The sequence below is a fragment of the Lolium perenne genome, chromosome 7, assembly GCF_019359855.2.
Source record: "Lolium perenne isolate Kyuss_39 chromosome 7, Kyuss_2.0, whole genome shotgun sequence".
Classification (NCBI taxonomy): domain Eukaryota; kingdom Viridiplantae; phylum Streptophyta; class Magnoliopsida; order Poales; family Poaceae; genus Lolium; species Lolium perenne.
In genome coordinates this window covers 226,156,642-226,218,708 of record NC_067250.2, presented here as the reverse complement: position 1 = coordinate 226,218,708, position 62,067 = coordinate 226,156,642, and the positions used below count along the sequence as shown (strand labels likewise).

At 43.2% G+C, this 62,067-nt stretch overlaps 4 protein-coding genes and 1 long non-coding RNA gene across 5 annotated transcripts in view; 3 read left to right on the top strand and 2 right to left on the bottom strand.

The window, feature by feature from the left end:
• The first annotated feature begins 4,394 nt into the window (after positions 1–4,394).
• On the top strand, positions 4,395–10,228 carry LOC127313776 (protein RETICULATA-RELATED 1, chloroplastic). Its single transcript, XM_051344244.2, has 8 exons — positions 4,395–4,857; positions 6,618–6,776; positions 6,872–6,964; positions 7,060–7,175; positions 8,188–8,286; positions 8,369–8,644; positions 8,737–8,901; positions 9,602–10,228. The coding sequence occupies exons 1-8, from the start codon at positions 4,522–4,524 to the stop codon at positions 9,855–9,857; spliced, it is 1,500 nt and encodes a 499-aa protein (XP_051200204.1). The 5' UTR covers positions 4,395–4,521; the 3' UTR covers positions 9,858–10,228.
• A 697-nt stretch (positions 10,229–10,925) lies between these two features.
• On the bottom strand, positions 10,926–16,318 carry LOC127315438 (CBBY-like protein). Its single transcript, XM_051345927.2, has 8 exons — positions 15,914–16,318; positions 15,740–15,810; positions 15,169–15,327; positions 14,596–14,662; positions 14,235–14,330; positions 13,027–13,073; positions 12,551–12,631; positions 10,926–11,199 (listed from the first exon to the last, which is right to left on the bottom strand). The coding sequence occupies exons 1-8, from the start codon at positions 16,223–16,225 to the stop codon at positions 11,076–11,078; spliced, it is 957 nt and encodes a 318-aa protein (XP_051201887.2). The 5' UTR covers positions 16,226–16,318; the 3' UTR covers positions 10,926–11,075.
• A 63-nt stretch (positions 16,319–16,381) lies between these two features.
• LOC139833182 (uncharacterized) lies at positions 16,382–17,510 on the bottom strand. Its single transcript, XR_011748459.1, has 4 exons — positions 17,217–17,510; positions 16,897–17,127; positions 16,646–16,723; positions 16,382–16,469 (listed from the first exon to the last, which is right to left on the bottom strand). It is a non-coding gene; the product is annotated as an uncharacterized lncRNA (long non-coding RNA).
• Positions 17,511–22,710: 5,200 nt separating this feature from the next.
• Positions 22,711–27,312, top strand: LOC127313775 (putative disease resistance RPP13-like protein 3). The gene is made up of 3 exons (XM_051344243.2): positions 22,711–23,183; positions 23,817–23,962; positions 24,495–27,312. Exons 1-3 carry the CDS (start codon positions 22,845–22,847, stop codon positions 27,040–27,042), a joined length of 3,033 nt encoding a protein of 1,010 aa, XP_051200203.1. The 5' UTR covers positions 22,711–22,844; the 3' UTR covers positions 27,043–27,312.
• A 33,917-nt stretch (positions 27,313–61,229) lies between these two features.
• The window catches only part of LOC127313774 (peptide methionine sulfoxide reductase B1, chloroplastic), a 2,371-nt gene continuing 1,533 nt past the window's right edge, over positions 61,230–62,067 (top strand). The window contains exon 1 of the mRNA XM_051344242.1: positions 61,230–61,564. Coding sequence (XP_051200202.1) covers positions 61,246–61,564 — 319 coding nt within the window. The 5' untranslated portion in view covers positions 61,230–61,245. The remainder of the gene's footprint in view (positions 61,565–62,067) is intronic.

Below are 62,067 nucleotides of genomic sequence, written 5' to 3'. Positions count from 1 at the left end.
AGGTGGACTTTTTAGGCATAGATGCATGCTGGATGGCGGTCTATGTACTTTGTCGTAATGCCCAATTAAATCTCACTATACTCATCATAATATGTATGTGCATGGTCATGCCCTCTTTATTTGTCAATTGCCCAACTGTAATTTGTTCACCCAACATGCTGTTTATCTTATGGGAGAGACACCTCTAGTGAACTGTGGACCCCGGTCCAATTCTCTATACTGAAATACAATCTACTGCAATACTGTTTTCTACCGTTTTACGCAAACAATCATCTTCCACACTATACATCTAATCCTTTGTTACAGCAAGCCGGTGAGATTGACAACCTCACTGTTTCGTTGGGGCAAAGTACTTTGGTTGTGTTGTGCAGGTTCCACGTTGGCGCCGGAATCCCTGGTGTTGCGCCGCACTACATCCCGCCGCCATCAACCTTCAACGTGCTTCTTGGCTCCTCCTGGTTCGATAAACCTTGGTTTCTTTCTGAGGGAAAACTTGCTGCTGTGCGCATCATACCTTCCTCTTGGGGTTCCCAACGAACGTGTGAGTTACACGCCATCAATGCAGCGCTAGAAAATAGTTGGTATTACTTTGATGGCGTGTTGACAGGGAAATATGATGCGGCAGTAATATGAGAGCAATAGTAGCACAAGTACACAACAGTAGCAGTAACACAGTGGCGATGGCACTGGAAAATATCCCAGCGCGCAGTTGATTGAAAAGCAATGATGATGAAATAAAGGACCAGGCTTCCCAGCGATCTACACTAGTGGTAACTCTCCAGATAACAAGTGTTGGGTGAACAAATTACAGCTGGGCAATTGATAGAATTGAATTTAGTATTAAGACAAAATATCCATTCTATTAATATCATAGGCATGTTTTCCATATATAGTCATATGTGCTCGCAATGAGAAACTTGTATAACATCTTTTGTCCTACCAGCCCGTTTGCAGCGGGGCCTCAAGGGAAACTACTGGTAATTAAGGTACTCCTTTTCATAGAGCACCGGAGCAAATTATTAACACTTGGTGAAAACAGGTGATCCTCATATCAAAGCCATCCCCTCCGGTTATTCCAATTCGAGATCACTTTGGGGCCTCGGGTTCCGGACAAAGACATGTGTATACAATTTGTAGATACAATCTAAGCAACAATTATAGAGCCTAGATCTAAGATCATGCCACTCGTGCACTAGTGACAAGCATTAAACATAACAATATTGCAGCAACAAATACTTCATAAACTTATAAGATATACTGAGCATAATTATCAATCCATCGGATCCCAACAAACACAACACCGATTACATCATATGGATCTCAATCATGTAAGGCAGCTCATGAGATCATTGTATTGAAGCACATGGGAGAGAGTACCATCTAGCTACAGCCAAGAACCCATAGTCCCTGCGGGAACTACTCACAAACCATCATGGAGTCGAAGTGGAGGCGGTGGAGTCGATGGCGATGGCTCCAGGGGCACTTCCCCGTCCCGGCAGGGTGCCGGAACAGAGACTTCTATCCCCCGAAACTTGGTTTCGGCGATGACGGCGGCTACGGAACTTTTCGTGGACGAAGGGTGATATGTCGCAGAGTTTTTAGGTCAGAGGGGTCTTATAGGCGAAAAGGCGACTCCAGGGGGCGCACGAGGCCACCATACCAACCCCAGGCGCGGGCCAGGGCTGGCCGCGCCTGGGCCCGGTATGGGCGGCCTGTAGCCCCCCTCCGGCTCTCCTTCTTGCTCCCGGTGTCTTCTGGTGTATTATAATTTCTGTGATTTTTCCAGAATTTTCTAAGCACTTTCATTTTTGGACATTTTCTGCAATAAACAGACATAATAAACAGGAACTAGCACTGTGGCACTTGTTAATAGGTTAGTCCAATAAATGTCATAAAATGATGCAAAGTGCACATAAAACACAGAGGAATTGGTGTAGAACAAGCATGGATCATCAAAAATTATAGATACGTTTGCAACGTATCAATGCCCTAGCCAAGCTTAAATGGAGGCATAATTCGACGGTGGAGCCGCAGCTGGTGGCCAGTCAATGTTGTAGACCGCACGGTAAACTGATTAGGGTTTCGCCGGAAATCGAGCCTCAGAGGCAGGGAATGCACCCAAAACTTGTGTGTGCACACATGGTGTGTGTACTATCATGGTGGGGCGTTGTTTGATCCAATGTTGTACCCCCGGGAGTGTTCGACTACACGCACCTACGCTGACGTCACTACAACATATTCTAGACGTATAGGGGGAACTCCCAGGAGGGGCTAACCGGGTGGAACCTTGAGAGGATATGGTCTGACCCTTATCACCACATGACCCCATGGCCTAGACAAGCTCAAATGGAGGCATAAGTCCATGGTGGAGCTGCCACTGGTGGCCAGTCAATGTTGTAGACCGCGTGGTCAACGGATTAGGGTTTCACCGGAAATCGAGCTTCAGAGGGAGGGAACACACCCAAAACTTGTGTGTGAAGACATGGTGTATAAACTATCATGGTGGGGTGTTGTTTGATCCAATTTTGTACCCCCGGGTGCGTCCGGCTACACGCACATGCGCCGACGTCACTTAGGCATGTTCTGGACGTATAGGGGGATCTCCCGATACGTCTAACCGGGTGGAACCTTGAGAGCATATAGGCAGACCCTTGTCACCACATGAACCCATGTACTAGCCAAGCTAAAATGGAGGCATAAGTCCACGGTGGAGCCGCCGCTGGTGGCCAGTCAATGTTGTAGACCGTGCGGTCAACGAATTAGAGTTTCGCTGGAAATCGAGCCTCGGAGGGAGGGAATGCACCCAAACCTTGTGTGTGGACACATGGTGTGTACACTATCATGATGGGGTGTTGTTTGATCCAATATTGTACCCCCAGGTGCGTTCGGCTACACACACATGCGCTAACGTCACTACAACATGTTCTGGACGTATAGGAGGGAACTCCTGGGAGGGGCTAACCGGGTGGAACCTTGAGACCATATGGGATGAATCTTGTCACCACATGACCCCATGGCCTATCCAAGCTCAAATGGAGGCATGAGTCCACGGTGGCGCCGCCGCTGGTGGCAGTCAATGGTGTAGACCATGTGGTCAACAAATTAGGGTTTCGCCGGAAATAGAGCCTCAAAGGGAGGGAATGCACCCAAAACTTGTGTGTGAACACATGGTGTGTACACTATCATGGTTAGGTGTTGGTTTATCCAATGTTGTACCCCCGGGTGCGTCCGAATAGTCGCACATGCGGTAACGCCACTACAACATGTTTTGGACGTATAGGGGGAACTCCCGGGAGGGGCTAACAGGGTGAAACCTTGGGAGCATATGAGATGACCCTTGTTCATATTTAAAATTGCGGTTTTGGTAATTCCTCAATCGGAGTTCTAGATCATAAGATTGCACCATAATTTGTGCTAGTATAAGTTGCAACATTAGGGGCACCTCCCCAGCCTTTTGAGAATTACTTAAGGATCTTTTTACAGCCTTAAAAGAGAAAAAGAGCATTTTGCCTCCTCTCCCCATATTTCTTTGGAAAGCTCCGCGAGTGATTGTTGTAACCGGGAGTCTTTTAATTACACGTGGGGTTTAAATTGAGAAAAAACAACGCTCCCTCAGTTGGGTTTCTTCGTGATTCATGCTAACCATTAGTTGCAACATCGGTTGCAAATGCCCCGAACTGTTAGATTGCTTCGTGATTCTTGCTAGTCATGAGTTGTAGGGTGGATTGCAGCTGAGATTCGATGACATCATCCTACTGACTTCTTTATTAGTCGACTAAGAACTAGTCACACCCTTGAAATTATTCTTCTACAACCGTGATTTATATCCACGTGAAATTTAAACAAGCAAAATACAGGAGCTCCCCAGCCGCATGCACGAAATGCCGCCCAAACGGGCTTCTGTGCACCCTGAAAGCGGCTTTATGGTCCGACATAGCCTAATGGCGGGTTCGGTGTCCCTAGGGCGTCACCGGCTTATAGGGTGAGTTTCGGGCGCGCCAGGCACACACACGGACAACGTGGTGGCTTGTGGGCCAGCCTTGTCATAGACCGAGCCGGATCACTGGTCAACTTTATTATTTTAAATTGCTATGCGAAGAGGGCCAAGAAGGCATGGTAGGACGGTGAGGCTAGCCCGTCTCGCGCCCCAACCGATATAGAGTAGTTTAGGGTTTAGTTTATTTAAATTTTATAGTTAAATTTTATTTATATAACTTTAACGAAGGGAAAGTCTCCTTCCGCCGGCTAATCTTTGGTGTGTCCACCAACCCCGGCGAACAGACTTTTGAACAAAAACCTCCTAAATCAGAAGGAGGCGAGAATCTTCAATCTGGGCCCCACAGAGTCCCAAGAAGGAGAAAAACTATCATCAAAACTCCAAAAAAAGAGAGCAGATAGCCCTCTTCCTCTTCCTCTTCCTCCTCCCAAGCGGAGCGCCCAAACCCACCGCGGCGCTCCGACCTCGACCTCGACCCAGCCACCCACCGCCGGGGCGGAGCCACCACCGGACCACCCCACCCCATGGAGTCCGCCGCCTCCCTCGCCGTCTCCCACCACCGCCTCGCCGTCCCGTCCGCCCGCTGGCACCCGCGCCCCTCCGCCCGCCTTATCCGCATGCCGCGCCCTATCCGCTCCCCCCGCCTCCGGGTCGCCGCCGCCGCCCCCTCCTCCTCCTCCTCGCCCCCCTCGCGGAGGGACCACGCCGCCGCCGCCGGCCTCGAGCGCTGCCTGGCCGCGACCCCGGCCACGGCCCCGCCGGAGATGAAGGGCGGGCGGCGCGGCACGTTCGGGGCCGTCACCATCGAGAAGTCCAAGCTCGACCTCTCCCAGAAGAAGCTCAAAGGCGTCCAGCCCGAGGTGCGTGCGCTCATGCCCTTAGGTTTTTGTTATTAGGAAAATTCCGCGGTGGTATATATCATCTGGATTATTATCCCTTGCGTGGAATGGAGGGCAACTCCTGAACTCTGATTCCTGCTGTTGGCTACGTTGGGGATAAGTGGCAACGTGGGGTTGAGCCCTTTTGCGGTGTTGGAATTGGTAAATTCACCGCGTGTCTTGTGAAGATGATCACATCAATGATAATTGGGGTTGGGAGCGTAGGCTCTAAACCTCCAAGGCCTTGTTCGGTTAATCCCCTGGGCAGGTGGATTGGAGTGGATTGAGGGGTATTTTGACTTGCTAGGGATTCAAACCACCTCAATACACCTCAATCCCCCTCAAATCAGTTTGAACCGAATGAGCCCTAAACGATAGATTATCATGTGGCTTGCGATCTAGCCTGTAGGGACCTAGCTTGGTCACCAATGTCATTGAGTGTTCTGGATATCAAGGACTATAGAGTAAAACACCTGGGTAGGTGGTACGGTGTAGTCGGTTGCTCACCTTATTTAGGAAAACTGTGCTCTGGGCTAAACCAGAATATGGGTGGCAATAAAGATTGGCTAACATGATACATGTTCATCGAGTTTGTGCACGCAAAATTATTGAACTCTTGGTTACTTTTATTTTGTTCTTTGTAACCTTTACCTTGTTAGAATTTGAACCGCAGATACTGTGGTTGCCTTATCTACGATTTTATTAGCTAGATAGCTAATTCTTACCTAAAAGCACCCACAAGAGAAGTTACTCAAGTAGTTAGAGATAGTACAACTTACAAATGGGGTGGATGACTATAGAAGCAATCTGATACATCAACCAAATTAGAGGGGAACACGATAAATCTATCCATTCCTTTTTGCCAAACCTTCAGTCCTATCATGCAGCCAACCGCAAAAACCAGTAGAACATACAATTAAAATTGATGTACTCCCTCCGGTTCATATTAATTGACTCTAATATAGATGTATCTAGACACATTTTAGTTCTAGATACATCCATATTGAAGTCAATTAATATGAATCGGAGGGAGTAGCAGAAGATTGAGGCAACTGCTGTTATGTGGGGCCAGGCATATAAGATACAGGAACGCGGAGCCAGTGATTGCCAGCTGTACACCCATAGGAGATAAGATCCCAATCAGAAGATTTTTATTTTTTTGATCGTTCATTATCACTGTCATGCCATGAGTCATTAGTGATGGCCAGATGAGAGACTTGTCCACTGATTGGGTTCTTTGTTTGATTTATGGATTTATCATAGCAGGAGCATTCACATTCAATTGCTATAATTTCTGTTGGTTGTTTTTTTAGTTCTTTCAGTTGCTGGTCTCTTCTTATTAATACCCTACTACGAGTCTAGTTTTAGGGCCATCAAAATGTTGATTGTGATGATTTATATCCACTTTAATTCCTTGTAATTCATGAATTTGGATGCCCATTCTCACCTAGGATTTTTTTTAGTGTTTTGAACATTTTTCTACGGTAAATTGTAAGTTGGTAGAGATCTGTTTGATCTTCACATGAAATTTAAGTTGTCCAATAGTGCACTTTGCTATGTTCAGTTGTCTGTTTCTATTTACATTTTCTTACTGTGCATATGCTTTCGGAGGTTCCACTTTGAAAATATTGTTTTGTCATTCTGTTTGCTGTGCTATTGGTGTTGTTCAGTATATCTCTTAGGAACTGAAAGTATGTACAGCTTTGTTTGTTAACGACTCATGTCTTTACAAAACACTATAGCTGGCAACCGGCAGTGGTGGTGGAGACAATGGGAGACGAATTGGCTATGGTGGTGGTAATAGTGGAGATGATGATGGTGATGATGATGATTACTTTGAAGACTCTGAAGATGGAGATGAAGAAGGTGGATTTTTCAGAAGACGTATTATTATACAAGAGGTCCAACTCTCACTAAGAAGCCCTCTTACCCATGCTCCTCGAGTATGATCAATGTTTCTAAGTTGATTGTGTTTTATGTTTATCTGTTTGAACAGCTTTTTAAAAGAGAGTTTGTTGATGCTGTTCTTCAAGAGTGGTACAAAACGATGAGTAATTTGCCTGCTGGCTTGCGTCAAGCTCACGAAATGGTAATTGAATTATCTGCATTCTTTTACAGATAGTTTGAGCTTTGATCCTAAACCATGGAGCCATATCAACTGGAATTGTTTTTGACTTTTTGTAGGGTTTGGTCAGCTCTGCTCAGATGGTCCAATATCTATCAAATTTTGGAAGGCCTACAAAGGCTAGATATTTCTCTCGAGCTTTTCCAGGCTTCTTCTCAAGTGGCCTTGTTGGAAGGTACTATCTGAATTTTTGTTGTTGGGTGGTATCTGTTCAACACATTAGATTTTCGTTCTAAAGTTATTGTCATCTTGTTGAACGTGAGATGCTGTGCTTTCTTGCATGCCAATTGCTTCCAATATAGTATAAAACTGGAAGGCTCTATGCTGAACAACTTTTCTCTGCTATCCCTATATCTAATGATATTACTCCTAATACCTGGAATCCTGGATCAAAATTCTACTTGTAAGTTGTAAAATTAGCAAACTTCAATCATATTCTCTTGCAAAAAATAAATAAATCATATTTTGCTGTATAAGAATTCCTGGTGATTAAATCAGTGTTGGCACACAACCTTTTCGTTAATGTTTGCTAAAATGTTTTCTAGATAGCTGGTAGTCAACATATCAGAAATTTGAATGAGTGGTTTTAGCCACAGTACTTTGGAATGTCTAATATTGTAACTATAATTTATTAATTTATTTTTATCATTATCTACTATTGCTACTGGTTACTACCTCCGTTCCATTAAACAAGTCATATTTTTTAGTCAAAAGTCAACATCTTGTAATATTTGACCAATCCTATAGTGAAAAATATCAATATCTAGAATACCAAATCTATATCAATAGATTAATCATAGAATATATTTTCACAGGGTATTTGTTCATTGTTGTAGATGTTTATATTTTTATCTATAAGATTGGTCAAACTTATAATGCATTGACTTTTGACTAAATATATACACCTTGTTTTATGGAACGGGGGTAGTAACATTCAGAATTATCGTTGGAGCTTCCAGCTTCATCGGTATATTGAGTTGTACTTGATCTTGAACTTGTTTAGTTGAAAATATATTCAGAATAACTAACGTGGGCCTAAACATTATATTCCGAGTTGTATTACTCCATTGCTAAAATAGCGTCAGCATGCACTCTGATTACATGCGTAATCTTTGCATGTCCCCTGTGTTGATTTTACAACTTAGCAATATTAAGTTAACAATTGACATCTCTTCTCCAAATTGCAGAATGCTTGCAGATCCATCTTTCCTGCACAAGATGACCTTTGAGTTGCTAGCTACAGTCAGTTCTTCTGTTTGGTGGGAGATGAAGAATCGCAAGGAGAGGTATGCTCTGGTTTCTTTGCTGTCCAAACCCAGAATTTTCGGCATCTATCTCATCCAATCCTAAATTTTTCTTGGGTGTTAGGTTCCAACAAGAATGGGATTTGGTGCTGCTCAATGTATTTTCTGCCACAGTTTGCAATTTAGCAGTTTTCTGTTCACTTGCGCCATGCCGTTCATATATGATCCAGAAACTTCCCAACAATATATTCGAGAAGAGCTATCCTATGAGACAGTTTGATCTTCTAACAAGAACCCAGTCCTTATTTAGCAAGGCTGCTGAGCTTTGCCTAGGTGGGCTAATTGTTGGCTCCATTCAAGGTGGTCTATCCAATGTCCTTTCTGCTGGAAGAGAAAGAAGGTGAGCTAAGATTTGCAGTTTATATGAATTAATTATGCAATTTTATCTGTATGTTTTTCGAATTTTAGTTTGACCATTCTCGTTACATGTAGGTTATCGATGACTGTTCCTTCTATCAGCAACAATGCTCTTAGTTATGGAGCTTTCTATGGGCTTTATGCAAATCTGCGGTATCAAATGTTATGTGGTCTTGAAAGATCAATGGCTGACCGTTTTGATGTTCTTGGTGTTACAATCTTCTTCAGCACAGCAATAAGGTACTACCTCTGTTCTTTTTTAATTGACGTGGGAGTACAGCCTAGTTAGTAGAGCTTGTATGCATGCAGGGCGTCGATTAAATGGGAACGGAGGGAGTAGATCTCTACAGAATCATTTTCCCTGCAATTTCACCAAAAGCTTACACTCACATGGTTCATTCTATGTAGATACGGATGCATGTTTAACTTAACCCCAACTTTAATTTTTCATTCTGAATCGGAGCTACTGACTCGCTTTGAGTTGGATTTTCAGTGATGTTATCACAAATGAAATCTATAGTACTCCCTTCGTCCCATGAAACTTTAGATACGGATGAAGGGAGTATTATAGATTTCATTTGTGATAACATCACTGTGGACAAAGTTTAGACAAGTTTCATAGGACGGAGGGAGTATTAGCATTTGGATGCTAATGTTATACTTAATGCGACACTGTTAATAATAAAATGATTTGTTGTGATAGAATATCAATTTCACCATGATAACCTATTCTGAAGGTCCATCACATGTGAGGAATTAAGTACTCCATATCATTTATGTTGTATGGTTATGTGGTTTTGCCCCTACCCTATAATTTGGCTTGGATATCCCCTGTTCACTGAACCACATAGAGTATATTATTGAACTGCCCCTAAAGGTGCGACTTTTAGAACATTCTGTATTGGCCACTCAATTGCAACTGATTGCACATAAATTACAGATTGATGAACATTCAAATCGGGGAGGTATCAAGACGTGCCTGGCTTGGCGAGGGAGCAGATGTGCTAAACTCGGATAATCTGTTGAGAGCTTACAACGGACCAGCAGCGGAGCTTGCCATTGATGAACAACAGCCAGGGTGGTTTATTTCCAAGAATGCAATTGTATCTGGCTTAAATCTTCTAGGTGTCACACATGGTGTACATGAAGAGGTCACTCCAAAGCGTCGACGGAAGAGACTCGTCCAAAAGAAGTAGGGTGGATCAGGGAATTTTTGAACTGCTCTTTGAATGGAAGCTGAGTTCGCCCGTTCTGATACCCATGCTGGAACATTTTCCTTCCGTTCCACTATGCCTTGTGTTCCCTATCGAAGTAGGATGGCTGAGGAAAATCTGTAACTGGTATTACGGTTGCAATTTGAGGCAAGCAAGATATGGAGGCTTGCAATGTTTTGCTCTTGAGGCGATTCATCTGGTAGCCTGTAGGCCTTTACCTTTTCTTTTGTGATGTTTTGAGCACAGATACACCTCCAAAGTTCTAACTGTTATGTTGAGACTAAAGATACTGCCACAGCGCTGGTAAATATCAGAGGATGTCATAGATATATTTATTTATTCAGATTGTGTTCTATGTTTTGAGTTCCTAGAAATCACTTGTATGCCTTTTGAGATCAAATATGTTCAAATCTTCGCAAATTGCTCTTCATTATGCCATTGCATGTGACGTGCAGCAGTTCTCATCCATAGGCAGCTGGACATTTTCTGCGTGAACTAGTTTAATTCCCGTTTGGAATGCACGAAAATGAATTTATTAGAACTTGAAGGGCAGATCTCATGGGTGTATGTAGGACACGAATGCATAGGGTTTGGCTTTTAAACAAACAAATTCTCTAAGTTGGAGAGCCAGAGGAAAGAAAAAATAATTACACATATTTAAGCTAATTCTACAGTCCAAATGTCTTTATAGAACAATTTCCTACCGATATAAACCTCCATAAAATAATTACACATATTTAAGCTAATTGTACAGTCCAAATGTCAACGATGTCCTACTGATATATACCTCCGTTGCTAGTATGAGATTCCTGTCAACACCCTTTATTACAAAATTCAAGAGACTGCAAAAGGGATGAACTTAACGAAAATGGCAATCCCGTGCATTTTAATAAAAATATGTGCAAACAAATATACAAGGATGCAATACCATTTGAAGTAGGCCAGAGGCAGCGACATTTTCCCTACAGATGACGTTATGAAACAAAACAGGCGATTTCATAATGTAGCAGGGGTAACGTTGATTCAAAAAATTTACAAGAAAGCGAACAATTTTGCAAGTGCCGTTGAATGCTTTATTGTTTCTTCATACAGAAAAATTGTGTTCCTTTTATATACGAAACCATTTTACAACCGATTGTTACCACTGGGCGAACTTCTGTACAGTATTATGCAGGAGACTGGCCGATTTGGGAGTGTGCCTCAGCTCACGAATTGTTTCTGGAGGAGGTTGGCGCAGAACTCCAAATCAAAGCGTCCTTCCGGAGGGTCACCGATGCAATCGAACACGGCATCCGCTATCACGAAGTCCTCATCTGATGTGTACCTGTTCAGCACAAGAATATGAAGTTCACTTATAAAGCAGGCAAGAAAATCATGAATTGGGAGATGGACAACCCAATATGTCATCTGTGCTTCTTTAGGCTTGTGAACAAACTCATTATGCTGATAGTATGCTTCGGTTTTCTGCTAACTAAAGTTCCTAATCCTAGTGCCCGATTCCAAATTTCTGCGCTGGTGTTTATAGGTACACAATTCATAATAAATAAGGGTGTTTGAACTCTTATGGATAAAAGCAAAATAGAGATGCAATATTGCATTTGCATATGCCTCGTATCTTGAAAACCATTTCCCCCCAATAAACCAGAACATGGCCTGACGGAAGTTACCACCAGGTCTCTTTTAGTAATACATGAATGTTCTTTCTTCTCAACATTAGTACTTAGAATATGCCTAATAAGCAACAATGTCCATGTCCTGCATAAAACCAGAATCGAAGGGATATTTTTGACCTTGAACCAGGCCATTTTATCAAATCCGCACGTACACAACTGATTTGGCTGAAAACCGCGTCAGCTTTCTCAACAATGTTTTGCAGTATATATGACATACTCTCTCTATCCTAAAATAGGATGCCTATAATATTCAGGTAAAGTCAATTTTCTCAAAGTTTGACCAACTATATAGAAAAAAGTGTAAACGTTTATAATCCCAAATTAATATTTTTAGAACCATCATGAAATATATTTTCATATTATGTGCATCCAAAACTGTAGATGTTGATTTTTTTTTTTGTATATAGCTGCTCAAACTTTAAAAAGTTTAACTTTGACTAAAAACTATAGGCATCCTAGTTTGGTAAGGAGGGAGTACAAGTGCATTCTTACTGCACCACTTGGCTTCAGAAATAAGAATTTGTTTTTGTTCAAGTGTATAAGTGGATTGACTAGCCCAATACCAATAGTACTAATACTACTCCTAGAGACACAGACCAATACTAATACTTGTTAACAACTTTGGTTTGTTTTTCCTTCATGTACATACTGCATACATGGCATGTTTTGGTTGGACCTGCAGTCTTCTAGAACAAATTTACAATGAATCAGTTTATCTAGTGACTTTCCTTCATTTATTGTCGTGAATTCATTAACCTTTGTGTACTTGAACTGAATTCTTACAAAACCATTCATTTTCTGATCAGGCTGTTTGTATAGCGATGACACTCCAAAAAGAACCTTTTCAGGAATAGGGGAATAGAGACCTATTTTGCTTTAAACATAGTACTTATATATTTCTCACATTGTAGAGGTTTAAATTTAATGATGAATACTAAGTACCAACTATCATATGGAAGTTATACGATGCATCTGTAAAGTTTGCAGGAAGAAAGTTATTACCCGCTTTTGGTTACAATACACTTCATACTAGCAGCTTTGGCCGCTGAAAGCCCTATGTTACTGTCTTCAACAACAACACAACTGATATCCAAAGAAAAAACATTAGCAAACTTACTTTAATATGATATATTTCACAAAATAATTCACATACTTAAAAAGATAAATATAACAAAACTGTAAACTGATATAAGAAGATGCAACAACGGAAATACAGTAAAAAAATATAGAGTATGTTGACCATAATGGAAACCTAAATGTCAATGTTGCAACACTTCATTTTCTTACATTGCATCTACTGTTCTTTTAACACTTTATGACAGTTACAACGTTAGCTAGTATGTGAAATACAAAAATCCCACTACAGTTCAGAACAACCACACCATTCTTTTTTGGAACAATGTTAACATTAACGGGACATACATTTACACCCAAAATAAAAACAACAGAAATAATCCAAAATATTATTTTTCCAGTACCTAGATGGATCGACTTCCAACGTAGTTGCTGCTAGCAAATAGATTGCCTGCAAAAGCCCACAAAATAAACACATTATCTATAACACATACAGAAATGAAGGAACATATTTTTTATCCACAACTTATGTCTGAACAGCTGCTTCACTGAAAGCAAACATACATCTGAGTATAGATTCGCGAGTTGAATCCATCTCAAAATGCCAATTGGAAACAGAAATGATTGAAGGGTCACTTTGAATGGAATAATCTTTAAACAAGCAAAGGTCCAAGATTCCATAATAAAAATTTCAAATAAGAAGCTTATGTGTTTGAAGATGTAAGAATTCATAGGCAGTCAAATACAGCACCCGAATCACTGTTGATGACTAGTAGCATACTGCCTATGAAAACTGTTGTTTCCTATCAGGTAATTTAAGGAGGTACACCCTCCAATTAAAAATAAGGAATGTTTTGGACATGTTCATGTTCTTCGAGACGTAAAACTCCGATCACTAGCTTCTAGAAATACTTTCTGAGAAAAGTATATACATTATATTTTCAGTGAAGTGCAGAAAGGCACATGTGCTGCACATTGCTGTGTTATAGTGGAAGGATGTCAATGGATATTCTTTTAAACAAAATGGTGAGATCAAGTAAACGTTTGGAACAGTTACCAACATGGTATTATAATGTTTTCTAAATCCAGTAAGTTAATGGAACACATACACTTCCTTCAGTTCTTCCCTGGCACATTAGAAAACTGGAAAAGGTAATTGGCCAACAGTCCAAAACTTCCTAATGTTGTTAAAAGTTGCATGTATACATTGAAAAAAATGTTACAATAAAAATCAATTATAGTGGCAGATGATTGGTATTTACTAAATTGTGAACTCAACTTAGGGTCCATTTGGCCTCAGCGTGGCTTCTTAGAAGCATGTCTTTTTTCTTTTTTGAAAAGGAAACTATGCCCCAACCTCTGCATCGATCGATGCATGCAGCCTTCTTTATTATATTATTCAAGAAATGTCTGACAAAGATCATACATCAAAAAAACCCAAAGCCACCACGCAACACCTACAGACCCGACAAAGATATAACCATCAACCCATGGACTGAAAGTTCTTTTAGCCCATTGACATCAAATATTACTAAACCAGTAAAGGTTCCCCTGACGAAGATTGGGCCATGTAGCATAACATAGAAACACAACTGCAAACACTACCCCTTACCGGATCAGGTTTTTTGCGAGGAACAACATCCCCAGCGAATATGGTAATCTTTTCTGCTCGATCAGGCCCTAGTAAACATGATACTATTGCTGAAACCTGCACTAAGTGGAGAGTGAAATATGTTAGCTGCCCTGCAAATAATCTTACAACATAAATCAAATATGAGACGATTCAAGTAGTGTACAGCTAATAGGTTTTTCAGAGCAATTATTAGGACATTTCACTGTGATTTCACATCAAAAGAACATCCCCTTGTGCAAATATTGGAAGAAATATTTACCCATATGCTTAACATTTGTAACAATTCCTACCATCTCTCTCTCATAAAAGAATCTGGGGTTGAGAACACTTTGTTACTTACAGCTTTCTCATTGGAAGTGCTGCATACTGCAACTTTCACCCCCTTTCCTAGAGCTTCATCAATTAACCTGTAAATGTCAATATAACTAATTTAGAATTTTTCTAATTACATAGTTACTTCAACATTTTTAAGTTAGTTTATTGCCATTCTACTGTTGGATTACACCTATATTTCTTTATCTGCATGTAACGTTGACTTCTTCAACAGAAAGTGAAATGTTGGGTCAATCATGATGGTTATTAAAACTTGTCGCACTGATTTCTTTAACCTTTTCATATTACATGTTAGAAACATAGTTATAATGAATAATATGTAAGGTAAATGTGTTTACTTCCCAATGGAATAACAACTTGGTTGACCACAACTGCTATATATTCATACAGCGGTAAAATTACTCTACCAGTTCTGTTGTTTACACACACCATAAATGAATTTAATGTAACGATTTCGATTATGTTGTAAGGAAGCACTTCAAAATAGTGCTATAGCAGCAACAGAGAACGTTTCTGACTCACAAGTTCATTTTAAACTGCAGTTAAGTTACTGAACTCATAATTTCTTTGAAAATATGACCTTTGAACACCTGGACGGAGAGGAAGCAACTTCTTCTCAATTAGGGCCATAAATAGTTCTGTTTTCCTCTTGTGGAGAGAAGCAACAAACTCCTTTCTTTCTTCGTCAGTCTTTGGCGCTTTAGCTGGCCACTCTGTCTTGTTGAAATATGCTGTCATCCTGTAAGGAATGCTCAAACCATTGTGTTACAGCTGAATTCAACAAAATGCTTCAGTTGTATATTATTTTTTACAATGGACTTTTTGGGGTGAAAATCAAAATTGTGAGTGCAGGTCTTTAAGTATCAACAGTTTCAACAAATTTTCCTCCAGCTTATTCACACATTATGCTTTCAAAGACAGCTAAACTTATTTTTTGTTCGAAACATTCTGAACTTTATTTTTCCAACACGAAAAATCCGCTGCAGATCCCCCATTTGCCTTGCTTTTCATCATTGACATGATGATATTGCTCTCAGAGATTGCTATGGAAGTAACTCAAATCGGTCACAGAGAAAGTTGAATTGCGAAGATGCAAGTGGACAGTGCAGTAACTCAAATCAATGCAAAGAGTAACTAAAGAGTCGGCTGACCTTTCCTTCCCACCACCTATCTTGAGCAACTCTCCGTATAGTTCAACATCCCAGCTCACACCTAATTCCCTCTGCAAAGACAAAGGACTATCTTGACCGTGAGCGATCGCATCAGGAAATAAAAAATGGATCGGAGGCAAGGCATGGGTGGAATTGAATGAAGCGAAGCCAGACCTCGGCGAATGTCTCGTTGAAGGAAATGCGGTGGCCGTCCTTCTCGGTGTCCACGAGCACGCCGTCGCAGTCGAAGAGCAGCGCCGCCGGGAGGGCCGCAGCCGGCGCTCCGCCCGCGCCCGCCGCAGATGCACGAGCTGCCTCTGCCCGCCGCGTTCTCCCGGCGGAGACGCGGAGAGAACAGGGCGCCAGTCTGCTCCCTGCTACCCTTGTCGGGAGGCACTGCGCAGCTGTCCATGGGACAGGGCGGGCGCTCGAGACGGTTCTCGCCGGGAGCAGCGTGGAGGAGGAGGAGGAGGCGGCGGCAGCCATGGCGTTCTTTTGGGCGGGAAATGAGAGTGGATAGCGCGCCTTGTGGCTGGTGATCCCGGGTTGGGATTTGATTGGCAAAGTCCACCACACAACGCCTGTCTCTTCGGCTATTGCTATGGCGGGGAGCACGGCACAGCCGCACAGAGGACCTGCGCTCGGTAGTCTTCTTCCTAGTCGAGACCGGCCTTCGGACCAGCCGGCTCTATATTTTTCGGGACCCTTGGGCGAAGTCCATAAAAGGGCCCTTTAAAGTTAATATATATGTACGTATAATTAGATATATAAACAAATATGTGGTACTTTTACTTCTAAAAGCTTATAAATAATTGTTAAACACTAAAACAATGTCATATTACGATAGACCGAATATAATGGTAGCAAATTAAAAATATAACAAGTATTTCCTAATAGTTTCATTACCTCAAATAACATCCAAACTACAATGATTCCATCGATAGCATGCTTCATTACTTCGTGAAAAAGCTTCTTCGGGCATTCCTAGATGCAAAATCATCAAGGACAATATCAAGATCAATGTTGTCTAAGATATTCTTCTCAATACAACATGTAGCCAAGCCATTCAATCTGTCTTGCAACATAGTTGATCTCAAACGCTGATGCTATAGTCACATGTATGTCAAGAGGATACGATATGCTAGTTAGTTACTTACCATTATCCGAGGATTGTTCATTGGCCTCAAGATCGTCTTGTACAGTTGTACGGGATCAGATTCTTGCCTTTGATTATTGCCGTTGACATCAACATTACTTGTTGCCATAAAATACTTATTTAAAGCACCTCTCTGTGATTCAATCAACAGCTGCTCTCGCTTTCTTTTGTTTCTTTTCGTAGAACCGGACAAAGGTTTCGGCATTGTAACAACTATACTGGTGAAGAAATTCTGATTCACATAGAATTATAACCTTACAAATTAGAACCCTAATTAAAACTCGATGAAAGTTCATATTAAGGATTAACTTTTGGACTTACAGATGAGGGAAGGAGCCAGCCGTCCAGGTCCAGGAGCGAGGAGCACCTCTTCTATTTGGCGTGTCGCCGGAGTTGGGCTGTCGACCTGTCGTCGTCGAGCCGCCGATGGAGAAAAACAGCGGCACCAAATCACCAATTCACCCAATCTGGCATCTGTCGAGGCGTCGAGGTGACCGCAGATGCTTTATGCATAATTGCGTACGAAGGCGAACAGACGAAGGGGTGCGATCGCTCGTTTTTCTGCCTCCTCAATTCTCACGTAAAGGGCCTTCTCACGTATTTACTTGATGGGCTTAATTTTTTTTTTGGTTCAGGCCAACGTAAATTACAAACTGCCAGGCTAATCAGAGGTTGTATAGACTAGAGAAAAGATGATATCCAGGCCCCCCCCATGGCACGGGCCCTAGGCAGCCGCCCATGGTGGCCATGGTCTAGAGCCGGCCCTGCTTCGGACCAACCGTATCGAGCGGCACGGCGACGGCGAGGGCGAGGGCGATGATATTCTGGGCTGGCCTCACGGAGGTCAAGCCGTGTAGTTACCATGGCGCGACAAGCTGAAACGCGCGCTTCTTTCTGCTGTGGTGAATTTGACTACTCTTATATATCTCTTTCCATTATATCTTTTTTTTGGAGGGATGTTTCCATTATATCTCTAGTTACTCTTTAAACACCAATTACATCATAGACGCATACACAGGCAAACATCACTAGTATATGTCTATATGTACATGTTCATGCAATGATTACTAAAAAATTGAATTCATAGATCATCAAGTTTGGAAATAAAAAAAGTTTGAGAAGAGCCAAGTAGATGATGCTCCTCTTGGGCTCGTTTTATTTTTTTCGATAAAAGGTGCTTTTATTTTTTTTCACAAAGCTCATTTCTCAACAAATGAGGATCACTGGCTTAGGACTTAATAGCTGCTGAGCTCAAAAACATAAAAATCATTTAATCACAGAGCAATTATCGAAATGAAACATAAATTTTCCAGAATACACAACGGAATTTCTGGTATTTATTCAGAAAAGCAATTGTATTTTCAAAATGAAACATAAATTTTCCAGAATACACATATTTTTTTCCTTTCAAGTATTTTCCAGAGGCATAACAATTTTAATTAGATGCAGGGACGAAGAGGACCAACATTATAGTCACCCTCGCAGGCCCGGGAGGGGACCTGGAGACCCCTAAGCACGGCCTACACGCCTAGTCGTTTAGCCCCTTGACTGCCTGCACATCAACTTTTTTTTTTTTGCCTACATGTCCATCTTGACATGAAAATCCACACATATAGCCTCATGAATTTTCTCTCTACTGGAATTGCAAGCCACCACCAGAGGATAATTGGAGGGGGGCGGGGGCTACTGGAATTGCTTCCGGTCTCATCTCTATCTCCTGCATCTCCTCTCTGCTTTCTCCACCAAGAAGCAAGAGTATCCATCCTCTAGACCATGTGAAAGTGCATCTTCCCTTAGTGGTTTTGGTGTTAATGACAACATGGTTAGCATGCTGTTTTTGTTTATGGCAATGCGTAGGAACATCCTGAATAATGCATTATGGTTAGAGGCATCCCCTCCAACTCAAAAGGGTTGGTCGCCCATGGACAAGACCATATGGAAGGCATGGGCGCCACCCAAGGTTAAATTATTTGCATGGCTTGCCAACCAAGGTAGAATATGGACGGCCGACCGCTTAGCAAAAAGAGGTTGGCCTAATTGTGGCCTTTGCCCCCCTTTGCAAACAATGTACGGAATCCACCGAGCACCTTTTTGTCCATTGCCGCTTCACCATCTGCCTTTGGGGCCTTGTCAAAGAATGGTTGGGGCTCATCACCCTCAATGCCACACAATGGACAAACTTGGACATGCAAGGCTGGTGGAATTTCATGGCGGGTGGAGGTATGCCCCACCGCAAGGCAATGACATCCATCACCTTGTTGGTCTCACGGGAGGTTTGTAACGAGAGAAATGCTGGAGTCTTCCGCTTTAAGATTGCACCGGCACAAGTAGTTTTCGATAGAATTAGATGGGAGGCCCGTCTTTGGGTGTTAGCGGGAGCTAAGAGCTTGGGTAACTTGATGCCACGAGAGTAATCCCTTTTTGTAATAAGGTCCGATCTGTTTGTGACCGCATGCTCTTTCATGCTAAACATTCTTCTTAATTAATAGATTGGGGCAAAGCTTTTTGCCCCTTTTTTTTAAAAGGGTTGGCCTCAGAACCACCAGGGCTTGGAACCTCAAGCTAGCGTCCACACGCAACAGAACGTTACACGTTTGCATTCATTCCCCAAAGGTTAACCCCGTAGACTATGGGGGTCTGTAGCCTCTGGCCCAAACATAAGGCTGGCACCGGCTTGCGTAGTGTTGTCCCTCGGAGCCCATGAACCATACACCACTTCATCTCCCCAGTCCAACATTAAGTCATGGACCAAAGATTATTTCAGTATACCTTTTGACCTACCATTTCAAGGGTGACCTTTTGTCTGCACCGATAACACAAGAGATGTTATGGCGTCATTATGGAAGCACATTAGCCTACGACAGCGACACATTGGTGTCATGGTGTGGGTTCAACTGACACATGCATCTATGCTTCGTGGGGAGTGCAGAAAGTTGTGTGTTGTCCGCGTGCCTCCACAGTTGTGTTTGGCCGATTCTTGGTTCGATTAGTTGTCAGTGGAAGAGGCCATTTTGACAAATCTATCCTTTAAAAAAAAGTTTAGTTTGAAATAAACTTAATTTCTCAAATTTTAAGCAGATCAAACCCATTTTGGTACCCCAAATGCTCCGGTAGTACCATTAGACTTGATATCTGCAAGACTCTAGCGATAGCCCTAAAGGTGGTACCTCCAGGGTGGTAGTGTTAGACATGGTGCCGCCAAGATAACACTAGTACATAGATCTCCACGACTGCATGCTTAACTTGGCACAATTGATTGATCCCTCTGATAGCCTGCTCGAGCTGGACGCGCCCTTCACCGACGAAGAAATCTGGGCCGCGGTCAGAGACTCCCGGCACGCAAGGCGCCTGGACCTGACGGCTTCACACCTGAATTCCTGTGCGCGTGTTGGGACATGGTGAAACCTGACCTCATGTCTATCTTCCAAGAGCTATACAACCTCAGAGGCAGAGGTTTCCACAAACTGAATCAGGCCCTCATGATGCTCCTGCCCAAGCGCCCCAACGCACGCGAGCTCGGAGACTACCGCCCCATCAGCTTGATTCACATAGTTGCCAAAGTATTCGCCAAGGTGCTATACCTCCTCCTCGCGCCGAAGCTGGATGACCTTTTGAGAAAGAGCCAGAATGCTTTCATCAGCGGACGAAGCCTCAATGACAACTTCATACTTGTGCGCTAGTCCATGCGCCTGCTACACCAATTGCGCGCGCCAAGGGAATTGCTGAAGCTCGACCTGGCAAAAGCCTTCGACACTATCTCTTGGCCGTTCCTTTTCAAGGTACTGCGACAATATGGCTTTGGCACGAGATTCCTAGACTGGCTAGCTATCCTCTTGAGCTCCGTGAATACGCGGGTTATGATCAATGGCGATCCCGGCCCTCCAATCTAGCACCGACGTGGGCTGCGCCAGAGGGACCCCTTGTCGCTGCAATTGTTCGTCCTTGCAGTTGACATCCTCGGACGCCTCATCAAGCGCACAATGGAGCTGGGCATCTTACAACAGCTGCACCAACGAAGATCTGTCCCGGAGGTCTCTCTATACGCCGATGATGTGGTCCTTTTTTGCCACCCATCACAGAGCGACATGACCGATGTTAAGAGTGTGTTGCAGATATCCGACAGAGCTTCTGGGCTGCAAGTCAATTACAACAAGAGCTCAGCCACACTGCTAAACTGTGAGCCTGAAGATGCATTGCGAATCAATGAAACACTTGGTTTCCAAATCGCAGAGCTACCATTGACGTACCTGGGAATAGCACTCACCATCAGGCACCCCACCACCGCACAGCTGCAATCGCTTGTCCAGAAGGCCGCCGGCATGCTGCCCACCTGGAAGTCCAGGTTGATGAACAAGGCTGGCCGACTCGCCCTGGTTAAATCCGTATTGAGCGCCATCCCTGTTCGTCAGCTCATGGTGTTGGCCCCGCCAAAAAAACTACTCAAGCTACTCGAGAAGATCGAGCGCGACTTTCTCTGGGAAGGGCGCGCCGCCGCAAACGGAGGCAACTGCCATGTAAACTGGCGCATCGTCTGCCATCCAATGTCTCATGGTGGACTGGGTATCCAAGACATGGAGAGAATGGGTCTTACGCCACGCCTGCGATGGTTGTGGTTCAGCAAGACAAACGAGAGGCGCGCCTGGAATGGAATCGACCTCGAGCCCTACTGCCCAGGAACAAGCCCTGTTCTTTGCCTCCACACACATGGTCCTAGGGGATGGAGTACGGCTAAATTCCGGGATGACAAATGGCTCAATGGGGCTCCATCAGCGAGCTTGCCCCGCAGCTGCACGCCTACATTCCGAAAAGGCGGAGGAAGACCAGAACAGTTGCAGATGGCATGCTAGGCAATAGCTGGGCACACGACATACACATCGTCCTCGGCGTGCACGAGATCGTGCAATACCTCCAAATCTAGCGCCAACTACAAGTGATTACCCTAACAGACATGCCGGATCAGCTGCTCTGGAAGTGTAGCCCTAGCGGTGCATATTAGGCGCGCTCCTGCTACCTCGCCTCCTTCCAGGAATCGACTAGTTGCAGTGCTTGGAAGCTAATATGGAAAAGCTGGGCGCCCCCGCGGGTCAAATTCTTCCTATGGATGGCCAACAAGAACAGATGCTAGACGGCTGAGCGTTTGCAACGCCGTGGCCTGCAGCATAATCCTCGGTGCACCCAGTGTGATCAAGAGACGGAGACAATGCATCACTTACTCATCACATGCCCCTTCTCGAGGCAAGTGTGGCACGAGACACTGTCCTGGCTACGACTGATGTGCCGGCCACCTGATGGCGAGCCCTCGCTCAACGAATGGTGGCTCACGGCCAGGCTTGCCACGCCAAAGCCCATGCGCAAAGGTCTGGCCTCCGCCACACTTCTAACATCATGGATGACATGGAAGCAGAGAAACGCTTGCATCTTCGATAACGAACGACCCTCCATCTCTGTAACTTTGGATAGGATTAGGATTGAGGTGACGCTTTGGACGAAAGCCAGAGCATCTGGTCTTAGAGACATCATCCCAACCACCTGGGGGATGTGCACTAATCCCTATAACTTTAGTTCTGCACTAGGTTTGTACTCTTCTTCTATGCAATGAAAAGAAGCGCAATGCCATTGCGTTTTGTAGAAAAAAAAAGCTAGGGCCACGGCCCCCTATGCAGGAAAATTGTCTAAAAGCCCTCTAAATTTATGTAGATTAATCTCTAAATTTTAAAATATTTTCTATCTAGCCAACTCCAAGCAATATGTTTTTTTAAACTAACACTCCAAGCAATGCGCGTGGATAGCTTCTAAGAGAAGGCCTTCTAGAAGCCGAAAAGCGGCTTTGGTGTCATCTTCTCCAGCTGCTTTACAACACTGTAGTGACTGGCGACAGCTATTCCACCAACCAAACGTACGACACACAGGCGGAGTGAGACGGGAGCAGGCAGACGGAGGCGGGCAATCATGGCGGACGCGGGCGTGACGGGGGTGGCGGCGAAGCTGGGCGAGCTCGCGGCAGCGGAGGCGACGGCGCTGCTGCGGGTGGACACCGAGATCCGGTCCCTGCGCCGGAAGCTGGCCTACCTGCAGGCTCTCGTCCGCGGGGCCGACCGCGTCCGCCGCGGCCGCGCCAACGAGCTGCTGCTGCTGTGGCTGCGCGAGACGCGCGAGGTCGCATTCGAGGTCGAGGACGCCGTCGACGAGTTCCACCTCCGCGTCGAGGCCTTCCACCTCAGCGTCAAGGGGCGCCGCGGCTGGTGGCACGGCGCAGCCTTCAACCTACTCCAAGGACTCGCCACTCAGGTATATACAAGATTCCTCGTTCTGACAGTTATTAGCACGGTGTTTGATCCCCGATGAGTGTCTGTACACAAGTGCATTACAGATGTAAAGAGATCCCGTTCGGAATCCCAAGTTTGCCCACCTAATTTCTGCGGGAATTGAACTGGTTCCCGTGTAATTTTTGCTTTCCAGAATTGAATTGGGCTAAACTTTCAGATGACTATTCTTTCATCGCAAAACAAATACATAATAAGTAAACAAAATCCTCATGACCTATGAAGAACCTGCCGCTTTTATTTCCAACCTATGTACACGCCAAACATCATCTTACAGGTCAATGATTTAAGGAAAAAAAGAAGTCAAAGGTTTAAGATATATGTTAAAAAAATCTTGCTGGCGTAGCTGTGTACATTCCACATGTCATTTATGGGTCTTCACCATCAACTCACACAGAATTACAGAGCGGCATGCATGTTGTCTTTGAATTATTAAACCATCCAGTAGTATCTCTACTGTTGTCTATGTGCACATGCAGTACTTACTATCAAGTTAGAATGACTGCAATGTAGAGATACCTGCAGTAGTTCTGTTCTTAATTTGAGCACCGCTTTAATGTTGCTGGGCTACATATTAACATATTATAAGGTTATGCAGATTGCTGTGCGTCATGGGTTGTCTCGTCAGATACTGAAGATCAATGAAAGGATTGATGAACTGAATCAGAACAAGGAAACATATGCCATTGAGAGTTTTCCTTCTGAAACATGGAATCCGTCATCGATTGAGATCGATCCTGAGTGGTATGCTCGTTTTTATTATTTATTTGTAATTTTCATTGACCATTTGATGTAATATCTCTTGTTTCTTCTTATTTCATAGTAGTTCTTTTGCTGTGTCCCATACTCCCGTGTGTGCAATGAACTAGTACATGAAGAGGACGCTGCAAAGGATCTGATAACTCCATCTAAATATACATGCAAATGCTGTGATTAGCTTATGTTAGCCTATGTTCTTACTAACTTTAATATGTTACTCCTTAAGATTCTAACTACTGCCAGATAGTACAGCAAAACATGTGTATTGATAAAGCCCAGAGGACACAATATAGTATCGCATTTTAATGTCTCGTGTATTTACAATTTGGGCTTGATCTCACTTTTCAGTGAGAACAGAGAATCCTGCAGTAAATTCAAGTTTTTTATTCTCTAGAAAACTGTCCCTTCAAGTAGAAAACATCTTTGGCACTTCATGTTCGAAATCGACTATGTGTCTTAAAAAAATATGCGTATAGTACTTCAATACTGTCAGTTAACTGATCAATTGGTTCTACAGGTACGAGGATGGATATATTGTAGACTCCAGACAAAGTGAATTTACATCCCTCAAAGACCAACTCATTAACGAAGAGGAAAATGTTTCTCATCGTGCTGTCATCTCAATTTTGGGAGAGTGTGGCATTGGAAAGAAAACGCTTGCAAGAAAACTGTACAATGACCCTGATATCATGAGGCACTTTGAGGTGCATGTGTGGGTATGTCTGCCACCACACATCAGGTTCACAGACTATGTAGAGACTATGTACAAGCAGGTCAGCTCAGAGGTCCCAGAAACACATGAATTAATTGATAAATCACCTGAAGGAGACGATAATTTATCATTGGCACCTGGTGATGGGGAAACCGCCAGTAAAGAGCGCAAACTTCGACAACAAATGCAGAACAGACGTTACCTAGTTGTTCTTGATGGTTTGGTCGAAATCAATGACTGGAACTCTTTGTTTGACGTCCTGCCAGATGACAGCAATGGCAGCCGAATCTTACTTACGACACGCCTAAGTGTGAAGGAAATCAATCATATGGACCCACGTATTGCTCCCCTTGAGTTGAGTTGTCTTGAAACCCTGCATGGTGAACAATTGTTTTGTCAACGTGTTTTTGGAGCAAAGAAACCGCCAGAAATTTACAAGTGCAAAGCTTACTATGAAAAAATTCACAATATATCAACAGGTCTCCCTCTAGCAATCATTGTGCTTGCTGGAGTATTACGATCAAAGGTGATTCCTGTGGAGTGGGATGATGTTCTTGAGCAACTCGAGACGAATGGCCAACCGAAACCAGTTGGCAGCATATGGTCTTTAGCTTTTGATGATCTGCCACACCACCTAAAGTCATGCTTGCTCTACTTTGCATCCATGTCAGAAAATATTATTATTTACCCAGATCGTTTGGTTCGTCTGTGGGTTGCTGAGGGTTTTGTAGTGCCAAAGAAGGGAAAAACTCTCGAGGAAGTTGGGTTTGACTATATGAAGGAATTGGTCTCAAGAGGATTAGTCCAGGTCATGGAGAAGGATGCTGGAGGAGGAATCAAACTGGTAGCCATCCACAATCTGCTCCATGCCTTCGTGGAGTCTGAAGCTCAGGACTCTGGTTTCCTTGAAATCCACCACCAAGCTAATGTCTCAAATCCAAATGCAGTGCGGCGCCTTGCTGTACACAACTACTTGGATTCATTTGTCAACATACCTAATGAATTCCCTAAGCTGCGTTCCCTTCTCTGTGATTTTGCAGAAGACCAACGCAGCAGCTCAATATATGAAATGCCTCAGCGTCAGACACTATGGGGCAACTTTGCAGACCTGTGCTTAAGAGCATGTGGGAATCCCGAGAGGACTGGCTTAAATACCATTCATGGGCTGCACTTCTTAGAGGGATCTAGGTTCCTACGTGTCATCGATCTGAATGGTCTGAAGATCCAAAAGCTGCCAGATGAGATTGGAGGCATAATCCACTTGAGGTACCTTGGTATAAGAAACAGCAACTTGGAGGAGCTCCCTTCATCGCTTTGTAAGCTTGACAATCTCCAGACATTGGACGTAAGGAGAACAAATGTGAGAAGAGTTGGTGATGAATTTTGGGAAATTGAAACTCTAAGGCATGTGCTTGCTGAGAAAATCATGTTGTCTAATTGCACGGTCTCCTTGAATAATTTGATGACCCTCGACGGTGTGGAGCCTTCAAATCCATGGCATGAAGAAATATGTCCCTTGAACCACATGATTGGTCTCCGGTCTCTGTCTTTGTCTGGCATTTCAGAAACCCATACTAAAGCGCTTTCAGCCGCTCTCAAGAAAATGGAATTCCTTGTGAACCTCAAATTATCTGGTGAATTTCTTCCATCAACAATGTTCACCGACTCAAGCATGCGCCGCCTCCAGGTGCTAATTCTACATGGCAAGCTAGAAGACCCTCATGCTTCACACAGCGACCGATATATCATGCCAAACCTCACCGTGCTCCATTTGCACAAGTCGGAGCTGTCGCAGCTGTTTGTAGACAAGCTTGCAGCGCTGCCATGCATCGCTGAGATGGAGCTCTTACATGGCTCATACAGTGGAACAAAACTGGTTTTTCCTGAGAGAGGATTCCAGAACCTTCGGAAGCTGAAGCTTAAAAATCTGTGCATCTTGGAGGAGTTGGTGGTAAAGCCTGGCGCCATGACGATGCTTTCGACCCTTGCCATGTATGATTGCGGCAGATTGAAGATTGTCAATGGTTTAACTGCCTTGGAACACCTCCAAGAACTGGCATTCTACAACATGGAAATGACCGTCGATACTATAAAGCACAAAGACAAGAAGCTTTTTGACAAGATCAAATGCCTGACTACCACCAGGTCCCTCACCAAGGTAGACCGAGATGTGCCTGTCGGTTCCTGGATCCGAAGTTTGGAGAGACCAGCTCCGACATTACGTGTCAGTGGAGCTCCCGAGTCACCCTGCAGTGAGTTGGAGAGTGCTGGTTCTGTTGACCCAAAAGCAACTGATGACATTAAGGTACACTACAGTTCGGGCAGTGCGTGGGTCAGGCTAGCGCAGGTGTAGCTTCTTTACCGGTCAGTGTAGAAGCAGCATGCCTTTTCATGTTGTTTTCCTTGGTGATTCAGTCTGTTGTTGTGCTTGCAATGTTGATTGAGTGAAGAACTTCTGGTCACTTGCTAATTGCTATCATGTATCCGATGTTGTGGGTTTTTTTGTGGAATACTTTGAGTATGTTTGGTTCACGCCCCAGCGCGCCCTACCAACTTGCGGGCGTGCCAATTTATTGGCGAACGAATCGTCCGCCCGCAGATGGCCCAAGATTTGGCTAAACAATACACTGTGCGCACCTTGCCAACTGGGGCTCACCAAAAAATTGGAGGCAAACCAAACAGCGGCTGTGGGTTACGGGCTTGCCAAATACAGGCCTACAGCCCCAGTTTCATGAAGCAAAAATATCAAGAGTGTGTCTCAGGCGGTCTGCTTGGTGCTTAGGGCATCTACAGCGGCGCGACGCATTTCGGACGCCCAAAAGTGGTCGCGAGCGTCCGTTTGCATCGCCCCGCGGACATATTTTGTCCGCTCGTCCGTTTGCGTCTGGGTGTGCTCCCACCGGGGCGGCCCATTTTTTTAAATTGCAACATAGTACAAACATTGAAAGTAGTACATAAAAATGCATAAAAACTATACAAAGTAGATCTATAGGCCTAGACTACTTGCTCCCTGACGGGCCGGCACCGTCGTTGCGTTCGTCTGCTTCTCCGCCGCCTCCCGCGCGGCCGCTATGGCTCGGTGCGCCGCTGCGTCCTCTTGCAGGCACTGCTCCAGCCTCGCGTTGGCGGCCTCGTCCTTGAGTGTCTCGAAAGACTCGACGAGGGCCCGCTGCTCCGCCGCCTTCTCCTCCGACATCGGCGCATCAGGGTCATCGGAGGACCAAGATATCTCCGAGTCGGAGTCCTCGGCTGCAGCGGCAGCCGCCAGCCTGCGTTGTTCCAGCTCGGCGTCCAACGCCGCGTGGCCCGCCAGCTCCTCCTCTGCTTCCTGCGCCGCGAGTGCCAGGGCCGCGGCGTCCCTGACCGGGTGGAGGAGATCGGTGCTATCTTCGGAGTCGAACTCCTCGGAGGAGCTCGACGCCGGAGGCGGTGGAGTGGGAGGTGAAGGTGGAGGTGGAGGCGTGGCAGCCTGTCCGCGTCCGGCGCTGCTCATGGTGGATCTGCTTGAGAGGAAGCGGCGCTACGGCAGCGGCGGCTAGGGTTTGTGGGGAGGAGATGAGATGCTCGCGCCCCTGTATATATAGCGCGGAGGCAGGGCGACGGCCGCGCCACGCGTGGCATCGCCATTACTACGTGCGCAGAGGTAGGCGATGGTCGCGCGCCACGCGAGGCATCGCCATTAATGCGGCCGCAGACTGCCGAAGCGACGCCTCGTTGCCAGTACTGGCGGAGAAGACGCATCGACGTTGCGCACGCTCGCGGAAGCCGAGGCACGCCATTAACGCGGCCCTACAAAGGCTGCAGCGCGCCGCCCAGAAGTAATGTCGCGGAAGACAAAGCAGTTGTGCCACTGCCAGGCGGGCCCGTGCGAGGACCGAGCGGACATTTTCCGCGAGAACGCCCGATCACTTTGCGTCGCCCCGCTGGAGGTGGTGCCAAACGCATTTCCGGTCACGGCGGATACAAACGGTCGCTGAGCGTCCATTTGCGTCGCGCCGCTGGAGATGCCCTTATCTTGTACTCATAAAGGCGTGGTGGTGGCGGGGATGACTCCCTGAGGATGAAATAAAAACCTTCCCGTCTAGCCTCCCTTCCGGTGACGCTGTCGCGATCTATGCTTCTCTTCATCAGCTATATGTTTATTGTGTACTATATCTTTTCATTTTTTTTTTTTTTGAGAAGACCACAAGATATCATTAGCTTAACCATGGAGATTACAGCAAACGTGGCCATATCTGGAAGAATCCAGATGACAGCAGACACAGGAATTTGCACAAAGACCCCTAGAAAAAGAAAATATTACAAAGAAAGCCCTTCGGGTCCTTGAGCACATCCACATCTTGTCCCGTCGCAATCTCCGTCACTTGCCGTCGTCGGCACCGCCGCCGGAGAAGAAAAAGACGGAGAAACCACACTCCCAGCTCAGAGGAGATACCATCGGAGGCTTGCTCCTTTGTGGACCTCAAAAGTCGTCCGCTGCAGGCAGCGGCACCGTCGTCTCTGGGGCTCATCGGCCGGGAAAGAATCCCGTCACTCCTCAAAGCCAAGCACCGCCGCCTTCCGTCGACCACGTCGAGGAAGAACAACAGGGCCACAACCTTCGTACCTCGTTCCGCTCCTATGCAGCAATCTTCTGGACGAGGCCGGCGCACGCCGCCGACCATCTCCTGGTCGCTTCCCACCCGAATCCCGGACGGAACCGGAAACACTCCACCACGGGAGCAGCAAATCGGGGGGAACAAAATCCCACCTCGACCACGCCGATGCTGCCTCGACGTCGTCGCCCGGGAAACTCCTCCGCCCACCGGGATCTCAGATCCCGACCGCGGACACCTTATTTGCCACCGTCGGAGAACCGACGGCACACACACACCTATTTCACACCTATATACATGCCGGAGACGGAGATCCTGGGCCCCCCTATCCTCCCGCCGCCGAAGCAGCTGACGGAGGGGAGAGAGACCCAAGATCTCGCCGGCGGAGAAGGTGGAAAAGAGAGCTCGCCCCCGGATTCGCCTCTTTTTTGCTGTAGAGGAGAAAGAGGGGAAAGAACTTCCTATATCTTTTCATTTATGGGTATTCTTCTACTCACTCCGTTACAATGAACTTATTTTTTTTTAAAAAAAATCAAGCTAAGTAAACTTTGACTTTCTAAAAAAACTAGTAGCAACTATTACAATATATTGACTATTTTATTTTAAAATTTTGGTCAAACTTTATCTAGTTTGATTTTTCAAACAAATAAATAAGCCTTGTTCATCGAAAGGAGGTACTCCCTCCGGTTCAAAATTGCCCAAATACGCGTACCTAGGTCACCCCAAACACGTTTTGCAGGCTGAAAAACCGCCGCGCAGCCCAGGCCGCGTTTGGCGCGTCTGGGCTCCGCGATGGTTTTTCGGTCCGCAAAAAAGGGAAAACACAGGGTTTATGTAAATCATTCGATAATTTGCAAATGTAGCAACATAAATCATGCAAATAGATTATTCAAAGTACTCAATCATACATGAAACAAGACACCAAAAGAGGACCAAACATCACATCATCAAGGAGGAGAATGATCAAGCATCACGGTCGGTTGCCGGCGCATCCACATGGCCGCCACCACTCGCCGTACCATCATCACCTCAGGCATTCATGGTAGCGCGTGCAGCTTCCCTCTTTCGCGTCAAGATCTCCGTCTTCGCATGATTCCACCACTCAAGATGGAATTCATCCATCTCAGCCGGGTTCATCATCATAGCCGCATTCTCCGTCGCAATGAGCTCCGCCATGGTCCGGTTCTCCTCGACGCGTGCTCTCCTCTCCTTGATGTCGGATTTGCGCTTTGCATCCTCCCAGAGCACGCTCAGTTTTGCATCCTTCTTCTTGTTCTTCGTCTCCATCATCTCTTTCTTTGTCTCCAAAGTTTTCATTGATACGTCTCCAACGTATCTATAATTTCTGATGTTCCATGCTAGTTTTATGACAATACCTACATGTTTTGCTCACACTTTATAATGATTTCATGCATTTTCTGGAACTAACCTATTAACAAGATGCCGAAGTGCCAGTTCCTGTTTTCTACTGTTTTTGGTTCCAGAAAGGCTGTTTGGGCAATATTCTCGGAATTCGACAAAACAAAGGCCAAACATCATATTTCACCGAGACGGACCAGGACACCGAAGGGGAGCTGGAGAGGAGGCCCAGGGCCCCCAGACCATAGGGCGGCGCGGCCTGGAGGGGGGGGGGGGCGCCAGCCTATGAGGAGGGAGCCCCCTGGCCCCTCCGACGCCGCCTCTTCGCCTATATAATCCCTCGTGACCTAAAAACTCGATACAAATTGACGAAACTCCAGAAAGACTCCAGGGGCGCCGCCGCCATCGCGAAACTCCAATTCGGGAGACAGAAGTCTCTGTTCCGGCACGCCGCCGGGACGGGGAATTGCCCCCGGAGTCATCTCCATCGACACCACCACCATCTTCATCGTCGTTGCTGTCTCCTATGATGAGGAGGGGGTAGTTCTCCCCCGAGGCTGAGGGCTCTACCGGTAGCTATGTGGTTCATCTCTCTCTCTCCCATGTGATCTTTATGTGATCATGAGCTTTGTATCACTATTAATCTATGTGCTACTCTAGTGATGTTATTAAATTAGTCTATTCCTCCTCCATGATGTAATGTTGACAGTGTGTGCATCATGTAGTACTTGGTGTAGGTTATGATTGTAATCTCTTGTAGATTATGAAGTTAACTATTACTATGATAGTATTGATGCGATCTATTCCCCCTTTCATAGCTATTGTTGACAGTGTGTATGCTATGTTAGTACTCGGTCTAAATTGCAGCGGTCTATTATGCACTCTAGAGGTTACTTTAATATGAACTCCGGATGTTGTGGAGCTTGTTTACTCCGGCTTGAGGTGTGCTTTTGTAGCCCTACACAACGAATGGTGTTTGTTATCCAACAAGAGAGTGTAGAAAGTAGCATTTATTTATTCAGTTATGTGATCAATGTTGAGAGTGTCCACTAGTGAAAGTATGATCCCTAGGCCTTGTTTCTAAGCATTGAAACACCGTTTTCAACAAGTTCTGCTACATATTTGCTTGCTTCCATCTTTATTTCAGATTGCAATTACTACTTACAATCATCCATATTACTTGTATTTCACTATCTCTTCGCCGAACTAGTGCAACTATACATCTGACAAGTGTATTAGGTGTGTTGGGGACACAAGAGACTTTTTGTATCGTAATTGCAGGGTTGCTTGAGAGGGATATTGATGTCTACGCACACTCCTTTTCCTGTAGACAGTGTTGGGCCTCCAAGAGCAGAGGTTTGTAGAACAGCAGCAAGTTTTCCCTTAAGTGGATCACCCAAGGTTTATCGAACTCAGGGAGGAAGAGGTCAAAGATATCCCTCTCATGCAACCCTGTAACCACAAAGCAAGAAGTCTCTTGTGTCCCCAACACACCTAATACACTTGTCAGATGTATAGGTGCACTAGTTCGGCGAAGAGATAGTGAAATACAGGTGGTATGAATGTATATGAGTAGTAGTAACGGCACCAGAAAATAGCTTGCTGCTACAACTGGCGTGTGGTTGATGGTGGTAATATTGCAAGCAGTACAGATGCAGTAAAACAATAAACAAGCGATGATTGCAGTATTCAGGAACAAGGCCTAGGGATTATACTTTCACTAGTGGACACTCTCATCATTGATCACATAACAAAATAAATATATATATGCTATACTCTACACTCTCTTGTTGGATGATGAACACCACTAATTGTGTAGGATTACACGAACCCTCAATGCCGGAGTTAACAAGCTCCACAATATTCGATATTCATGTTTAAATAACCTTAGAGTGCATGATAGATCAACACAACTATACCAAGTACTAACATAGCATCCACACTGTCACCTTCATACTATGAAAGGAGGAATAGATCACATTAATACCATTATAGTAATAGTTAACTTCATAATCTACAAGAGATCATAATCATAAACTACGCCAAGTACTACATGATGCACACACTGTCACCATTACATCATGGAGGAGGAATAGAGTACTTTAATAACATCACTAGAGTAGCACATATATTAATAGTGATACAAAGCACATTGCAATCATAAAGGGATATAAATAAGCACTTCACTATGCTATTCATAACAGTGAATAAGTATTCTGTGAAATATAGCCTATGAGACCCACACTGTGCACACACTGTCACCTTTACACACGTGGGACACATAAGTAAAATCCACTTGAATAGCATAACGACATCTAGATTACAAGCATCATCATATGGATCTCAATCATGTAAGGCAGCTCATGAGATCATTGTATTGAAGTACATAGGGAGAGAGATTAACCACATAGCTACCGGTACAGCCCTTAGCCTCGAGGGAGAGCTACTCCCTCCTCATGGGAGACAGCAGCGTTGATGGAGATGGCGGTGGTGTCGATGGAGAAGCCTTCCGGGGGCACTTCCCCGTCCTGGCGGCGTGCCGGAATAGAGACTCCTGTCCCCCAGATCTTGGCTTCACGATGGCGGCGGCTCTGTAAGGTTTCTCGTACCGTGGCTTTTCCGTATCGAAGATTTAGGTCAGGGACCTTTAAATAGGCGAAGAGGCGGAGTCGGAGGGTCGACGAGGCGGTGACACCACAGGGGGGCGCGGCCCACCCCCTGGCCGCGCCAGCCTGGTGTGTGGGGCCCCCGGGCTCCCCTCTGGTGGCTCTCGGGTGTTCTGGAAGCTTCGTGGAATTTTAAGACTCTGGGCGTTGATTTCGTCCAATTCCGAGAATATTTCCTTACTAGGATTTCTGAAACCAAAAATAGCAGAAAACAGGAACTGGCACTTCGGCATCTCGTCAATAGGTTAGTTCCGGAAAACGCATAAAATCATCATAAAGTGTGAACAAAACATGTAGGTATTGTCATAAAACAAGCATGGAACATAAGAAATTATCGATACGTCGGAGACGTATCAGCATCCCAAGCTTAGTTCCTACTCGTCCTCGAGTAGGTAAACGATAACAAAGATAATTTCTGAAGTGACATGCTACCAACATGATCTTAATCATACTATTGTAAGCATATGAGATGAATGCAGCGATTCAAGACAATGGTAAAGACAATGATTAAACAACTGAATCATATAGCAAAGACTTTTCATGAATAGTACTTTCAAGACAAGCATCAATAAGTCTTGCATAAGAGTTAACTCACAAAGCGATAGATTAAGAGTAAAGGCATTGAAGCAACACAAAGGAAGATTAAGTTTCAGCGGTTGCTTTCAACTTGTAACATGTATATCTCATGGATAGTTGTCAATGCAAAGCAATATAACAAGTGCAATAAGCAAACATGTAAGAATCAATGCACAGTTAACACAAGTGTTTGCTTCTAAGACAGAAAGAAATAGGTGAACTGACTCAACATGAAAGTAAGAGAATGGCCCTTCGAAGAGGGAAGCATTGATTGCTATATTTGTGCTAGAGCTTTGGTTTTGAAAACAAGAAATAATTTTGTCAACGGTAGTAATAAAGCATATGTATCATGTAAATTATATCCTACAAGTTGCAAGCCTCATGCATAGTATACTAATAGTGCCCGCACCTTGTCCTAATTAGCTCGGATTACCTGGATTATCACCGCAATACATATGTTTTAACCAAGTATCACAAAAGGGTACCTCTATGCCGCCTGTACAAAGGTCTAAGGAGAAAGCTCGCATTGGATTTCTCGCTTTTGATTATTCTTAACTTAGACATCCATACCGGGACAACATAGACAACAGATAATGGACTCCTCTTTAATGCTTAAGCATTCAACAACAATTAATTTTTCTCATAAGAGATTGAGGATAGTTGTCCAAAACTGAAACTTCCACCATGGATCATGGCTTTAGTTAGGGGCCCAATGTTCTTCTCTAACAATATGCATGCTCAAACCATTCAACTCATGGTAAATCGCCCTTACTTCAGACAAGACGAACATGCATAGCAACTCACATGATATTCAACAAAGTGTAGTTGATGGCGTCCCTAGGAACATGGTTATCGCTCAACAAGCAACTTATAAGAGATAAAATGCATAAGTACATATTCAATACCACAATAGTTTTTAGGCTATTTGTCCCATGAGCTATATATTGCAAAGATAAAGGATAGAAATTTTAAAGGTAGCACTCAAGCAATTTACTTTGGAATGGCGGAGAAATACCATGTAGTGGGTAGGTATGGTGGACACAAGTGGCATAGTTTTTGGCTCAAGGATTTGGATGCATGAGAAGTAATCCCTCTCAATACAAGGCTTAGGCTAGCAAGGTTGTTTGAAACAAACACAAGTATGAACCGGTACAGCAAAACTCACATAAAAGACATATTGCAAGCATTATAAGACTCTACACCGTCTTCCTTGTTGTTCGACCCTTACTAGAAAATATCTAGACCTTAGAGTGACCAATCATGCAAACCAAATTTTAGCAAGCTCTATCTACTTCTTCATTAATAGGTGCAAAGTATATGATGCAAGAGCTTAAACATGAGCACAACAATTGCCAAGTATCCAGTTATTCAAGACATCATACCAATTACTACATGTAGCATTTCCCGTTTCCAACCATATAACAATTAACGAAGCAGTTTCAACATTCGCCATGAAAATTAAAAGCTAAGAACACATGTGTTCATATGAACCAGCGGAGCGTGTCTCTCTCCCACACAAGAATTTATTCAAACAAAAACAAAAATGAAAACATACAGACGCTCCAAGTAAAGTACATAGGATGTGACCGAATAAAAATATAGTTTCAAGGGAGGAACCTGATAATTTGTCGATGAAGAAGGGGATGCCTTGGGCATCCCCAAGCTTAGATGCTTGAGTCTTCTTGAAATATGCAGGGATGAACCACAGGGGCATCCCCAAGCTTAGAGCTTTCACTCTCCTTGATCATAGTGTATCATCCTCCTCTCTTGACCCTTGAAAACTTCCTCCACACCAAACTCAAAACAAACTCATTAGAGGGTTAGTGCATAATCAAAAACTCACATGTTCAGAGGTGAGACAATCATTCTTAACACTTCTAGACATTGCTCAAAGCTACTGGAAATCAATGGAACAAAGAAATCCATCCCACATAGCAAAAGAAGCAATGCGAAATAAAAGGCAGAATCTGTCAAAACAGAACAGTCCGTAAAGACGAATTTTATAGAGGCACCAGACTTGCTCAAATGAAAATGCTCAAATTGAATGATAGTTGCGTACATATCTGAGGATCACTCACATAAATTGGAAGAATTTTCTGAGTTTCCTACAGAGAATTCAACACAGATTCGTGACAGCAAGAAATCTGTTTCTGCGCAGTAATCTAAATCTAGTATCAACCTTACTATCAAAGACTTTACTTGGCACAACAATGCAATAAAATAAGATAAGGAGAGGTTTCTACAGTAGTAACAACTTCCAAGACTCAAATATAAAATAAATGTGCTGTAGTAAAATAAACACATGGGTTATCTCCCAAGAAGTGCTTTCTTTATAGCCATTAAGATGGGCTCAGTGATTTCAATGATGCACTCCCAAGAAATAAGAGTTGAAGCAAAAGAGAGCATCAAGAAGCAAATTCAAAACACATTTAAGTCTAACATGCTTCCTATGAAAAGGAATCTTGTAAATAAACAAGTCATGTAGGCATAATGCAACAAGCATAGAAAGACTAGACAAGCGCAACTTCAAAAATTTCAGCACATAGAGAGGTGTTTTAGTAACATGAAAATTTCTACAACCATATTTTCCTCTCTCATAATAATATCCAGTGGCATCATGAGCAAACTCAACAATATAACTATCACATAAAGCATTCTTATCATGAGTCTCATGCATAAAATTATTACTCTCCACATAAGCATAATCAATTTTATTAGTTGTAGTGGGAGCAAATACAACAAAGTAGCTATCATTATTATTCTTATCAAGTGTAGGAGGCATATTGTAATCATAATCAAATTTATCCTCCATAACAGGCGGCACCAAAAGACTACTATCATTATAATCATCATAAATAGGAGGCAAAGTATCATCAAAGAAAATTTTCTCCTCAATGCTTGGGGGACTAAAAATATCATGCTCATCAAAACCAGCTTCCCCAAGCTTAGAATTTTCTATATCATTGGAAACAATGGTATTCAAAGTGTTCATACTAATATGTTCCATGGGTTTTTTAATTTTCGCATCAAACCATCCATGTCTTAACTCAGGAAATAATTTTAAAAGCTCACTGTTGCTTTCCATTATGCCAAACTAGTGTAAAACAAGAAACAAAAAGATGCAATTACAGGATCTAAAGGAAATAGCTTCGAGTACTTACAACGACGCCGGAAAATAGCTTAGTAGCCGAGATCCGGAGTGTGAGTACCTTTTACCTTTCCTCCCCGGCAACGGCGCCAGAAAATAGCTTGATGTCTACGCACACTCCTTTTCCTGTAGACAGTGTTGGGCCTCCAAGAGCAGAGGTTTGTAGAACAGCAGCAAGTTTTCCCTTAAGTGGATCACCCAAGGTTTATCGAACTCAGGGAGGAAGAGGTCAAAGATATCCATCTCATGCAACCCTGTAACCACAAAGCAAGAAGTCTCTTGTGTCCCCAACACACCTAATACACTTGTCAGATGTCTAGGTGCACTAGTTCGGCGAAGAGATAGTGAAATACAGGTGGTATGAATGTATATGAGCAGTAGTAACGGCACCAGAAAATAGCTTGCTGCTACAACTGGCGTGTGGTTGATGGTGGTAATATTGCAGGCAGTACAGATGCAGTAAAATAGTAAACAAGCGATGATTGCAGTATTCAGGAACAAGGCCTAGGGATTATACTTTCACTAGTGGACACTCTCAACATTGATCACATAACAAAATAAATAGATATATGCTATACTCTACACTCTTTTGTTGGATGATGAACACCACTAATTGTGTAGGATTACACGAACCCTCAATGCCGGAGTTAACAAGCTCCACAATATTCGATATTCATGTTTAAATAACCTTAGAGTGCATGATAGATCAACACAACTATACCAAGTACTAACATAGCATGCACACTGTCACCTTCATACTATGAAAGGAGGAATAGACCACATTAATACCATGATAGTAATAGTTAACTTCATAATCTACAAGAGATCATAATCATAAACTACGCCAAGTACTACATGATGCATGCTTCTTCTTGTTCTTCGTCTCCATCATCTCCTTCTTTGTCTCCAAAGTTTTCATTGATACGTCTCCAACGTATCTATAATTTCTGATGTTCCATGCTAGTTTTATGACAATACCTACATGTTTTGCTCACACTTTATAATGATTTCATGCATTTTCTGGAACTAACCTATTAACAAGATGCCGAAGTGCCAGTTCCTGTTTTCTGCTATTTTTGGTTCCAGAAAGGCTGTTCGGGCAATATTCTCGGAATTCGACAAAACAAAGGCCAAACATCATATTTCACCGAGACGGACCAGGACACCGAAGGGGAGCTGGAGAGGAGGCCCAGGGCCCCCAGACCATAGGGCGGCGCGGCCTGGAGGGGGGCACCAGCCTATGAGGAGGGAGCCCCCTGGCCCCTCCGACGCCGCCTCTTCGCCTATATAATCCCTCGTGACCTAAAAACTCGATACAAATTGACGAAACTCCAGAAAGACTCCAGGGGCGCCGCCGCCATCGCGAAACTCCAATTCGGGGACAGAAGTCTCTGTTCCGGCACGCCGCCGGGACGGGGAATTGCCCCCGGAGTCATCTCCATCGACACCACCACCATCTTCATCGCCGTTGCTGTCTCCTATGATGAGGAGGGGGTAGTTCTCCCCCGAGGCTGAGGGCTCTACCGGTAGCTATGTGGTTCATCTCTCTCTCTCCCATGTGATCTTTATGTGATCATGAGCTTTGTATCACTATTAATCTATGTGCTACTCTAGTGATGTTATTAAATTAGTCTATTCCTCCTCCATGATGTAATGTTGACAGTGTGTGCATCATTGATACGTCTCCGACGTATCGATAATTTCTTATGTTCCATGCCACATTATTGATGATATCTACATGTTTTATGCACACTTTATGTCATATTCGTGCATTTTCTGGAACTAACCTATTAACAAGATGCCGAAGTGCCGATTCTTTGTTTCTGCTGTTTTTGGTTTCAGAAATCCTAGTAAGGAAATATTCTCGGAATTGGACGAAATCAACGCCCAGGGTCCTATTTTGCCACGGAGCTTCCAGAAGACCGAAGAGTCAACGAAGTGGGGCCACGAGGTGGCCGGACTACAGGGCGGTGCGGCCCAGGTCTTGGCCGCGCGGCCCTGTCATCTGGGCCCCTCGTGACGCCCCTTGACCTGCCCTTCCGCCTACAAATAGCCTTCGTCGCGAAACCCCCAGTACCGAGAGCCACGATACGGAAAACCTTCCAGAGACGCCGCCGCCGCCAATCCCATCTCGGGGGATTCAGGAGATCGCCTCCGGCACCCTGCCGGAGAGGGGAATCATCTCCCGGAGGACTCTACGCCGCCATGGTCGCCTCCGGAGTGATGTGTGAGTAGTCTACCCCTGGACTATGGGTCCATAGCAGTAGCTAGATGGTTGTCTTCTCCCCATTGTGCTTATTTGTCGGATCTTGTGAGCTGTCGAACATGATCAAGATCATCTATCTGTAATTCTATATGTTGTGTTTGTTGGGATCCGATGAATAGAGAATACTTGTTATGTTGATTATCAAATTTATATCTATGTGTTGTTTATGATCTTGCATGCTCTCCGTTACTAGTAGATGCTCTGGCCAAGTAGATGCTTGTAACTCCAAGAGGGAGTATTTATGCTCGATAGTGGGTTCATGTCTCCGTGAATCTGGGTAAGTGACATAAATCTCTAAGATTATGGATGTGCTGTTGCCACTAGGGATAAAACATTGGTGCTATGTTCGAGGATGTAGTTACTGATTACATTACGCGCAATACTTAATGCAATTGTCTGTTGTTAGCAACTTAATACTGGAGGGGGTTCGGATGATAACCTGAAGGTGGACTTTTTAGGCATAGATGCATGCTGGATAGCAGTCTATGTACTTTGTCGTAATGCCCAATTAAATCTCACAATACTCATCATAATATGTATGTGCATGGTCATGCCCTCTTTATTTGTCAATTTCCCAACTGTAATTTGTTCACCCAACATGCTGTTTATCTTATGGGAGAGACACCTCTAGTGAACTGTGGACCCCAGTCCAATTCTCTTTACTGAAATACAATCTACTGCAATACTGTTCTACTGTTTTTCTGCAAACAATCATCATCCACACTATACATCTAATCCTTTGTTACAGCAAGCCGGTGAGATTGACAACCTCGCTGTTTCGTTGGGGCAAAGTACTTGGTTTGTGTTGTGCAAGTTCCACGTTGGCGCCAGAATCCCTGGTGTTGCGCCGCACTACATCTCGCCGCCATCAACTTTCAACGTGCTTCTTGGCTCCTACTGGTTCGATAAACCTTGGTTTCATACTGAGGGAAAACTTGCCGTTGTACGCATCACACCTTCCTCTTGGGGTTCCCAACGGACGCGTGCTGTACGCGTATCAAGCTCTTTTTCTGGCGCCGTTGCCGGGGAGATCAAGACACGCTGCAAGGGGAGTCTCCACATCGCAATCTCTTTACTTTGTTTTTGTCTTGCTTAGTTTTATTTATTACTTTGTTTGCTGCACTAAATCAAAATACAAAAAAATTAGTTGCTAGTTTTACTTTATTTGCTATCTTGTTTGCTATATCGAAAACACAAAAAAATTAGTTACTTGCATTTACTTTATCTAGTTTGTTTTATTTACTACTGCAAAAATGAGTAATCCTGAAGTTGAAGTTCGTTCGTTTAAGCAACGAGGGGGAGAATGTTTAAGAGATGCTTGGTATAGAATTAGTGATGCCCATAATAGGTGCACTAAGAAACACTCCACCACTATCCTACTCAGGAATTTTTATGTTGGTGTCTCTAGCTGGAATAGGTATGTTCTTGATAGTCTCGCGAAAGGTAACTTCCTAAGTACTCCTGCATTAGAAGCTAGTTGCATTATTGAGAGTCTATTTGGAATACCCCCTGTTGATGAAGTTAAAACTGAAATCTCTCTCGAAGATGTTATGAAAAAATTGGAAACCATAGAGAAAAATTTTCCAAGTGTTGAAACTAAATTGGAAATATTACTTGATAAAACTGATGAACTTGATAAATCCTTAGGAGGAATTGATGAAAGAATTAGTGTCCTAGGAACTTGTGTTGTCCATGATGATCAAACCAATAGGATTGGCGAACTTGAAAAAGCTATGGGAACCTTGGGTTCAACATTTTCTTCTCTTAAATATAAGGAGAAAGCTTATGTGGGTAAGGAGCAAAAGTTTATGTATGTCTCTAAAGTGCCTAAACCAAAGAAATATTATTATAGGCCTAAAATTGACAAAGCCCTTAGTACCACTACGGATGGGGGAGCTTGTGATAACAACACTTCGTCTCTTGATAATACTTGATACACACTTTCTGCGCCTAGCTGAAAGGCGTTAAAGAAAAGCGCTTATGGGAGACAACCCATGTGTTTTTACTACAGTACTTTGTTTTTATTTTGTGTCTTGGAAGTTGTTTACTACTGTAGCAACCTCTCCTTATCTTAGTTTAGTGTTTTATTGTGCCAAGTAAAGTCGTTGATAGTAAAGTTCATACTAGTTTTGGATTACTGCGCAGAAATAGATTTCTTTGCTGTCACGAATCTGGGCAAAATTCTCTGTAGGTAACTCAGAAAATTATGCCAATTTACGTGAGTGATCCACAGATATATATGCAACTTTCATTCAATTTGAGAATTTTCATTTGAGCAAGTCTGGTGCCTCAATAAAATTCGTCAATACGAACTGTTCTGTTTTGACAGATTCTACCTTTTATTTCGCATTGCCTGTTTTGTTATGTTCGATGGATATTTCGATTCCATTGACTTTCAGTAGCTTTGTGCAATATCCAGAAGTGTTAAGAATGATTATGTCACCTCTGAACATGTATATTTTGATTGTGCACTAACCCTCTAATGAGTTGTTCTAAGTTTGGTGTGGAGGAAGTTTTCAAGGATCAAGAGAGGGAGATGATACAACATGATCAAGGAGAGTGAAAGCTCTAAGCTTGGGGATGCCCCGGTGGTTCACCCCTGCATATATCAAGAAGACTCAAGCGTCTAAGCTTGGGGATGCCCAAGGCATCCCCTTCTTCATCGACAACATTATCAGGTTCCTCCCCTGAAACTATATTTTTATTCCATCACATCTTATGTGCTTTTCTTGGAGCGTCGGTTTGTTTTTGTTTTTGTTTTGTTTGAATAAAATGGATCCTAGCATTCACTGTGTGGGAGAGAGACACGCTCCGCTATTGCATATGGACAAGTATGTCCTTAGGCTTTACTCATAATATTCATGGCGAAGTTTCTTCTTCGTTAAATTGTTATATGGTTGGAATTGGAAAATGATACATGTAGTAATTTGCTATAATGTCTTGGATAATGTGATACTTGGCAATTGTTGTGCTCATGTTTAAGCTCTTGCATCATATGCTTTGCACCCATTAATGAAGAAATACATAGAGCATGCTAAAATTTGGTTTGCATATTTGGTCTCTCTAAGGTCTAGATAATTTCTAGTATTGAGTTTGAACAACAAGGAAGACGGTGTAGAGTCTTATAATGTTTACAATGTGTCTTTTATGTGAGTTTTGCTGCACCGCTTCATCCTTGTGTTTGTTTCAAATAACCTTGCTAGCCTAAGCCTTGTATCGAGAGGGAATACTTCTCATGCATCCAAATACTTGAGCCAACCACTATGCCATTTGTGTCCACCATACCTACCTACTACATGGTATTTCTCCGCCATTCCAAAGTAAATTGCTTGAGTGCTACCTTTAAACAATTCAAAATTTATTACCTCTGATTTGTGTCAATGTTTTATAGCTCATGAGGAAGTATGTGGTGTTTATCTTTCAATCTTGTTGGGCAACTTTCACCAATGGACTAGTGGCTTCATCCGCTTATCCAATAATTTTGCAAAAAGAGCTGGCAATGGGATTCCCAGTCCCAAATTAATTAATAAAAATAGACACTCCTCCATGGTATGTGATTGTTGGACGGCACCCGAAGGATTCGGTTAGCCATGGCTTGAGAAAGCAAAGGTGGGGAGGAGTGTCATCATAATAAAACTAAAATAAAAAGGCACTCCTTCATGGTATGAGATTGTTGGCAGGCACCCGAAGGATTCGGTTAGCCATGGTTTGTGAAAGAAAGGTTGGAAGGAGTGCCACACAAAAATAAAATAAAATGGGAGCCGCTCTTTGAAGGTTTGTCTGGCAAGGGGGTTAGAGTGCCCACTACCATTCGTTGACAACAACAAACACCTCTCAAAATTTTACTTTTATGCTCTCTATATGTTTTCAAAATCAAAGCTCTAGCACAAATATAGCAATCGATGCTTTTCCTCTTTGAAGGACCATTCTTTTACTTTTATTGTTGAGTCAGTTCACCTATCTCTCTCCACCTCAAGAAGCAAACACTTGTGTGAACTGTGCATTGATTCCTACATACTTGCATATTGCACTTGTTATATTACTCTATCTTGACAATATCCATGAGATATACATGTTACAAGTTGAAAGCAACCGCTGAAACTTCATCTTCCTTTGTGTTGCTTCAATGCCTTTACTTTGAATTATTGCTTTATGAGTTAACTCTTATGCAAGACTTATTGATGCTTGTCTTGAAGTACTATTCATGAAAAGTCTTTGCTATATGATTCACTTGTTTACTCATGTCATATACATTGTTTTGATCGCTGCATTCACTACATATGCTTTACAATAGTATGATCAAGGTTATGATGGCATGTCACTCCAGAAATTATCTTTGTTTATCGTTTACCTGCTCGGGACGAGCAGGAACTAAGCTTGGGGATGCTGATACGTCTCCGACGTATCGATAATTTCTTATGTTCCATGCCACATTATTGATGATATCTACATGTTTTATGCACACTTTATGTCATATTCGTGCATTTTCTGGAACTAACCTATTAACAAGATGCCGAAGTGCCAGTTGCTGTTTTCTGCTGTTTTTGGTTTCAGAAATCCTAGTAAGGAAATATTCTCGGAATTGGACGAAATCAACGCCCAGGGTCCTATTTTGCCACGGAGCTTCCAGAAGACCGAAGAGTCAACGAAGTGGGGCCACGAGGTGGCCGGACTACAGGGCGGCGCGGCCCAGGTCTTGGCCGCGCGGCCCTATCATCTGGGCCCCTCGTGACGCCCCTTGACCTGCCCTTCCGCCTACAAATAGCCTTCGTCGCGAAACCCCCAGTACCGAGAGCCACGATACGGAAAACCTTCCAGAGACGCCGCCGCCGCCAATCCCATCTCGGGGGATTCAGGAGATCGCCTCCGGCACCCTGCCGGAGAGGGGAATCATCTCCCGGAGGACTCTACGCCGCCATGGCCGTCTCCGGAGTGATGTGTGAGTAGTCTACCCCTGGACTATGGGTCCATAGCAGTAGCTAGATGGTTGTCTTCTCCCCATTGTGCTTAATTGTCGGATCTTGTGAGCTGCCGAACATGATCAAGATCATCTATCTGTAATTCTATATGTTGTGTTTGTTGGGATCCGATGAATAGAGAATACTTGTTATGTTGATTATCAAATTTATATCTATGTGTTGTTTATGATCTTGCATGCTCTCCGTTACTAGTAGATGCTCTGGCCAAGTAGATGCTTGTAACTCCAAGAGGGAGTATTTATGCTCGATAGTGGGTTCATGTCTCCGTGAATGCAGGAAGTGACAAATCTCTAAGATTATGGATGTGCTGTTGCCAATAGGGATAAAACATTGGTGCTATGTTCGAGGATGTAGTTACTGATTACATTACGCGCAATACTTAATGCAATTGTCTGTTGTTAGCAACTTAATACTGGAGGGGGTTCGGATGATAACCTGAAGGTGGACTTTTTAGGCATAGATGCATGCTGGATAGCGGTCTATGTACTTTGTCGTAATGCCCAATTAAATCTCACAATACTCATCATAATATGTATGTGCATGGTCATGCCCTCTTTATTTGTCAATTGCCCAACTGTAATTTGTTCACCCAACATGCTGTTTATCTTATGGGAGAGACACCTCTAGTGAACTGTGGACCCCGGTCCAATTCTCTTTACTGAAATACAATCTACTGCAATACTGTTCTACTGTTTTTCTGCAAACAATCATCATCCACACTATACATCTAATCCTTTGTTATAGCAAGCCGGTGAGATTGACAACCTCGTTGTTTCGTTGGGGCAAAGTACTTGGTTTGTGTTGTGCAGGTTCCACGTTGGCACCGGAATCCCTGGTGTTGCGCCGCACTACATCTCACCGCCATCAACCTTCAACGTGCTTCTTGGCTCCTACTGGTTCGATAAACCTTGGTTTCATACTGAGGGAAAACTTGCCGCTGTACGCATCACACCTTCCTCTTGGGGTTCCCAACGGACGCGTGCTGTACGCGTATCAATCATGTAGTACTTGGTGTAGGTTATGATTGTAATCTCTTGTAGATTATGAAGTTAACTATTACTATGATAGTATTGATGCGATCTATTCCCCCTTTCATAGCTATTGTTGACAGTGTGTATGCTATGTTAGTACTCGGTCTAAATTGCAGCGGTCTATTATGCACTCTAGAGGTTACTTTAATATGAACTCCAGATGTTGTGGAGCTTGTTTACTCCGGCTTGAGGTGTGCTTTTGTAGCCCTACACAACGAATGGTGTTTGTTATCCAACAAGAGAGTGTAGAAAGTAGCATTTATTTATTCAGTTATGTGATCAATGTTGAGAGTGTCCACTAGTGAAAGTATGATCCCTAGGCCTTGTTTCTAAGCATTGAAACACCGTTTTCAACAAGTTCTGCTACATGTTTGCTTGCTTCCATCTTTATTTCAGATTGCAATTACTACTTACAATCATCCATATTACTTGTATTTCACTATCTCTTCGCCGAACTAGTGCAACTATACATCTGACAAGTGTATTAGGTGTGTTGGGGACACAAGAGACTTTTTGTATCGTAATTACAGGGTTGCTTGAGAGGGATATTGATGTCTACGCACACTCCTTTTCCTGTAGACAGTGTTGGGCCTCCAAGAGCAGAGGTTTGTAGAACAGCAGCAAGTTTTCCCTTAAGTGGATCACCCAAGGTTTATCGAACTCAGGGAGGAAGAGGTCAAAGATATCCCTCTCATGCAACCCTGTAACCACAAAGCAAGAAGTCTCTTGTGTCCCCAACACACCTAATACACTTGTCAGATGTATAGGTGCACTAGTTCGGCGAAGAGATAGTGAAATACAGGTGGTATGAATGTATATGAGTAGTAGTAACGGCACCAGAAAATAGCTTGCTGCTACAACTGGCGTGTGGTTGATGGTGGTAATATTGCAGGCAGTACAGATGCAGTAAAACAGTAAACAAGCGATGATTGCAGTATTCAGGAACAAGGCCTAGGGATTATACTTTCACTAGTGGACACTCTCAACATTGATCAGATAACAAAATAAATATATATATGCTATACTCTACACTCTCTTGTTGGATGATGAACACCACTAATTGTGTAGGATTACACGAACCCTCAATGCCGGAGTTAACAAGCTCCACAATATTCGATATTCATGTTTAAATAACCTTAGACTGCATGATAGATCAACACAACTATACCAAGTACTAACATAGCATGCACACTGTCACCTTCATACTATGAAAGGAGGAATAGATCACATTAATACCATTATAGTAATAGTTAACTTCATAATCTACAAGAGATCATAATCATAAACTACGCCAAGTACTACATGATGCACACACTGTCACCATTACATCATGGAGGAGGAATAGAGTACTTTAATAACATCACTAGAGTAGCACATAGATTAATAGTGATACAAAGCACATTGCAATCATAAAGGGATATAAATAAGCACTTCACTATGCTATTCATAACAGTGAATAAGTATTCTGTGAAATATAGCCTAAGAGACCCACACGGTCCACACACTGTCACCTTTACACACGTGGGACAAGGAGTCTCCGGAGATCACATAAGTAAAATCCACTTGAATAGCATAACGACATCTAGATTACAAGCATCATCATATGGATCTCAATCATGTAAGGCAGCTCATGAGATCATTGTATTGAAGTACATAGGGAGAGAGATTAACCACATAGCTACCGGTACAGCCCTTAGCCTCGAGGGAGAACTACTCCCTCCTCATGGGAGACAGCAGCGTTGATGGAGATGGCGGTGGTGTCGATGGAGAAGCCTTCCGGGGGAACTTCCCCGTCCCGGCGGCGTGACGGAACAGAGACTCATGTCCCCCAGATCTTGGCTTTGCGATGGCGGCGGCTCTGGAAGGTTTCTCGTACCGTGGCTTTTCCGTATCAAAGATTTAGGTCAGGGACCTTTAAATAGGCGAAGAGGCAGAGTCGGAGGGTCGACGAGGTGGTGACACCACAGGGGGGCGCGGCCCACCCCCTGGCCGTGCCAGCCTGGTGTGTGGGGCCCCCAGGGCTCCCCTCTGGTGGCTCTCGGTGTTCTGGAAGCTTCGTGGAATTTTAAGACTCTGGGCGTTGATTTCGTCCAATTCCGAGAATATTTCCTTACTAGGATTTCTGAAACCAAAAACAGCAGAAAACAGGAACTGGCATTTCGGCATCTCGTCAATAGGTTAGTTCCGTAAAATGCATAAAATCATCATAAAGTGTGAATAAAACATGTAGGTATTGTCATAAAACAAGCATGGAACATAAGAAATTATCGATACGTCGGAGACGTATCAGATATCTTTGACCTCTACCTCCCTGAGTTCGATAAACCTTGGGTGATTCACTTAAGGAAACTTGTTGCTGTTCTACAAACCTCTGCTCTTGGAGGCCCAACACTGTCTACAGAAATAGAAGCGTGCGTAGACATCAAGCTATTTTCTGGCGCCGTTGCCGGGGAGGTAAGGTAAAAGGTATTCACATCCTCCGACTACTAAGCTATTTCCTAGCACTGTTGCCGGTGTGTGAGTGCTCGAAGCTATTTCCTTTAGATCATGCAATTATATCTTTTGTTTCTTGTTTTTATTTTCACTAGTTAGGCTTAATGGAAAACAACAAAAAATTAGAGATCTTTATGAAATTTATATTGAATTAGGACATGATGTGTTTGAAGAGAGAATTAAAAAACCCATGGAACTTTGTTTGCAAAATAGTTGTAGCAATGTTATTAGCATGAACTCTTTGAACACTATTATTGCTAATGCTATGGAAGAATTTAAGCTTGGGGAAGCTGGTTGTGATATTTTTAGTCCCCCAAGTTTTGAGGAGAAAATTTTCTTTGATGATACTTTGCCTCCCATTTTTGATGATTATAATGATAGTGGTATTTTTGTGCCACCTACTATGGAGGATAAAGTTTATTATGATTATACCATGCCTGCAATTTATGATGATTACAATGATGGTTGTGATAGTTTTACTCCCACTATTACTAATAAAATTGATTATGTTTATGTGGAGAGTAATGATACTTTTATGCATGTGAATAAGAATACTTTATGTGATAGTTATATTGTTGAGTTTGTTCATGATGCTACTGAAAGTTATTATGAGAGAGGGAAAAATGGTTGTATGCATCTTAATAATATTAAGTTTCCCCTCTTTATGTTGAGAATCTTGAAGTTGCGCTTGTGTTGCCTGTCTATGTTTGTTGCCTTATGCTTACATAACTTGTTTATTTACAAGATTCCTTTTCATAGGAAGTGAGTTAGGCTTAAATTTGTTTCATACTTGCTTTTGATTCTCTCTTTTGCTCCAACTCTTATTTCTTGCGAGTGCATCATTAAAATTACTGAGCCCATCTTAATGGCTATAAAGAAAGCACTTCTTGGGAGATAACCCATGTTTTTATTTTGCTACTGTTTTGTTGTGTCTTGGAAGTTGTTACTACTGTAGCAACCTCTCCTTATCTTTATTTTATTGCATTGTTGTGCCAAGTAAAGTCTTTGATAGTAGGGTTGATACTAGATTTGGATTACTGCGCAGAAACAGATGTCTTGCTGTCACGAAATTGAGTAGCCCTGTCTGTAGGTAACTCAGAAAAATCTGCCAATTTACGTGCGTGATCCTCAGATATGTACGCAACTTTCATTAAATTTGAGCTTTTTCATCTGAGCAAGTTAAGTGCTCCTAAAAAATTCGTCTTCACGGACTGTTCTGTTTTGATAGATTCTGCCTTTTATTTCGCATTGCCTCTTTTGCTATGTTGGATGGATTTCTTTGTTCCATTAACTTTCAGTAGCTTTGTGCAATGTCCAGAAGTGTTAAGAATGATTATGTCACCTCTGAATATGTGAATTTTTTATTATGCACTAACCCTCTAATGAGATTGTTTTGGGTTTGGTGTGGAGGAAGTTTTCAAGGGTCAAGAGAGGAGGATGATATAATATGATCAAGAAGAGTGAAAAGTCTAAGCTTGGGGATGCCCCCGTGGTTCATCCCTGCATATTTCAAGAAGACTCAAGCATCTAAGCTTGGGGATGCCCAAGGCGTCCCTTCTTCACCGACAACTTATCAGGTCACCTCTAGTGAAACTATATTTTTATTCCGTCACTTCTTATGTACTTTAGTTGGAGCGTCTGTGTGTTTTATTTTCGTTTTGTTATCTTAGTTCTCTGAATAAATTGGATCCTATCATGCTTGTGTGGGAGAGAGTTCGCTCCGCTTTTTCATTTGAACACTTGTGTTCTTCGTTTTACTTTTAATGTTCATGGCAAAAGTTAAAAGCTGCTTCGTTCATTGCTATTTGGTTGGAAACAGAAAATGCTTCATGTGACAATTGGTATATTATCTTGAATAATTTGATACTTGGCAATTGTTTTTCTCAATAGATCATGTTTAAGCTCTTGCATCATGTACTTTGCACCTATTAATGAAGAACTACCATAGAGCGTGTTGAAATTTGGTTTGCATGATTGGTCTCTCTAAAAGTCTAGATATTTTCTGGTAAAGTGTTTGAACAACAAGGATGACAATATAGAGTCTTATAATGCTTGCAATATGTTCTTATGTAAGTTTTGCTGTACCGGTTCATACTTGTGTTTTCTTCAAACAACCTTGCTAGCCAAAGCCTTGTATTGAGAGGGAATTCTTCTCGTGCATCCAAATCCTTGAGCCAAAAACTATGCCATTTGTGTCCACCATACCTACGTACTACATGGTATTTCTCTGCCATTCCAAAGTAAATTACTTGAGTGCTACCTTTAAAATTTCATTCCTTGTCTTTGCAATATATAGCTCATGGGAAAATAGCTTAAAAACTATTGTGGTAAAGAATATGTAGCTTATGTATCTTATTTCTTATAAGTTGCTTGTTGAGCGGTAACCATGTTTCTGCGGACGCCATCAACTATTACACCTTTGTTGAATATCATGTGAGTTACTATGCATGTTCGTCTTGTCGGAAGTAAGGGTGATTTATCATGATCAAATGGTTTGAGTATGCATATTGTTAGAGAAGAACATTGGGCCGCTAACTAAAGCCATGTATCATGGTGGAAGTTTCAGTTTGGACATTAATCCTCAATCTCTTATGAGAATATTATCTGTTGTTGAATGCTTATAAATTAAAGAGGAGTCCATTATCTGTTTTCTATGTTGTCCCGGTATGGATGTCCTTAGTTGAGATCTATCAAAAACGAGAAATCAAATGCGATCTATCTCCTTGGACCTTTGTACATGCGGCATAGAGGTACCCCTTTGTGACACTTGGTTGAAACATATGTTGTGCAATGATAATCCATGTAAATCCAAACTAATTAGGACAAGGTGCGAGCACTATTGGTATTCTATGCATGAGGCTTGCAACTTATAGGATGTCTTATGCATAACACATATGAATTATTACTACCGTTGACAAAATTGTTTCTATGTTTTCAAAATGAAAAGCTCTAGCACAAAAATAGTAATCCATGCTTCCCTCTGCGAAGGGCCTTTCTTTTACTTTATGTTGAGTCAGTTTACCTACTTCTTTCTATCTTAGAAGCAAACACTTGTGTCAACTGTGTGCATTGATTCCTACATACTTGCTTATTTGCATTCATCATATTACTTTGTGTTGACAATTATCCATGCGATATACATGTTGAAGTGGAAAGCAACTGCTGGAACTTATATCTTCCTTTGTGTTGCTTCAAAACTTTCTACTAAGAATTTATTGCTTTATGAGTTAACTCCTATGCAAGTCTTATTGATGCTTGTCTTGAAAGTACTATTCATGAAAAGTCTTTGCTATATGATTCAGTTGTTTAATCATTTTCTTTACCATTGCTTTGAATCACTTCATTCATATCATATGATTTACAATAGTATTGATCAAGATTATGATAGTAGCATGTCACTTCAGAAATTATCCTTGTTATCGTTTACCTACTCGAGGGCGAGTAGGAACTAAGCTTGAGGATGCTTGATACGTCTCCAACGTATGTATAATTTCTGATGTTCCATGCTAGTTTTATGACAATACCTACATGTTTTTGCTCACACTTTATAATGATTTCATGCATTTTCCGGAACTAACCTATTAACAAGATGCCGAAGTGCCAGTTCCAGTTTTCTGTTGTTTTTGGTTCCAGAAAGGCTGTTCGGGCAATATTCTCGGAATTCGACAAAACAAAGGCCAAACATCATATTTCACCGAGATGGACCAGGACACCGAAGGGGAGCTGGAGAGGAGGCCCAGGGCCCCCAGACCATAGGGCGGCGCGGCCTGGAGGGGGGGCACGCCAGCCTATGAGGAGGGAGCCCCCTGGCCCCTCCGACGCCACCTCTTCGCCTATATAATCCCTCGTGACCTAAAAACTCGATACGAATTGACGAAACTCCAGAAAGACTCTAGGGGCGCCGCCACCATCGCGAAACTCCAATTCGGGGGACAGAAGTCTCTGTTCCGGCACGCCGCCGGGACGGGGAATTGCCCCCGGAGTCATCTCCATCGACACCACCGCCATCTTCATCGTCGTTGCTGTCTCCTATGATGAGGAGGGAGTAGTTCTCCCCGAGGCTGAGGGATCTACCGGTAGCTATGTGGTTCATCTCTCTCTCCCATGTGATCTTTATGTGATCATGAGCTTTGTATCACTATTAATCTATGTGCTACTCTAGTGATGTTATTAAAGTAGTCTATTCCTCCTCCATGATGTAATGTTGACAGTGTGTGCATCATGTAGTACCTGGCGTAGGTTATGATTGTAATCTCTTGTAGATTATGAAGTTAACTATTACTATGATAGTATTGATGCGATCTATTCCCCCTTTCATAGCTATTGTTGACAGTGTGTATGCTATGTTAGTACTCGGTCTAAATTGCAGCGGTCTATTATGCACTCTAGAGGTTACTTTAATATGAACTCCGGATGTTGTGGAGCTTGTTTACTCCGGCTTGAGGTGTGCTTTTGTAGCCCTACACAACGAATGGTGTTTGTTATCCAACAAGAGAGTGTAGAAAGTAGCATTTATTTATTCAGTTATGTGATCAATGTTGAGAGTGTCCACAAGTGAAAGTATGATCCCTAGGCCTTGTTTCTAAGCATTGAAACACCGTTTCCAACAAGTTCTGCTACATGTTTGTTTGCTTCCATCTTTATTTCAGATTGCAATTACTACTTACAATCATCTATATTACTTGTATTTCACTATCTCTTCGCCGAACTAGTGCACCTTTACATCTGACAAGTGTATTAGGTGTGTTGGGGACACAAGAGACTTCTTGTATCGTAATTGCAGGATTGTTTGAGAGGGATATCTTTGACCTCTACCTCCCTGAGTTCGATAAACCTTGGGTGATTCAGTTAAGGGAAACTTGCTGCTGTTCTACAAACTTCTGCTCTTGGAGGCCCAACACTGTCTACAGGAATAGAAGCGTGCGTAGACATCATTCATCACCAACAGTTCTTTGGATTTTACCATAAAATCGATCTTGGGGACAATTTTGTGGCCTCTCCTTATTTCTTGATCTTGTCCTTGGGCATCTTTGTTCTATCCGGCCTCTTCTTGTTCTTCTTGGTCTCAAGCACATCATCCTCTTCCAGATCCTCCAACTCGACAAGCTTCTGCCTCGGTGGTGGCGCTTCTTGCTCCCTCAACTTCCATTTTGGATTGTGCTCAAGAAGGGCATAGCAATGACGGAATGTAAATGGCTTGCACTTCAACCCGGGCATTTACCTATACCTTGTTTGCGCGATAGCATCCCAATCACCGGCGTTGGTGCCGCTCGGTGGTGAATTCCTCATGCCCTCAATGCAACCGGCCCACTGGCTGCACGCCGTCTTGATGCTATCCCATCGGCCTTGGAGTGAACAGTAGGAGCGAGTTGGAGTAGAAGTGAGAGGTGGCATCAATTGGAAGAACTTGTCCTGGATACGTGATACGTCGCAAACGTATCTATATTTTTTATGCCCCGTGCTTATTCTACACCAATTTCTATATGTTTTGTTTACACTTCGTGGCACTTTTATGCATTTTCCGGAACTAACCTATTGACAAGATGCCACAGTGCCAGTTCCCAGTTCCCTGTTTTCTGTTGTTTTGTATTTCAGAAAAATTGTACAAGAAATATTCTCAAAATTGGACGAAACAAAAGCCGAAGTTAACGTTTCACCGTAACGAAGACATGAGTCCAAAGCAGAGACGAAGGGGGCGCCGAGGTGGCCAAACCACCCTAGGCATATGCCCACCTCTGGTCGCGCCTAGGGTAGGTGTGGGGCCACCAGGCACCCCACCGACCTAAATCCTCCGCCTATATAAAGCCTTCGACGAGAAAACCCTAAATATACAAGCCTCCGCCTACGAAAAGTTCCGTAGCTCCGCCGCCGTCGCAGACAAGATCCGAGGGATAAAAGTCTGTTCCGGCACCCTACCGGGACGGAGAATTGCCCCCGGAGCCATCTCCATCGACTCCACCGCCATCTCCATCGCCGTTGCGGACTGCCATGATGAGGAGTGAATAGTCCAACCCCCGGGGCCGAGGGCTCTACCGGTAGCTATGTGGTTCATCTCTCTCTTTCCCATGGTGTGATCTTTATGTGACCATGAGCTTTGTAATCTAGATGTCGTTATGCTATTCAAGTGAATTTACTTATGTGATCTCCGGAGACTCCTTGTCCCACATGTGTAAATGTGGAGTGTGTGCACCGTGTGGGTCTCTTAGGCTATATTTCACAGAATACTTGTTCATTGAATTATGATTTGAGTTGGATGTCTCTATGAAATTGTGGTGTGTTAGTACCGCCTATGAATGCTCAAAAGGCAGCGTGGGGTGTTCATTAGTACTTGGGAATACATTTTTAAGGTTTGCTTTTGCAGACCTACGCAGTGGACTAGTGTTCATTATCCAGCCGGAGAGTCTTTCAGAGTAGCATAGTGAAGTGCTTATATTTATATTCCTTTATGATATCATTGTTGACAGAGACCACTAGTGAAAGTATGATCCCTAGGCCTTGTTTCCAAACGTCGAATCGCCGTTTATTTACTGTTTTACTGCATGTTTACTTGCTGCCATATTTATTTCAGATTTTTATTACCAATCATATTCATCCATATCACTTGCATTTCACTATCTCTTTGTCGAACTAGTGCGCCTGTACATCTGACAAGTGTATTGGGTGTGTTGGGGACACAAGAAACTTCTTGTATCGTAATTGCAGGGTTGCTTGAGAGGGATATCTTTGACCTCTATCTCCCTGAGTTCGATAAACCTTGGGTGATCCACTTAAGGGAAACTTGCTGTTGTTCTACAAAATCTCTGCACTTGGAGATCCAACACTATCTACAAGAATAGAAGCATGCGTAGACATCAAGCTCTTTTTTGGCGTTGTTGCCGGGGAGGTAAGGTAAAAGGTACTCACATCCTTTGGCTACTAAGTTTTTTAGTTGCTGGTGAGTGCTCGAAGTTATTTCCTTTAGATTATGCAATTATATGTTTTTGTTTCTTGTTTTTATTTCACTAGTTAGGCTTAATGGAAAATAACAAAAAAATTAGAGAACTTTATAGTATTTATCTTGAGTTAGGACATGAGGTGTTCGAAGAAAAAATTAAAAAACCCATGAAACTTTACTTGCATGCTGGTAGCAATGTTATTAGTATAAATTTTTGAACACCATTATTGCTAATTCTATGGAAAAGTCTAAGCTTGGGGAAGCTAGTTTTTCTGAAAATAATATTTTTAGTTTCCCAGCTTTAGAGGAGGAAATTTGCTATGATGATACTATGCCTCCAATATATGATGATTACAATGATGATTATGTTATTTTCAGTCCAGCTACTATTGGGGGGAAAGTTAATTATGATTACAATATGTCTCCTATATTTGATGATTATGGCGATGAGAATAATAATGATAGCTGTTTTGTTGAATTTGCTCCCACTACAATTAATAAGAATGACTATATTTATGTGGGAAGTAGTAATTATTTTATGCACATGACTCATGATAAGAATGTTTTATGTGATAGTTATATTGTTGAGTTTATTCATGATGCTACTGAAAGTCATTATGTCAGAGGAAAATATGGTTGTAGAAGTTTTCATGTTACTAAAACACCTCTCTATATGCTGAAAGTTTTGAAGTTGCTTTTGTTTTATCTTCCTATGCTTGTCACTTTCTTTTGGGATTTATTTGTGTACAAGATTCCTATGCATAGGAAGTGTGTTAGACTTAAATATGTTTCATATTTGCTTTTTGATGCTCTCTTTTCCTTCAATTCATATTTCTCATGTGAGCATCTTCTCAAATTACCGAGCCTAGCTAAAAGGCATTAAAGAAAAGCGCTTATGGAGACAACACATTATTTTATCTGTAATTTTTCTTTTATGTTGAGTCTTGGAAGTTATTACCTCTGTAATAACCTCTTCTTATCATTTTTATTTTTTGTGTGCCAAGAATAGCTTCTAATAGGAAGAAAGTAAGATTTGGGGAAGTTACTGTCCTGAAAACATATTCTGCGATGTTACCATAAAAATTCGTAAACATAGCCAGAGCGGAATTTTGAGCTGTAATTTTTTATGCATATGCCCCAGGGTTATTATCTAACTTTCGTTAGTTGACCACTTTTCGAGATGAGCAATAGAGGATTTTTGAAAAAATTGATCTTTACCTGCTATTCTGTGTTGATAGATTTCTGCAGTATTTGCATTTGTCTCTTAAATCTCTTTCTTTTTGAGTTCTTGTGATCAAAGAGCTTTTAAAAAGGTTGATACTGTAGCTAATGCTTTAATAGATGTTTGATATATGTTAGAACTGAATCCAAATGGAGTTGTTCATTTTAATTGTACTAATGCTGCTAATAAAGAATTATGTGAAGTTTTGTATGAAGGAAAATTTCAAGTGTAGGGAGAGAAGAATGATGTGATTAGATGAAGAATGGACAAAAGCTCAAGCTTGGGGATGCCCCTTCACCCCAATAAATATTCAAGCGCGGTAAAAGCGTCAAAGCTTGGGGATACCCAAGGCATCACCTTCTTCATCAACAAAGCATCATGTCATCTTTCAAGATGCTATATTTTTATTGTTTCATACGCTATGTGTTGTTCTTGGAGCATATTTATTTTTGTTTTTAGTTTAGTTTAGTTTTGTTTACTGTAGCATATGGTTGGATCCTACCATTCTTGTGTGGGAGAGAGACACACTCCGTTTTAATTGCATAGAACACTCTAGTTTTCGCTCTTATTGTTCTGTGAGTGTTCTAGTTTTCTAGTACTGCGTTTAGCTCTTGTTCTTTCACTCGAATTTTGTTCAGAGCTCGTTAGTATTATTTATTTATGTATGATTATCTATCTGGTCCATATTGTATTTCATATATGAGAGTTATTTCAAATAAGTTGATTGATGTTGGATACGAGTAAAATATTTCATGACTATAGTGATGTGAAAGGAAGGTTGTCTAGACTGTGGCATAGACTTTGGCATGTCATGTTTGATGCTATTCTTGTCATATGCTTAGTATTTATTGTTGTAGCATGACTTGTCTAAAATGGCTGAGAGTGCATAATGTGTCATTGAAAGAATCATGTGCTGTTTCCATCATAAAGCATAATATTGTGGTATTCTCCTTGGGTTGACTTGGCGCATGCTTACACCATGTTATGACTATAATCAGTCAACTAAAGCATCTATGATCATTTAGATTTTTACTTGTAATATCACTTTATGCTTTTATTGATAATGTTTTGTCGCTATGCATGATTATGGCCATTATTGCTCTCATAGTTGGATGCTTTCAGTCTTTTTGCTAGCCTTCACCTGTACTGAGTTTGAGCTCTACTCGTGCATCCAACCACCAAAAATAAAAGTTGCCAATTGTGTCCACCATATCTACCTATATGTGGTATTTCACCGCCACTCCAAAGTTAATTGCTTGTGTGCTACCTTTAAACCTTAAAAAGTTATCACTTGTTGATTGTAAATTATAGCTCATGGGAAAGTAGTCTAAAAACTATTGTGGTAAGTATTATATCCTATGCATTTTTAATTCTTAGAAGTTGTTTGTTGTGTGATAACCATGTTGTTATGGGGAGCACCATTAATATGCCTTTGTTGAATATCTATGAATTAATATGCATGCTCATCTTGTCTGAAGTAAGAGAGATCTACCATGAGTTGCAAAGATTGGAGTATGCATATTGTTAGAGAGGAACATTGGTCCGCCAACTAAAGCCATGTTCACATGGTGAAAGTTTCAGCTGGGCAAAAGTTATCTGTTGTTCTTGCTTTCCCGGTATGGATGCCCAAAAATTTGAGATTCATCAAAATTGAGAAGTCAAATGAGATTCATCTCCTACGACCTTTGTATATGAGGCAAAGACGTACCCCTTTGTGACACTTGGTTAAAACATATGCATGTGATGAAAATCCATGGAAATCCAAGCTAATTAGGACAAGGTGTGAGCACTATTAGTATATTATGCATGAGGCAAGCAAAATTATAGGAAGTAATTATGCATAAGCCATACTATTTATCACTTTCGTTGACATGAGTAGTACCTATCAGAATAAATATTTTCAACATTTCTATTGCTTTCAAAAGAAAAAGCTCTAGCACATGGGTAATCACTGCTTCCCTCTGCGAAGGGACTTTCGTTTACTTTATGTTGAGTCTTCATCTTCTACTTTATGCACCAAATATTTTTCATTCTTAGTGCAATGTGCAGAGTCCCAAAATTATTATTGATTGATTGTTCTCAAATTATTTGTATCTAGTCACCCTCTGAACTTTAAAGGTGTCCTATCATTTATGTTTTGCTATTCCATAAAGGACATGTTGAGTACCACTTTGTTATGTTTCTCTATGCTCATAAACAAACAGTTGCTTTCAATGCACAATTATTTATGATCCTTTGTTTGAGTTACTTTTCATGCCATAACATAGTTGCTAAGTTCTATTGTTAGAATTATATCTATCATGCCTATGTTTAGAGTACTTTGATCCCAGCTCACAATGCTTTACAATGCTTGATCAAGATTGTGTTGGTTGCATGTCACCTTAAAAATTATTTTGTTATCACTTACCTACTCGAGGACGAGCAGGAGTTAAGCTTGGGGATGCTTGATACGTCGTAAACGTATCTGTAATTTTTGATGCTCCATGCTTGTTCTACACCAATTTCTATATGTTTTGTTTACACTTCGTGACACTTTTATGCATTTTCCGGAACTAACCTATTGACAAGATGCCATAGTGCCAGTTCCCTGTTTTCTACTGTTTTTGTATTTCAGAAAAGTTGTACAGGAAATATTCTCGGAATTGTACGAAACAAAATCCGAAGTTAACGTTTCACCGTAACGAAGATAGGAGTCCAAAGCAGAGATGGAGGGGGACGCCGAGGTGGCCAAACCACCCCTAGGCGTGGACCCACCTCTGGCCGCGCCTAGGGTAGGTGTGGGGCCACCAGGCACCCCACCGACCTAAATCCTCCGCCTATATAAAGCCTTCGACGAGAAAACCCTGAATATACAAGCCTCTGCCCACGAAAAGTTCCGTAGCTCCGCCGCCGTCGTAGACAAGATCCGGGGGACAGAAGTGTCTGTTTCGGCACCCTGCCAGGACGGGGAATTGCCCCCGGAGCCATCTCCATCGAATCCACCGCCATCTCCATCGCTGTTTTTGACTCCCATGATGACGAGGGAGTAGTTCAACCCCTGGGTCTGAGGGATCTACCGGTAGCTATGTGGTTCATCTCTCTCTCTCTCTCTCTCTCTCTCTCCCCCATGGTGTGATCTTTATGTGACCATGAGCTTTGTAATCTAGATGTCGTTATGCTATTCAAGTGAACTTTACTTATGTGATCTCTGGAGACTCCTTGTCCCACATGTGTAAATGTGGAGTGTGTGCACCGTGTAGGTCTCTTAGGCTATATTTCACAGAATACTTGTGATTTGAGTTGGATGTCTCTATGAATTGTGGTGTGTTAGTGCCGCCTATGAATTCTCAAAGTGCAGCGCGGGGTGTTCATTAGTACTTGAGAATACATTTTTAAAGTTTGGTTTTGCAGACCTATGCAGTGGATTAGTGTTCATTATCCAGCAGGAGAGTCTTTCAGAGTAGCATAGTGAAGTGCTTATATTTATATTCATTTATGATATCATTGTTGAAAGAGAGCACTAGTGAAAGTATGATCTCTAGACCTTGTTTCCAAACATCGAATCGCCATTTATTTACTGTTTTACAACATGTTTGCTTGCTGCCATATTTATTTCAGATTGTTATTACCACTCATATTCGTCCATATCACTTGCATTTTACTATCTCTTCGTCTAACTAGTGCACCTATATATCTGATAAGTGTATTGAGTGTGTTGGGGACACAAGAGACTTCTTGTATCGTAATTGCAGGGTTGCTTGAGAGGGATATCTTTGACCTCTACCTCCCTAAGTTCAATAAACCTTGGGTGATCCACTTAAGGAAAACTTGCTGTTGTTCTACAAACCTCTGCACTTGGATGCCCAACACACTATCTACAAGAATAGAAGCGTGCGTAGACATCAATACGTTGCCAATACCTCTTGCCGGTTTGATCGGTGCCAGTCATGACATCCATCGAAACCGCCTCCCAAACCCTGATCAAGATCACTTCCTCAAATTTGGTGTAGTTGCCGGATCGCTCTCCCCTTCGCCTTGGCCACCGCCCCGTCGAACGCCCCATTTTCTATCTCGTCCAAGTCATGTTCCTCATCGCCGCCGGTGTCTTCATCTAACCTAAACTCATCGCCCTCGAGTCCCTCCTCCAAGCCGTCGTTGTAGTCGCCGTAATCCGCGAGCGGCGGCGAATTGATGTCGATGGACGCGTCATTGAGCATGTCAACGTACGACTACGGCGCAACATCAACGGATGGAATTTTGTCGACCGCCTTGTGTGCAACAGCCGATGCCGACGACGCCTTCGCCATCGCCGCCGTCAAAGTTGTCAACGACGCCATCTTGGCGGCGGCTGGCTTCTTCGCTGCGGGATTCTTCGGCGCCGGCTTCTTCGGCGCCGGCTTCTTCTACACTGACGGCTTGTTGCTCGGCCTCTTCACCAGCTTGGTTGGAGCGGGAGGGGCGGCGATGACGTGCTGCCCAGCCGCTTCCGCTTGCTATTTGGGAGGACAGCTTGCTGCGAGGCGTCAACCACGAGCTCCTTGGTGTCGGCTCTGCGACGGCGCTAGATCCGGCTGCGGTGGGTGGAATCGATCCGCGCGGCGCAGCCTGGTCCGCGAGCAACGGCGGGTTGAGGGCTTCCATCTCGGTGCGAGCACTCCGCTGCGGAAGCTGGAGAGGGGCGGAGGCAGCGGAGTCGGGGCCGGGTGGTGGGGCAGAAGCGGAAAAGAGAGGAGCTGAATGTTTCTTTGCGCCAACACGGGGGAGAAGAACGGGTTCGCGCTCGTACAACCTTGTCAACCTAGGAACTTGGAGTTTCCACGGCGCGAAACTGGATGGCCCAGATTTTTTTTTTTTGGTACGGGGTCCGACGCGGTGTCTAGACTGGTACTTTTTTCCCCAAATCTGAATAAAACAGAAGTTATTATGCGGATGAGTCCGATGCGGTGTGTGTAAATGCTCTAAACCTAAACATGCAACTGAGAAAATAGAAACAGTACAGAATACTATTCCCTCTGTTCCATTCTATAGTGCCTATAGTTTTTTGGCACGGAAATTAGCGCAAGAGACCCCTAGCTGAACGATTTGAGATCAACGTAAAATTTAGAAAATCCATATCTTAATAACTTACCATAATAAATTAGGGAGCTGAACTATTTGGAAGCTGAACGGGGAGGGGGTAATTGAGAAAAAGCTAAGCTATAACTTTACATTCTGAAATAAATGCCAAAAATCTATAGACACTGTAGAAAGGAACGGAGAGAGAGTACTTTGTAAGAATGTAAGGCCAAAAGACAGTCGGCGTGTACCGATGGGCGCTTCTCCACGTCTCGGCAACGCCAGCCACGGAACCCCGCATCGCACCGTCTCCCATTTGGCACCTCTGCCTACGCCCCGCGTCGCGTCGCAGCCAACCGCACCGCCTCCCCAGGAAAATACTACTAGCGCATCGAACCCATCGATGGCCACCCGGTGTTACGCGGCTGCTACCGTCGTGGTCTCGTCGCGACCACGCGCGCCCCGCCTCGGCCTCTCCTCCTACACGCCACCCAGCGGCAGCTACCGCCGAGCCGCCGTCCGCGCCATGGGCGCCTCGCCGTCGTCGCCTTCCCCGTCGGGGCAAGCCCCAGGTGCATACCGCGCGGTTTTCGCCTAATTTAATTTTTTGTATTATTAACCCCTTTTCCTGTTACTAGTAGTATAAACAGCTTCATTTGATTTCTCGGGCACAGCGGTGCTGTGTACTTTGTTTTTGACAAATGATTCGACGATGGACTGTCGGACTGGTTTGGCTCTGCTTCTCGTGCAGTCTCTCACCCGAATTAGTCCTGTCAGATGAGACAGGATAGGTTCTTTGATCAAGTTATGCAGCTGTGCTGTTAGGCATGTTCCTAACCTGATTTTGGCCAAGTAGACCAGATATATATCAAAATAAACAAGTCGGAACGGCCTGCTCATATTTCGATGACCTTCAGTTGCTTGTGTCTAGAAATCAGACAGATGCGCTCATGGCTCAAGGTCTAAGGACATTTCTTATGGACAAGCTGTCTGTCACCGTATTATGTGTCAAGACTCAAGACAGAACGGTCGTCTGATCGCAGTATTCCTTGTTGTTTTAAGGACAACTGCTGGT

What these genes read in the sequence shown, in the direction of transcription:
- LOC127313776 (XM_051344244.2), top strand. Translation starts at nt 4,522, where the DNA reads ATGGAGTCCGCCGCCTCCCTCGCCGTCTCCCACCACCGCCTCGCCGTC. An exon ending in TCAAAGGCGTCCAGCCCGAG is followed by an intron (nt 4,858 to 6,617) that starts GTGCGTGCGCTC and finishes AAAACACTATAG; the next exon opens with CTGGCAACCGGCAGTGGTGG. An exon ending in TCAAGTGGCCTTGTTGGAAG is followed by an intron (nt 7,176 to 8,187) that starts GTACTATCTGAA and finishes TCCAAATTGCAG; the next exon opens with AATGCTTGCAGATCCATCTT.
- LOC127315438 (XM_051345927.2), bottom strand. Translation starts at nt 16,225, where the DNA reads ATGGCTGCCGCCGCCTCCTCCTCCTCCTCCACGCTGCTCCCGGCGAGA. An exon ending in CTCCGTCCAGGTGTTCAAAG is followed by an intron (nt 14,663 to 15,168) that starts GTCATATTTTCA and finishes TGACATTTACAG; the next exon opens with GTTAATTGATGAAGCTCTAG. An exon ending in GCACTTCCAATGAGAAAGCT is followed by an intron (nt 14,331 to 14,595) that starts GTAAGTAACAAA and finishes CACTTAGTGCAG; the next exon opens with GTTTCAGCAATAGTATCATG.
- LOC127313775 (XM_051344243.2), top strand. Translation starts at nt 22,845, where the DNA reads ATGGCGGACGCGGGCGTGACGGGGGTGGCGGCGAAGCTGGGCGAGCTC. An exon ending in TCCAAGGACTCGCCACTCAG is followed by an intron (nt 23,184 to 23,816) that starts GTATATACAAGA and finishes AAGGTTATGCAG; the next exon opens with ATTGCTGTGCGTCATGGGTT. An exon ending in ATTGAGATCGATCCTGAGTG is followed by an intron (nt 23,963 to 24,494) that starts GTATGCTCGTTT and finishes TTGGTTCTACAG; the next exon opens with GTACGAGGATGGATATATTG.